The sequence below is a fragment of the Apaloderma vittatum genome, unplaced genomic scaffold (genome assembly GCF_000703405.1).
Source record: "Apaloderma vittatum isolate BGI_N311 unplaced genomic scaffold, ASM70340v1 scaffold6411, whole genome shotgun sequence".
In the NCBI taxonomy this organism is placed as follows: Eukaryota; Metazoa; Chordata; class Aves; order Trogoniformes; family Trogonidae; genus Apaloderma; species Apaloderma vittatum.
Window position 1 is genome coordinate 1 of NW_009698400.1, and position 50,705 is coordinate 50,705.

Consider the following 50,705-nt stretch of genomic DNA (forward strand, 5'->3'; position numbering starts at 1 on the left):
AGGCCCTTGATCATCCTCGTAGCTCTCCATTGGACTCTCTCCAGTAGGTCCCTGTCTCTCTTGAATTGGGGAGCCCAAAACTGGACACAGTATTCCAGGTGTGGTCTCACCAGGGCAGAGTAGAGGGGGAGAAGAACCTCTCTAAACCTGCTGGACACACTTTTCTTCATGCACCCCAGGATCCCATTGGCCCTCTTGGCCACAAGGGCACATTGCTGTCCCATGGACAACTTACTGCCCACTAGGACTCCAAGGTCTTTCTCCATGGGTCTGCTTTCCAGCAGGACATTCCCTAACCTGTACTGGTGCCTGATGTTATTCCTCCCCAGATGCAGGACTCTACACTTGTCATTATTGAACTTCACGAGGTTCCCCTTTGCCCAGCTCTCCAGCCTGTCCAGGTCTCATTGTACTCCTACTCTGTAGCATTCTTTTAAATAATTTCTTTACTCATGTTAATATTTAAAGGTGACTAAGCAGCAAAACTGGCCTCTGGCTGCCTGCATGGGTGGGCACCAGCCCGCAAACCCTCCCTGAGGTTCATTTGCACCGGGATATGCACTGCTCCTCTGGAAGCAGTCAGCTGTGATGGCTCTCTGGCAGGCAGGGTGCTGTGGGGTGAGCCCAGTGCAGACACTCAGGCAGGGTGAGCTGTGCTGGACCCAGTGGGGCTAATCCGCGCAGGTCCTGCGCAAACACAACGCTGCTGTTCCTGTCTGCATGGCCCCAGCTAGTACACGTAGGAAGGAATTGAAGACCAGGCAAAACTGCATGGCTGGACCAAGGCTTGCCTTGCCCATGTCATTCACCAACTGCTTTTTTTCAAGCACTGGAAGTTAAGCAAGAGCCTTGCCTCACAATCAGATCCTGGGGAATCTGTTGACCTGTGGCAACTGGAGTTTAGTACCAGTGAATGGCATAGCGATGACATTACTGAATAACATTCAGAGTAATATCTGTTTTTCTATTTTGTTTTCAAGTGGTTCTCTCACTCAATAATATGGAGCTTACTGAAGAAAACTGCTGGAGCTTATGCTTGTCACCTTCAATCTCCTGGCCCAGCCCATGTTTTTTCTATCTGGCTGTTTTGAAGTACATCTCGTAACATGCTTCCAAGATTTAGAATGACCCCAAAGGCAGGTCCCGGGAAACAGCCTGCAGATCTCAGAGTATAACAAAGCATGGGTGATGCCCCATCTTCTCCTGAGATCTGAGCAGGCAGCAGCAGAACTGGGCTGACCTCAGTCCTCATCTTCTTGATGATTTTCAGCTTGCTCGGGCACTAGTGCAGTGGCACAGACCTCCCCTCCTCTGAACAGCCTGGGCTGAGCCTCAGCTGGTTTATCTTTGCTTGTTGTAGGCATTGATATCTGATCTAGTCAGCCAGAAAGAGCTGATTTGAGGGTGCAGTTCATCTGATCTACTCTAGACAGATGTCTGCTTTTCATAAGTCACCCCTAAACTATTTCTTTCTCCCCTCCCCTGTGACTACATGGGGAGCGTACAGCGACTAGCACAGGCACTGTGGGAGTGAAGTCCTGTGGTCACCGAGGCTGTGTCGAGCCTTTCAGCTGGAGCATTGCAAAGGGTGTGTTGGGCTTGGAAATCTCGGGCAAGTGATCAGCTGGGGCTGTGCAGCATGCATGTGGCTGCTTGCTGTTAAAACGTTGTTTCCATTATGGTGTTGCAACCTGGGTCTCCTAAAGTAACCTAGCATGGAGTTTCTTTACTCAGGAGCATTGTTCCCCTTGTCTGACCTGTTTCTCTGAGGGAGTTCAAGCCTTATCTCCTTCTCCTAGTGAGTGGTCACAAAGTGGCAGCCTCCTGGGCAGGAGGCAGCCGAAACTGTTCTCCTTTGTAGGTCTCTTGGAGGCCATGACAAAATACAGTATCAGCACTTTCGCATTCCTTAATATACTGAAGTTACATGGCGAGAAGCTGAGACTTCTGATGTTTATTGCAAGTGCTATTTATAATACCAACATGAAAGCAGAGCATTTATGCATTAGAAGTACATTCACTTTGGAGAAGAGCACCAAAAAACCAGTAATAAGATCACACATAAGCTACTGAGGAGCTAGACTTAGTCAGAAAAAGTGACCTCTGCTCTTTTGTAATCGCTCTTGAAACTTTCAGAGCAATGTTAATCCAAAGGTCTTCAAACACTTCACAGATGTGTAATAGGTGGAGACAGCTGGGGAAGAACTCACACTGATTTTTGTAGACTTTGGTTAAAATTAATGCACAATGTGTAACAGGCAGCTGAAGGTCAGGAACTGTTGCCCCCAGCCACTCTGCTTGAGCCACCAGGCACCTTTATTCCTTTTCTAGTCTCCACTTGTTGGTGTCATCACTCTAAATTAAGTGGCACCAAACTTCACAGCATATAACTATATGCACAGAGGCTAACAGAGCTGTTACAGACTACAGAGGCTCTTCCCATCATCTAGTCTAACTCAGCAGCCTTTCTTGATTTCTGAAGTCTTCAAATGATGGAACGTCTTCACAGTCTTAGCTAATTGTTCCAATAATTAAATGCTGTTATTGCCTAGAGTCTACTCTTAATCCTTGCTCTCAGTCCATCTAGTGGCAGTTTTCAACACTGAGTGTGTTCTCAGGGACACTTCTGAATGAAAAATAACCACTAAAGCTGGTTTATCAGTCAGGTGAGAGTCTAACGTTTAAAGCTGTACTGCACAGCATACTATAATCTGTATTTTAGGAAACAATATATCTCTTTTACATATATTCAAAGTATTTTTTCATATATTGTTCCATACAATATGCAGTGAGTGTACAGCTGGGCCAGTTAGTTCTGTCTTCTCTGTTTTTGTTCTACCAAAGGCATGCCAAAGAAATGGATGGCTCTGCATTGGCTCAGTGAGGCCTGAATTCATTCTTGCTTCACTGGAAGAAAAGTGAATAGTAGTAGGGGTAGCTAATAGGAAAATCTTGCTGCTTTTGTATAGAGCTGATGCTTCAATAAAGCCTTGTTATTCCTTGATTTTCTAGATCCCAAGCAAGGAAAATAGTTTTGTGCATGGTCAAAATAAGGTCTTACAGTGAAGATCAACATGAAGAATTAGCTGGAGCTAGAGATCAGCATTACACATATTGAAGCAACAGTGAGTAAGGAGGGACATAGTTGCACTTTATGGTCAGCACGCTTGTTTTCCCCATGTGGCAAGTTGCCTGGGAATCACAAGATGCCTTATCTTGCCTAAACCTACCTCCCAAAAGGCTGAGTACACCAGCTAAACTCACCTGAAATGGACAGAGGCATTCTGGGCAGTGTTAGCTCTTAGATCTGTGAGCCTTTAGATCCATGGTGCCTCTTTGTAGAGCTGTCAGTTGTTCAGAGGTTAGAGTATGTGAGCACCACAACAAGGGTAGTTGCTTTTCACCCAGCTGTTGGCCAGCTGTGGGAAACTGTGGCACCAGTAGTGTTGGCTGTGACAGTGTGTTTGCACACATGGATGTTCAGAGCGTGCTATGATAACATGTTACACTGCTGTAGGGTTGTTTTTTCCTCTGAGAAGGAAGGAAGGAAAGAATTTTATGCAGTTCAGCAGTAGGAAGATGAATTTTCATCCATCTCTTTCCAGGTTTCCTGCCTGAAACTACAGCATGTCTCTGCTTCCACTTAAAAAGAAGGTAATTGTTTCATAATCACCAAAGTAGAATGAGAGGAATTGAGGAAGCAGAGTGACTGCCCCAGAGAAATGCCCAGGAAAATAAATAAAATGGCCTGTGTGTCTTCCCATCATGAAAACAATGCAGTTAACTTCTTCAGATAGTGAAGATTAAATGTTGGTAGGTACCAGCTCTGGGTAGCTTGGTGTCAGAGTGATAGAAAGATCAGAGTCATAGGAGTAGTACCAATTACCATAGAATTTCTCCATAGACAGTGGAAAACTGCCTGTACAGAACTCAAATATATTGTATTTACAGCACATGAGTGCAAACAATGGTAGGTTGGAGCTCTGAATGTGCGGCTAGCCCTACTGCTGGTCAAACAGCACTATAACAACCACCATCAACACAGTAAACTGATAACGTGCTCAGAGAGTATAAATATCTCTGTCGTTGTGGTGTTCATGGCACACTGGGTTTCTGACTGCTCAGTGAAATGGCATTTGACTGAAGATGTTTGGTGTTTGTAGAGGAAGCTGTTCCCAAGCCAAACCACTCCTTTGGAACACAGCAAAGAGTTGCAGCACCATGATGGGTGGTTTTGTAAAGCGTAGGATCCTCGGTGAAATTATCCTGGGCCTCTCTATCCAGGTCCGCTGTCGTACGACAAAAAAAGTGGCAGACTGAAAAAAATCTTTATTGACTGTCCTTGCTCAGCTTAAACTACGTGTTTTCTTTTGCCACCTGATATCAGCCCCTTGCCACCAAAACCACTTCTTGTAATCAGGAAAGAAAAGAAGCCAAGACATGGAGTATTAAGTCATTATTTATAATTATTTTTCTGCAGATTAAAATGATTTGCTGAAATCTTGTAGGATTTGCTTGGTTTATATCAAGTTCTTAGCACTTAAATTATACATGCCCACACTCAGTAAAGATTATTTCACCCCATGTGTTTACTGTCAGTATTATTTTGAGTGTGTTCTACTCAGTTCTGTAAAACATTAAATGCGCCAGAGGAAATACCAAAGGTGAAGATATTGAATGCTGCTAGTGTTACAAAAGATAAATAAGCTGAAAGCGTTGACATGACAGCCTGAGATACCATAGTAAGCTGTGGGTTTTCTCCACTCCAAAACTGCTTTCAAGCCATGGTCTTTTGTACAGCACGATGGGAGAGTGAGGAAGGGCTGAAATAAAATACGAATGAAAATATTTTTAGCCTTTACCAGCAAACTTTTCAACAACACTGATGTGCTTTCCACCCATTCTGCTGCTCAGCAGGGACAGGATTCCCCATTCACTGGTCAGAATGCATATCCATGTGTATGTTGTCCTCCCCAAAGGCAGTCAGGATGTGGCTGTGTCAGTCTGGGGGTGCAGAGCTCTTCCAGGAGGAAACTGCCAGCAGCTATAGCCTGGGGACAGCAGGCAATGGATGCATCTGTCCATGCCTTTGCTTTCCTTTCCTCTTCTCCCCCTTTCGCATCCTCCTCTCCCAGTTTTATGTGCACCTGCCAAAAGTAAGTCCAGCTTCTTCCTGCCTTTGGGTCCAGTTTCTGCAGAAATGGCCACCTTATTCTTGCAGTTGATATATATATAGGTAGAAAATCACATCAGATTATTGGGCTGTTCAGAGCAGGGGTCGTTTAAGAAGTGCCTTGGATTTGCACGCACTCTGCCTTAAGGCTGGCTTAATGGCTACACAGTGCTTATTTTGGGAGAGGAGGTCCGTACCTGCCTTGGGGAGCTGGTGAAGATAACCCCCCGTTTGGCAGACTCCTCTTTCTGCCTTTGTAATCTTAGCCCATTCTGGCCTGATGGATCTGATTGCCCTGCCGAGGCCTTGGCAGCTGGTTTTGTCTCTGTGGTCAGCTCTTTCTTTTTCTCCGAAGGCTCTTTTTTGCCTGGTGCCTCTGCTTTGTCTGTCTCTTTGCCGCTATCATCTGTAGCACTGGGTGTTACTTGCACGGCTGGCATGGGCTGAAGGGGCTTGTTGCTCTTCTTCCATCTCCGGGCTCCTGACTGTGTATTGAATTCATATATTTTGCCAGTAACTTGCAAGGGAGAAAAGACAACTGATTAAAACCACTTCCACTCTAGAAGATTTCAGCATGACAGTTCTCCTCAGGATGAGGTTGAAAAAAGAAATGTGAAGCACCTGGAAATCAGCAGAGCTGGGGAGGTAGCCCCAAGTGGGAAAGCCTCATTTCTGCAAGTGTGCATGGGGACCTGGGTGTCATGGTGGTCTCTCAGGGGAGATGCTGTTCTATCAGTAAAAAAACCTGACTCTGCATTTCAGGGAATAAGAATATTCAAAACATTTCTACTAAAAAAAAAAATGACCTTATCATCCTATACTTCTACCCATGTTACAGCTACCATGGGTCAACACATCCATAGTGCTTAGTTGTTAGGACTAGCTCTCCCAAAACTCTCGCATTTGGCCATGCTAAGCAAGGCCATCATATATGTCTGTGCCTATTTTTGCAAGTAGAGTTTCCTACTTGATGTAGCAAAACTGACTAGGAGCACAATATGCTACATACGTCTTCCAGACCACATCAGGTCACCTAGATTGACCCAAGATTTGGAGATCTGGGGTCCTCAATGAGTTCTGGCTGTATCTGTTGCTTCTCCATTTGCACAAAATGCTTTTCTCCGGGCTTGCTGTGCACACTGTCATCGATAGAATGACATACTATGAATTTTCTGTTTGTGCAAGTGTATGCTTCCCTCACGTATATAAAATACTCTTAAATTTGGGTTGTTTAGCACATATGTCTGCCTTTTTTTGTTAGAAAGGTTTTTGGCACTCTTCAGATTTTAGGGGCAATTTCTACTTGTACGTTAAAAGCAGGTATCATAGAATCATCATTTACTACTGAGCGATAGGGGGAAGAATTGCTGTGTGTCCAGTGTGATTGCCTCAGTCTAAATCACTTTCTTGGTAAACAGACAGAAAATCAGAAGCTATAGTGACACTTCTTGTAATTAAGCATTATTAACATTATTAATGTGAGATGAACAAAGACCAGTAAAGCCTGGAAAGAAACAGTGGTTACATGTTACTGTATGTTACAGTTTGGATCAGAATTAATGGTTTCTGACACATTAACACAATTTAAGCAATTAGAGATGAAACTGGATCTCAGAACATTATTTTTCTGACTGCTTACAAGACGGGTATGCTAAAGCAGCCCAGATCAGGAATCAGCTCCTGATCATCCCTCCCAATCAGATTCAGCTGATGATGTCCTGGGAATTATTAAATCCTATTTCTAAGTCACCAACACTTGAACTCCTAGGGTCTAGGATGAGCCATGGAGGGAAGGACTGAGGAGCACACATTTCTCTGCAGACACCACAAAGCTATATTGTAGCTTAATGTTTGTGTCAAGCATGACACAAACCCTATGGCTCTGGAGGGCCTTTGGATGGGCACAGATAACCTTAAGTCTGGTGTGGTCAGGTTTGCTGAGGAAGGAAGCCACCAGCTGTCCTGCAAAAAAAACCACAAAGCAGCTCTTGCAATGGCCTAATGAACATCCATGTTTAATGTACTACAAATGGAGTTACACAGTGAAAAAGTAAGAACTTTGGAGCCCATCCCTCCAGATTTCTTTATAAATAGCAGGTGGGCCTGGACTTGGGCCAAAATGGCCTTGAGCAGCTTTGCGGATGGGCTTAATTGCACAGTAGGGCCTCAGTTGTTTGCCCAAATTCTACTGAAGTCCCCCTGCCTAGTGTTTCGCATTAGCTCACGGCATCCAACAGCTCCGAGCCAGCTAATAAGAAACACGAGGTAGAGCCTTTTGTGGGGAAGTTTGGCCAGATGAATCCAATATTTGAAACAAGCCTGCCTTCTTCTGAATAATTTTTAGGCCTATTGTTTAGGACCTATTTTCGGGTCTGTTTGTTAAAGACCTATTTCAACTGTCACATTTTACCATCACCCCTCTTCCCACACTGGGGCCCTTAAACATTAGATGCAGGGTTGGGCACCCTAATGCATCACAGTGCAGGGCTCAGGCAGGGGCTGCAGTTCAGGAGGATGAGGTAAGACAGATCGACTCTTAGAAAAAGAACATTTTTCTGTAATGAGCCCTGCTGAGAGCACAGTGGCTGTCACCTGGCAAAAGGGGTAAGCACTAGACCTCCTCGGTTTCCTAGCTTTCACCTCAATTTTATTTTTCCCACCTGGTTAATCAGATATGCTCAAAGTTAGCAGCATAGCCTGGTGATGCTCTTGGTAGCTGATGCAACCACAACTGTACCTAAAAGCAAATGTTCTTCCCTTTCCTCCCCAACCAGCGATGCTCAAGCCTTAGATAAACAGCAGCAATACACTGTTGCTGTAAGGGAGGAGGTCTGTGCAGGAGTACCTCACCCACTCACCCTGCATCCAAGGAGAGGTTTAAGAGATGAAGTCAGTACATCTGTGGCTACATTAATCTCCTGGCCATTTCCCAGACATGGGAAGGGTGAAACCACGTAACCATGACAGCACCAGAGCAGACCTGAAGCCAATTCCTCCTCCCCTCCCACCTTCCTATGCCAGATCCATACATTCAGGTTTAGCACAGTAGTGAATAGTCTGACCATTGGATATGTGCTTTCAAGGGCCATAAGTATATTCTACCATTAGAAATGTTACTAGAGCACTGTCTTGATTTTTCACTGTCTGTGAAATATAGCTCCCATTCTCCTTGGAAACAGCAAACCTCAAGTATGAAAAGCAAACATTGAACCATATTTAAATCAACTAATCCAGTTTGTTTCCAGCCAAATATTCATATCCACTGTTAATTGCTTTTTATTACCTGGGTCTCTGGCTTCTCCATCAAAGACAGTGTTTAGCTTTGTCATTGTCTATGAAGAGAGACAAAATGTGAAATGAATCCTGTGCATTAGTAAAGTAAGAAGGAGGAGCAGTGACTTGGAAATGGTGACCTACATGGATGGAGGTGGATCTGTATGACCCACATATTGCATTCTTGGAGGCTGGGTTTAATCAAAACTGGCAACAAAAGCCATTTATGGTGTAGGGTGTTGCCACTAGATGTTCAAAGGAGAATTAGTAAGGTCCAACATGCTGAATGTCTTCGCGTGTGTAACCACAAGAGGGTCACCTCCACCCAGAGAAGGCTTGGGATTCCCCTCTCTGAAGAACTTGGGGAGAGAGAGTTCACTAACGAAAGTGCCTTGCAGCCTTTACGCTATTATGGCTGTGACAAAGAAGGAGGATCTAGGAGCAAAGAAACATCTATTACAGTGGAAATAACTAGGCATTTTTCTGCAAACAGCTTATCAAGACCAAATTTTTAGAGCCTGGGTACACTTGTGTACCTTGCTGGTTGTACTGAGGGTTAGCTGCACAGGTCAGCAGCTTCTCAGCAGCACAACATTGCCATCAGGGAAGATCTCCATGTGTTGCCTGATCTAGTTGAGAGGTGTCCCTGCCCATGATAGGGAGGTTGGATTAAATGATCTCTAAGGTCCCTTCCAGCCTAGGCCAGTCTATGATTCTATGGGGCACTTGTCACGCTGTCCCTGCGGCTACAGTGAGTCTCCTTGCCACTGCTCTGGGCACTCCCACACACAGGGCTCCTAGGGAGGCTGGAGAATTTGGCACTTGGAAGCAAAGGGACCACAGCATGGGTGAGCACCCCTCACACACAGTGTTGTCTCCAGATATATCAATACAATACTGACATTGGGATATGGAAGTGTTCTGGATTTGGGGGCAACCATTTTTTCCTCATCTATAATTTTTACATTCTCTCTGGCAAACAGACACCTTCCATAGAAAGGGTCCTATGATGATACTGCATGATGGGGCAGGGCAAAACTGGATTTAGTTTTGAGGCTGGCAGTACTTACCACAACCACTTCTTTTTTAGGTTTCTTCTTTTCTACAGAAAGGAAAATACACATTGTAAACAATCAGATTTTTCTGACAGTGACTATAGACACTAAAGTCAAAATTTCCTGAGACAAATAGACATTCTTCGTACTCGACTTCTGAGACATCTCAAATTACTCTTTTTTCAAAGGCTGATCCCTCATACTGTTTGAAAAGTGAACTTCTTTATAGTGTTTTGGAGTGAGAATTTGCAGCTACCAATGGCTAATCAGAAGTTCATCCTTGAAAAGTCTTAGTCCTTCAGTAATGAAGAACAATGGTTTCTTTGAAAAATTCCCATTTCTAAACAATATTAACAGATACAGAAGTTCACCTTTGGGGATATTTGAACTGCAAATGTAGATTTTATTTTCTTTTTCCATGAATGTTTGCAGTTGCAAAGCTTATGCACTCAAACATCTCAGTCTAAACTAGAGCAGGGTAGATTTAGATCAGACATTAGGAAGAAGTTCTTTACTGTGAGGGCAGCGAGACACTGGAACAGGTTGCCCAGAGAGGTGGCGGATGCCTCAGCCCTGGAACTGTTCAAGGCCAGGCTGGATGGAGCTTTGACCAACCTGACCTAGTGGGAGATGTCCCTCCCCATGGCAGGAAGTTGGAACTAGATGATCTTTAAGGTCCCTTCCAACCCAAATCATTCTATGATCTATGATTCTGCACGCTTAGAGACAAAACACGGAAGTGCTGCAAATCCAGTCAAGTAAAATTCAGACTGAAGAACAGTTTGGCTATGTGTGAATTTACCACACTATTAACTTATCCCATATGCAAACAAATACATCAGCAGTGACACAGGCATCTCAACAGCATGGATTTGTGGATGATACCCAACTAGTTGCTATGATTTCTTCTTGCTCACTCATTGCCAATTTGTTTAATGGCCTTTCTTTGGAGAACTCTGTGCCTGGCTGCCAGTGGGCTTTACAACCAGGGGTACAATACTCTGAACTGCTGCAAATGGGTCTCAGCCTGAGCAGTGATGGGAAACCTGTTCTATTGGCCTTTACTGCCCAGCATTTGGGAACCAGTTTTTCAGAAAGCACCAGACATCCATTTTTGGGAAACCAGCCAATGCTGAAATGCCCCAAATCGGGCAAACAAGAGAACAGTTAATTTTGTTGGGCTTTATTAGTAGTGTCTTTTTTTCAAGCTGGGAGATACCGATTGAGGAGAGAGAGTTGTAACAGAAGGATCTTACTGAGCCCATATGAACCATATTTGCTAGCATATAGTTAATGGGACTAAAAAGAACAAGACTGCTTTAAAAAAAGCCCTTTTTAAAAAAATGTGCAGTTTATACCCCTGCTAAGTTACAGAAACTCCTTTAAAAGCACCAATACTTTAAAACAAATCTTCAGGTACATGAAGTATTGGTGTCAAGGGAGTAAATGAAAGGATCAGAGAACAGGGAATTAGAGTAAACTCTTGAAGGTGCTGTAGAGTGATGGGATTCTTTTTTAACAAATAGCATATGATTTGCATGTGAAAAACACAGTAAATCTTTGGCATCCATTCCAGAATACCTGGTTACTCTGAATTTGGTTTTTACTTAACAGTTAATAGATTTGAAAAACAAAAGGGCCATAAAATCACTTAGGCAGGCCTCCCATAATCAGCCAGGGTTATTTAATCTCAGTACTCTTGTACTGGGTCAAATTTACATGTCTAGAAATGGATTTACAAATTTTACACTGAATGGTAAAAGAAGATACCATTGTAAAGTATTAAAATATAGAAAAGAGGTACACACCTGGAGCATTTATCCTGTAATGAAAGAAAGATTAAGAGTGTAGTTAACAAATGACATACAATTGCCTACATAAAAATATCCTGTTTTGTTCTCTTTCATGTGACAAAAAGGATATGTTTCCTTGAGTTCTGGGATTTACTTGATTTGTTTGATTTCTGGTTTTGCTTCCGTTCAAGGCCTGCATCATTTAATGCTGCTTTCAAACAGAAAAGCAGCCCTGAACATTGCTCTAACACCTCTCCAAGAAGGGATGATATTAAAAAAATGAAGTCTTACTGATGATAGAATAATGGATTTATATAGTCTGGAAAAATATATTTTCAAATGTTGTCATCTTGTTCCATCCATGGAAGAAGGTCAGGTTTTTGGATCGGAGGTGCTCAGATAGTACCTTTTAAAGTATTTGAAAGTTTGTAGATGTTTTTGAAAAAACAGAAAATGCTTTTTAATGGGTCAGCTTGGCTCCTGATTAATCACTTGCCCTATTAATAAATAATAACAATAGCTAAGCTATATGCTGCTAGATTAATTTGTCATTTTTATCACAAATTGCTAAATTCCTTGCACACACCAACTGAATTATAATCACAGTCATATATTACTTCTTTGCATTTACTGTAATTTCCAGATTTAGTTTCAAATCCTGAAAAGTACCTATAAAAATCCTCTTTTTTTTTCTTTTGTCTTTTTTTTTTTTTTTTAAATCCCAGTTCACTTAAAGAGCTGCTTATCTTTGTTTTGTGAAGCAAGATGTCAATTTAGAGGCAGTCTGGCTCCAGCCCACCGAGAAGGCAGCCAGTGGGGATCTCTGCCGCTTCCCGCAATGAACCAGAGCCGGTCCCAGGTGCTTCTGTGGCTTTTGCCAAGCACGAGCACTTAGAGGCACCACGAAGTTTTACAGATCTGAGCCTGGGTAAAACTCCAGGAAATCTGCAGAAGTTTTGCCAGAACAAAGAATCTGGCACGAGCACCAGGGTTTGGAAAAGACTCTGGGATCCGTAGCTGCAATGGAGGAAAATGCATCCAGTAACTACCTAGATGGGAGCTCCCTTGGAGCGGGAGCCAAATAAAAACCAAAAACACTTGTATTTTTGGTCAGTGCAGTCCGAGTCTATGCCTGACTGTGCTTAGCTGTCTTTAGAGGTCATAACTGTTAATTCCACTATTACCTTCAGCTAATGCTAATGATAGTAAATCCCTGAAAAAAGATGCCATGGACGTTTTTTCCTTAATTTCATATCATTAACACCAAATATCACTGTAAGCAGTTAATAGCATTTATAGCACAATGAAGGGTATAGCACAATAGCACAATGAAGGGTATACCACTGTAAAATATTCGAAGTGTAGATTTCATTATAGCTGAAAGGCCTGAGCTATCTCTGTCATTGCCAGGCGCTGCCGGGTACTTCCCCAGTGTGACATTTGGGAGGACTCACAGAGGTGCGTCGTCTGCTTTGCCTGCTGGAAGGCAGCGAGTGCGGACCCACGTCGTCAGGAGGAACCCCAGATACCCCAGCACTCCGAAGAGCAACAAACTGCCGAAGGTGATGACGAATGGCACGTACCATGCGGACTCAGAGTAGAGGTTTTCCCTTTTCGTCACAAGAGTGAAGCCAGGCTTTTAAAACAAGATAGGAAAAGTTCCTCAAAGCCGCATACTTGCATGGTTCCTGACACCGATGGCAACCTTTCATCTGGTTGAACTTCTGCACTGAGGCACCTGGCCCAAGCTTGCCCCCGGGCTTTGCAGTTGATGGGCAGAGGGAGATAGTGTCTTCTGGAGACAGTGATTCATCTCACATACCTGCCTGATGACTGCCAGGGCAGCTCAGATAACTGAGATGGACCACCAAGCTCCTGAGGCAACCAAAGGCAGGTGTAATGGAGCCCACCCATGATGCAAAAAGGAGGTTCCAGATCGTGTTTCAATGTCTTATATTAAAACAAGCATGCCTTCGTGGGGTTTAAAAGCCTTAGGTTGCCCGAGGAGCTGCGAGTACACTGGTGGAGGGTGAGCAAGTTCAGGGAATACTGAAACCATTACCAAGATAATGGTTTCTTGTTACCTAAGGCGAAACTGGAAGTAGGTCATCTTCACTGCAGTGATCATTCGGCCCACTTCGTAAGGGGAGTTGAACCCTGAGGAACTGGGTTATTGTATAAAAAGAAATGAAACTCCTTTTTTCTTTTTTTTTCCCCCCTGTTACTTGTTCCAGAAGGTAAAAACCATACTTCCTGAGCAGTTGCAATCTCCCACATCTTTCCATGTGCCAGGAGACATGTCTCTGAGCTCACACGTCACTTGGTGCTAGCAACTCATTCATTAAGGGCCCATCATGAAGCTATCCTCGCGGGGATCAGAAATTATTCATTTGCTCTACCTGGGTCATTACCTAGTGTGGTACTATTAGTTTTGATCATCTGCTGAAGTTTTTATTTCACCTTCTGCAAGACATTTGTAACCACATTGTGTATGAGATTTAGTAGGGTATTTATTTATTTCCTGTTTAAGAATAACTTTAAAACAAATCTATTTAGCCTTGCAGAAAAAAGGTATGTCCAATCCTTAGAGAAGCTCTCAGATAACCTCAAGATCACAACCACCACTTCATTCTCATTGGAACTGAAGTAACAAGTGACTTTTTGTGATGGGGCTGCTTTCCTACACTACCAGCCTTCCAGCGTCTGATTCATCAAGTTGCTGCACTAAACACATGTAAGGAGTAGTGATGGGAGAAGTTGCTGTAATGGAAGTACTCTTTTGGAAAACAGACTGAAAGTGGAAGGCTGATATCTCTGGGGAGGCAGCTTTAACGCTGTGTTATGTGGTCTAGGCTGTATTTGTGGCAAAACACGGGAAAGAAATGCAGAGTAAGTTTTGTTATTCATCTTAACTTCTCATTTCCACATCAAGTAGGGGAGGAGAAAGCTGAAAGAAGATCGTTTATTCCTTCCCAACAGGGCACTAATTAATAACAGGATTATTAATAGGTCTGCAAGTTTGGATTTTTACATTTTCGTAGCAAAGCGTCCAGATTTGCATATGCTGTTTGCAGGATACTCTGGCTCTGGTTCAGTTACCAGCAGCCCCTAGCAGATGCAGAACATTTTAGAGTGAATAGCTCTTTTACTCCTTCACCAGCATACTCATATTTTCATACATGCAAGAGAAAAAAGAGGATAATGCCATCTTGAGGTAGGCAGAAAATGGATGGACTCTGGATGATGGGGAGATGGTGAGGCAAGGGATGAAGACAGTGACCAGTGTAAGGATGGGGAGAGAGTGGCTTGTACCCTCAGGCTGTGCCACTTCTGTAGGCAGAATGAAAGCAACCTCTCTTCATGTCCCACACCAGCCTGACAGAAATCAGCTCCAAAATGAAACTGGTGAGCCAGAGGTTGCCTGGGATGGCTGTGCAGAAGAGTAGACTGTATTGCTGGGACACAGGCCCACAGGTTATACAAGGCCACCCTGACTGCTGAAAGCTGTGCAGGCTTCCAGATCATGATATGGGCGGGGAGTTCAGGAAAGACTCCATCCCACCCCTCTGGATTTGCTGTCTGAAATCTGCTGAAACCTCAGCAACACCCTGAGGCTGTGCACAACCGCTTCGGTTCGTGACAGGCAGCTCAGAGTTTTACATGATGGTGACCTCAGGTATGGAAAAAAGCCCCTTCCAAGTAGTGGGGCTTGCTTGTTGTTGCTGTTGGTTTTACCTATTTGAGCTTTGGTAGCCACAGTTTAATGTGCCCCACTGCTAAAGAAGCACATAGAAGTGCAAGGCAGCTGGGCAAGTGAATAGCCATGAATAAAAAAAGGCAGTGCAAAATGCATGAGGTAATTTTGAGGTTCCAGGAAAAGGTTAACCTCTGCTCTTTCCTTGTTAATAAAGCTGCCAAAATCTTTAACTCTCCACTTACATAGCAGTGGCAGCGTGCCCAGTCCTTTGGCTACTTGCCCTTTTTGTTTTAGAAACTAAATTATAAAACATATGTTCTGACTCTGTATCTGGGACCAGTCCTTCATGACACTGAGCACATCAACACCTTCGGCTTCAATGTAAGACCACGGGACTCAGCACTTCCCAGGATTTGACCCACTGTATTTTTTTGCCCTCCTTTTGCATACATCTACCCTCTTTTCTTCACCCCCATGGAGATTAGTCCATAAAAGAAATTAAGAACTGGGCATAAATTTTGGCAAACTTACAGTTGTGTTAATGACAGTAGTTGGGTCTGGAATAATTCTGATGCTTAAAGTCACCGTTCCAGTTTTAATTAGGTGTGCAGTTTTGGCCCTGGCAGATAACAAATTGTCATCTGTTATATAAACGCACAGTCTGTAAATCCAGTTTGTATCAAGTCCACTCTCATAGTCAAATCTTGATGCAAGAATCAGCCGAGATATGTTGGAGCCAGCACTTGGTGAAAAGGTGAAATGATTGTTCACGTTACCTGCAAAAAAACAACACCAAAATTCCAAAAAATTACTTTAATGCCACATTAAAATAAATGCATGAAACAAGAAAAAGATCAGTTTCTCTTGGCAACTTGTTATGGATCACTATACACCTAAGAGTGGTGAAATATTATTGACAAGAATGGCTCCTCAATCTTCCTGATACCATAAAAAAATATTAAAACCAGTTTAAAACAATACACTCATCAAAGTGTTAAAATATAGAATAAGACCCTCTAGGGAGACAGCTGAAAGGAGGCTGTGGAACACTTTGGAGCCATAAAGCACACAAGAGGTCACCTGAGTCCTTACAGCCTGGAGAGCACCCAGAAGCAGCAGCACCCAGCCAGTGTGAAGACCCTACTCCATTGCAGGGCTCATCCCTCTAATGGAGTGTCCTTGGGGTGGCCTCTAGGCCACATGAACACCACCAGCATCTTCAGAGGCCGCTCCAGCCTCTCTCCATGACTTCTGCATCTGCCCAGAGGCAGAGGCCTTTGAACAGGTTCATTGGAAGAGAACTAATGGCTTGGGAACATTAATCACCTCCAGGGCTTTGTCTGCACCGTGGGGGCAGAGAGGGGATCTCAGTGGTACTGGCTTCCCAGCCCTCATTTTCTATCCATAAAGCTGGAGATGTGTTAGCAGTCTGGGCTGTGGGCAGGCCAGCCCCAGCTGTTTGGCTCTAGACAGATCATACATGCAAGAGATCAGAGCCGTGGGAAGGCACCAAGCACCAAATGTGCTTTGGTTTTGCTCTTGTTGCTCCTTGAAGTGACCTTGAAGGCCACGTCTATCGTACAACACAGACTATGGGCTGCTCTGTGGCTTGGAGGCCAACTGCATGGCAGAGCTCACATCTCCACAGCCCAAACTGGACCTGCGGTAAGACCCTGACCCTCTTTTTATGCTCACAGCTTTTTACTGGCAAGTGGACAATCTGGTCCCACCTTCTCAGCAGTCACCACAGCAACAAAGAAAGGAATTGCCCCATGAGGAAGCATTCCCTTTTATAGGAAGCTGAGTGTCATCCCATACCACTGCAGTCCTCCAGGTGGATGCAGCTGATTACTAGGTTCAAACACGTGTTCTTAAAATGGGGCTTTAATGTGTACAGCGTGGACTAAGGAAATGCAGGTTTGCTCAGTTGTTTGGAATGGTGTACCAGCATCTAGAGGTGAGTATGCAGAGAAACAGAATCCATCATTATCATTCCAGTTTATTCTGCTAAAGTCCTTGTCAACTGTGTAATTAGTTGCCAATTAATTAATGTAGCAGGCAACCCAGCCTTGCAAGGGAATGGTTCTAGGGGATAGCACCAGTAGCCAGCTTGTGGAGAGACATCTCTTTTGATAAGCAGCAAAATAATGACGTGCAAAACTTACGGATCACAACTCACTCACCATGAGAAGTAGGACATAAAAATGTGCTAGATTTTTACTTACAAATCTATTTACTAATTTTTACACTGCTTCCAACTCACACACCGTGACAGAGTACCTTCATTAATGAAGTAACGGAAAGATCTGGGATCAGAATCGCGATCTTGACATTCAATCCTGAAGCCATTAATATTGGTCCCAACAGCTAAGCTGACTGGGATTTGAAATGAATAGAATCTGGGTGAACAAACTGGTTCTTCATCATTTACTTCCAAAACATTGACAGTTACCTGAAAGAAAAGAGCAGTAGGCAAGCTGAAGCTCCTCCACTGTACTGAGTCAGAATTTTATGAATTTCAGAAATGGTTTGGCTCTGCCCATTTTGCTGTTTTGATCAACAGCAACTGAAGAGCAATGAATCTCCATTCCAATCATTTTCTACCAGAAAATGCCTGTGATCATTTGATTTTCAGTTCTTCTTGTGATCACCACTCTTCTGGGCTGAGGTTCCTTAGCCTAAACCATCTTCCAAAACTGTAGGATGTTCAAGCTGTTGCGTCTATTTAAATCACCTTAATTGTGTCATAGTTAGAAAAGGAAATAATAATAGTACCACGTATTCATTAAACTTGCTTTCAAACCTCTCAAACTGATTTGCAGTCATTAGTTAGGCTTCTTAGCATATTCAATAATAATTCAGAGCATGATCCGTTGAAGGAAGACTCCTTATAGACTGTTCCCAGTGAGAGAGAAACGCTGGTAACAGCCTTCTGCATGGCTGGGAGAACCCTGGGTAGCACTAGATTTCCTTCTGTCAGCTGGGATTAGCTGGCTGAGAGAAAAAAGTTACCCTCCTCAAAGCTCTTTCCTCTAATGCCTGTTGGCAACAGATAAACTTGTCATCATTAAAAGTTCGTGATGCTAAATTTTCCTTAATCATCACCTTGAAATACTATAGGTGAGAAACGGATTAAGTACCTCCCACTCAGCTTCTCTAAGGGTGGTGCTTGACTGGAATAGAAAGCAAGCCTAAGCATCTGTATCCTCCGCAACAGATGTGTGAAAATATAATGTAAGGCAGCCATGAGGGAGAAGATGTTAAAAGGAGTAAAACCAAGTCTGTGTGTGAAGGACACTGGGATTCTTTGGAAGAAATGACTATAAAATACCTTCACGGATATGACTTTTATATTTTCTATTTCTGAATAGAACAGGTCTGGGCAGCAAACTTGAGCACAGTCCTACTCTTTAATGTTATTGTGGTCCCTGGCATGCTCTTGGCTCCTGCCAGATAACACCATCAAGGACAAAAGTAGATCATGGTCAGGGAAGGCATGTGTAGGATTCATCTCCAGTGGTCCACAAGGGCACAGCTGTACTGGGCTGGTCCCTCTGACATTACCCCAAGGGTCTACCCAAGCCTTCATCCCATCCTCAAGGTTTGCAGCACATCCCCTCTGCCCCACCCTACAAAACCACAACTCTGATGGGCTGCAATACGATTCTCACATTACTTTGGTCACTTTGCAGTTCAAAAAGGTTACTTACAAAATCAGAGTATGTTTGAGGGCCAAGGGGCACTACACGGGGTCCAAAAAGGACATAACACTAAGTATAGCTACAATTAGGTTGGGCTACCTGGCCTCAAGACCCTGTCGTTTTTCTATTTTCTGGTATATATGTAGCCGTAAAGAGTATCTTAAATTGTCTAGAGCACAGGAAACAATTTCACTGCCCAGGTAATATAGGAATGAAAGACTGAGAAACAAAATGCACAGAGCTAAAACTATAAAAGTATTACTTCAATCCTTTTTGCAATAAATAAATCAAGACTGAGTGAACACCATCTCTTTCATGTGGCAGAGTTACATATTAAACTCTGTGCAGGGGTGGACTTGCCTTTTACAGAGCAAAGTGCTTTGCTTAATGTCTTACCGGTCTTGCCAGAAAGAAAAGAGAAAAAAGTAGATAAAGGGTGAGTAGAGTGGATTTACTCACAGATGCTGTTGTAGTCTTCTCTTGGTCTGAGGCTTGTACTGTTAGAATGTGTTTCTGAGTTGTTTCATAGTCTAATCTAGCTAAAATCTTCATATCTCCTTTGGTTGGGCTGATCCAGAAGATGTTTGTATAATCCCTGGTGCCTCCTCCAGCTACAATGGAATAAGTGATGACACTGGGTGGCCAGTCCTTGTCGCTGGCACTCACTCTTCCAATGCTGGATCCAACTGAGACACAGAAAATCCATTATTTCATTAACATTTTGAGGAAAACAAGGTACAGATTACTTGTTCCAAACAAAAATTGATAAAACTGAACTAGAGATTTATTTTAGAGTTTTTCACCCCAGAAAAGTAAAGCAAAAGTGTGAGAAATACCAGTTCTCAATGCTGTGCTATGGCTTCCTGGAGCATGGGTTTGCCTACTAGCAATGAATGCCGAAGTGCAAGGAGTCTGTGGAGAGCCACAACAGAAGTGCTCCAGCACTGAGGGACTCCCTGAGCCCTGCACTGGTGCACACAAACTCCAACCTTGCGGCAGCCTGAGCACTGGCTAGGTTGAAAGAACAAGGCTCTTTGTCTGCCTTGAAAAGCCATTGTTGCTGTTCCTACCGAGGTGTTTGAAAAGCAGTTTGAACCAGCTTCGTGCTGAGCATTTATGAAGTAAGCTGCAAACAGCAATTCTGTCGACTGTGAGAATGAAGACAGGACTGCACACGCCCATATCTGCAGACATTGATTCTCTGCAATATTGATTTAGGGATATGCAGGGTGAATATGCAGAGCAAGGCAAGAAGATGTAAATGAAGGGGTTGGCTTTTTTTTTTTCCCTTTCTTGACCCTGTGAGCCCCAGCCCTACTGCAAACTGTTGGCTCCTGTTTGGTATGGCAATAGCAAGCATCCTGCTAATGTCAACTCAGCCCAAAACAAAATGCAGCCTGAGTAGGAAAAAACATATTATTCCTCTTGATAGGCTCAGTATCCAACAAAGTTCTGTGGCTGACACAGAGAGTTTCACAGACATACTCATGTCACAGATGGGTTTTGAGTGTTGTATTGCTAAGATACACATCAGTGCTATAAGGAGACACAGAGAGAATACGAAATGCTAGGAAATTCACCATAGCATGCCCACTCGGAAACAGCTTAGAAAGCCAAGCTCCGTCCATGCTCCACAGAAATAAAGAGTGGGCAAGAACAACAGGCTGCTGAGCAATGCAAGATGCTGGCCTTAAGGTCAGGGTCCTCTGGCTGCCGAGCAGCCGTCCTGTGCCTCCTCATACTCCCTTCCTTGCTCTCCTGGCAATTTGGCTTCGGGAGGAGACAGGGCTGTCTGGGTTTTTCTGCCAGGTGGACCATGCTGGGAGCCAACCCCTCCCTGTCCAAGCCTCCCCAGTCTCCCCAGCTCCCTTCCAGACTATGCACCCACAAATGAGCTGCAGCTCTGCTGTACTCAGAAGTACATGGCACCTTCTCCATGGGGCACGCAGGAGTGATTTTTGCAGACTTGTGGACCTCGGCAGGATTCTCCTGATCAGAGAAGGGAGAAAATAGAGAGCTGAGGGTAAGGGCTGGAAATCTGGGCTTGCTCCTTTGCCCATGGCAGGGGAAAGCAGGGTGTGAGCAGGATGTTGCGACTGCTTGAAGCATGGCTTTTCCTCCCCGCCAGCCCCTGCCTCCTGGCTTAGCCAGAGGGACACAGAAGCACCAGAGCCCACAGGTCTGCTGATCACAGCCATAGCTGCCTTTGCCGGTGCTTTAAAGCTACCCTGGCCATAACAGTTTGATGAATTCAAGCAGATACTAGGTTATCTGGCTGCTAAATCTCTTGGAGTTTCAGGGGCGGCATCACCATGCCTCAGATGCAGTGAAGCAGTTGGATGTCCTCCTTAGTGACGTGGCCATCGGGGCAGGTTTGTGAGTAACAGCAGCCTGGGGCAGTGTTGGACGTGCTGGAGGACAGGGCTGCTGTTCAGAGGGGCCCGGCAGGCTGGAGCTACAAACCAGCAAGACTTGTGGAGCTCAGCATGGACATGTTGTGTACCTGGGACAGAACAAGCCCAGGCATCAGTGCAGGCTGAGACTGACTGAGCAGGCAGCAGCTCTACAGGAATGGACCCCAGGCCATGGTGGAGAAGTTATATACAAGTCACGAGGCCATGCTTGGGGGAATGAAGACAGCATACCCAGTGTATTAACAAGTGTGTTACCAGCACATGGTCAAAAGGGACTAATCCACTCTGCTCAGCACTCATAAAGCTACCTGTGGCACATTTGCAGTCCCAGGTACAAGAGAGATGCTAAAAAAATGGAGAAAGGCTGGCGAGGGTTAAGCAGAGGATGTGGGAGGAGAGGCTGGTGGGACTGGGTTTGTTCAGGCTGGAAAGGGAAAGAAGAGGGGAGATTTAATTGCTGTGTTTCACTACCTGAAGGGCAATAATACAGAAGACCAAGATACATTCTTCTCAGAAAGCAGCAGTAAAAGGACGAGAGAGAATAGACACAATCTGCAACATAAAAAATTCCAGCTGGGTCCAAGGTAAAATTAACTGGAATAAAGGTCACTCAGATGGAACAAAGAGCCTGTGGAGTCTCCATCCTCAGAGATTTTCAAAACACAACTGGATGAGGCCCCAAGCAACCTGATCTGGCTTTGAAACTTAGCCTCACCTTGAGCATGAGTTAGACTCAAGATTCCCAGTGGTCCCTTACACCTTCTGTTTTTCTCTGACTCTAGGAAGTTCAGAATGAGACTCAAGATTCATCCAGCATATATCTAATGTACCTCTTATTTTTACTCAGCCAAGAGAATAAAGCCAGAAAGTGAGATCCTCGGGGAGAAGGCCTGTGTTTGGTAAATCAGGTCGTATGAGGGAGAGGCTGAAGCTAGGGAAGATGCCATTCCCATGCTGACTGCTCCACACACTGAGTGGCACAGCACAGAGGTGGCTTGTGGTCGCACCTGGCACACCAGCATTACCAAGGAGACAAGGTGTGTGGCACTGCTCTTAAAAACCATGAGATGAAGGACTCACCAGGGGACAGGAAGAGTGCTGAGATGGGAATCAAGCATGTGAACAGTTTCAACAAATTCAGTTTCAAGGCCACATTTGCAGCCACTGGTCCTGGGGTGTTGTATGAATGGGAAGGACCCTGGCTCAGGGTACAAGGAGCTGCTCAGATTGCCGTCTGGCCGAGCCTCCCCATCTGAGCACTCCCCTTCCACCCCATCCTCAAGGCACTCACTGCACCCAAGGTGAGCCGGATCTAAGGGGACAGTGGCCTGGCCATCCTGCATCATGCCCAGGCCAAGGGAGTCCTCACTCGCCTGCGTCAGTTTGTAATGGTTTCTCTGCACCATCGCAGTCCCTCCAAAAGGCTAATTTAGTGAGAGCAGAAAGACAGTCTAAAACAAGAAATCTGAGTTCAGTTCCTGGCTCCGTCACAGATTTCTTGTGCAATTGCTGAATTTGTCTGTGTTTCAGCTTCCATCTGTACAATTGGAGTTGTTGCCAGTTTTGTCTATTTAAGGGTAGTAGGTGTTGTATGGTGAGACCCTGGCTGAACTGAAACTTTGAGCCATTCTCCTCATTCAAACATGTGAAAATGCATTTAGACCAAAAAGGAACTTATCAACACGACATTATTTCTATCATGTAGATGCTATTTACTGTACCTTTAGTAATTTCTGAAACATTAAATTCATACGATAAATTACTAAAGACTGGAAAAAATTCATTCACTGGCTTTATCCTGATGTAAATGTAGATGATATCTGGAAATATAACAGAAGATTAAATCATGGTTAAGTATGGCTGTGAAATTTTCTCATGCATATATTCAAAATACATATGGTATTCCTTTCTCCATGCTGTTACAGAACAGGAAAATATCAAAAGAAGTGTAAAAAGGATACTTGCCTGAGTAGTTAGGATAGGCAATATCTTGCACCCTGACAGTCAAAGAATAAACTTCAACCCCTAGATTAGCTGGGTTTTCTAAATCAATACTTTCAGTCATCTAAATAAAAAGAAATGCAATTGTATTTATACTTCCTTACATAATGTCACAATACACGTGATGGCAATTACTTTTTTTCAGCATTCTATAGGTGTGGTCTCCCCCCTGAATATATAGAATTGCTCTGCAGAGTAATATTGGCTATTAATCAATTAGGGGATTGAAGTCCAGGTTTTTCTGTGCTCTAGTGTCTATTGGAAATTCAGAACACTTTCTTTCTGCCAGCAAAATCTCTTCCCCTTAAGTGCAGGAAGTTTTATGATTTGGATCATAAGGTCTTGGCCTTTTACCTAGTTAATTCGAAGCTCATGTAATGACCTGGCTATTTACCTTGCCCTTTGTTGACTCAACAAGAATCTGCTGTTGCTAAATAGTAGTAGTTACTCCCTAAGCTCATGCCTTCAGACATCTATTAAGGGTATCAGGTTCAGCCATGAGTGTTTATTCAGGAATGCAGTTGTTACTAAATGGTAGCTCATACAGATTTAAATCTTAATCTTCTGAACTCTCCATCTTTCCTTAGGAGCCTCCTGAACTTTGGGGCAGCAGGACTGCATAGGCGTCCTCTGTTAATCCTCTACAGGGAAATTCCTTGAGGAATAGGATGCTTGAGACAGCCTGTTACATTGCACATACATGGTGATCAAAGGGCTGACAACAATCAAATCCTGTGCAGCAATAAATTTTCTTTTTATGTTGGCAGATGAAGCAGCTAAGGGCAGTGCTCATTGACATGTATACCTCAGATCAAAAATTAAAGTAAGCCATACAAAATCATTTTGCTGCTCCTGTAGCACTCATATCTTTTTGGACAGAATGCCTGTTTTTTGCTATGTTTCCCTTTTTCTGTAGTTGTCCATATTTCTTTTTAAAGCAATGAAACGCCCACCATTGCACATGTCCAGCAGCTGGTGCGGGTTCTGGCCAATTCAAAAATGCCAGCAGCTACCAGCATAAGGAACCCATATTTTGACATGGAAAATCACACAAGTGCAAGTCCCACTACACTTTTGTGAAAATGTGGTTTTGCAATTCTGACCAATGAAGCTGGGAAGTAGTTACTGAGTGTGGGATTTCTCAAGTGTTTCAATTCTTCGTGCTGAATAGCAAGGACCTTCCACAGTCTGTCATGAATAAATGGGCTTGAAATGGCATCAAATTTCTCTGTTTATCCTTATCAAAGTTGGTGCTTCACACTTCCTAGAAAATGATATTTTTTTCCCAATCATTATCTAACACATTTATTTAAAACTGGTGAAACCAGTTCTCTGTTCATCAAATTCTGCAGAATCCATAGAAAGGATCCTATCAACGGGTATGCAGTTTGCATCCAGTCGAAACAGACAATCTCTACATCATACCCACTGAGACATGAATTATAGCAATTCTTTGGTTTTTGTATATGTAATTAATTCAAAGAACTCATAGTATTTTATAAGTTGACGCAAACTACTGACCATAAGTCTTCCAGACACAGTAGGCTCCAGAGCGAACTTATTGCTTCCAAAACCAGATAATCCAGTGAAATTAAAACGATTGTTTGATGGATCAACATCAATATCTTTACAGTAATTTCTAAGATCAAGAAGAAATGTCCCAGCAACCATATTTTCATTTGCCTCTTTCCTGTTAAAAACAAACATGTTTCCCATCAGAGCAAGTTATATTTCTCCTCTTGAGCTCTTTGTATATTGCATAGGAAAATAGAGAATTCTGTTTCTTTTCTAAGCAAAATCCTAAATCTAAATAGGCAACAGTTGCTGAACCAACCCAGAATCCAGTCTATATGCTGTGGTGGACAACAGGCCTGCAATGGGCAGGACATAAATACTTAGCCAGATCCAATCCATAAACACAGAAACTCAGCTGAACTTCAGAAGCTGCCAGGAAATCTCAATGTTCAAGATTAGTTCAATTAATAATTACTATTTTAAAACATCTTTACAACACTCATTTCTTCAGTGTGTTATAATGTTCTTCTGATGAGAAGCTCAATCTTTTCTCCTTAACTAATAGCAGGACTATTCTGCTGTTTTGTGAAAGTTGCACTTTTAGCCCCACTGTTGATAGCAAGGGTCCCTATGATGCACATGATGGAATTGGGTGCAGAGGGTTTCAATTAATTTTTTTTGAAATTGAGATTTAAATTTAAAAAAAATGAAGATCCAAAACATCAGTAAATCCTGTTTTTGTTCCCTTTTGCAATCCCTAGAAGACTAGTTCTTTATTTGATTGCATTTTGCCTTCTTCAGATCAAAAGTTAAGCTCATGAGATAAAGAAGAGACTGTTGTATTATTGTAATGGATGTTATAACTAAGCAGTGCTCCAAAGGACTGTATTCTCTCCCTGTCAGTGTGAAAGACTATGTGATTTAAACGCAAGACATTTCTATGAGATAGTGAAAAAGCAATTTAAACAGATACCCAGTAACTGGAAACTCCTCATAGCATGAGTCCTTAGCTCGAGATGCTGGATTTTTATCTGCAGGACAGTCAAACCACCATAAGTGCACCTGAAGAACTGCACTATGCAGTGTGGTGTACCCTGAAAGGTCAGAGCCCAGGTACATAAGACACTTGAGATGGACAATTTTGACTTCAGCCTTTCTATGGCACACTTCATCTGTAAAATGAAGTCAATGTTATGTCCTCATCTGCAAATATAAACCACCTGACCAACACAAAGCTCTCAGGGCATTCATAGCCGTAACAAAGTCCATGACTAAATTGCTATGCACAGAGGACACTGCAAAAGATGATCCGTACTCTGAAGACTTTGCAGATTGCATTAGGCAAAAACCATGCAGGACACCAAGGAGAGATTAAGAAGAGAAAATCAGGAAGTTTAAAATGAAACTCCAGAACTGACTGGCAAGCTTTCCCTGCTGAATGATTCCCAGCAGTATAGCATAAAGTAAGAAAGGAGGATCCTGGATCTGTATAGGTCAGAAAAGCAACTCTATAACATGTGATTGTGATATCCTAAGGGTTTAGGTATCTGAAAGAAATATATAGAAATTACTTGTGTAAAATTTTTAGTCCAAATTTCCAGGTTGAACATGTCAGGAAATTGAGTTTTGTGCCCTTAGGCTCCTAGAGTGAACACTAACCTTTAAAGGCTAATGATAAATGTCCATTTAACGTCTAGCCATGGGTCTGGGAACTGATGTGCTCTAGACTGCACACTGGTCTGGGACAACAAGGCAACACTGAGGCAATGAAGTGCTTCAGTACCTGAAGGTAGAAGGATTGCATTCTGGTGGATTGTCATTGATATCATCAATAACGATTATGATCTCCATTTCGCTGGCGTGACCATTGCTGGGACTGTCCTCCACTCGAACTGTCAATGAGATGTTAGGATGGAGCCGCAGTGGAAGGGCATCTCGGTCAATCCTCCCAGTCACCTGCAGCACTCCAGTCACTGGACAGAGAGCAGACAGAAGTCAGATATTCACCGCGGGGGGAAGTAACGAACACTCATGGGGTACATGCGGGAGGACAAGGTAGCTCAGCAGACAGGCAACAGAATAAAGTCTCCTAAAACCATGGCTGATTTAGTTATTTTTCAGAATGATACAAAATGTCTCTGAAAGTTCTGTGTAAGACTTTAATGGACAGATGCTCATTGCTCAAAAATATGCCATAGGTGGCCTCAGCAGAGGACTTGAAAGCAGTTAGGTTTGCCAAGATCTGGTGCAAGTCAGAGTTGAGTGCACTCGCAGAGCATCAAGGACAAAGAGCTGCTAATGCCTGTGCTGTCCTTGCTCTCTAGCTAGTAAAACTGCTTTGCTTTCTACTATCATTGTTCAAGCATCCTTCAGCACCTCTAATTCCACTCACACTCTTAACTGTGACAGACCACACCAAGTGCACTGGTTAGCCATTTGCTTAATTTATTTATTTTTTTCACTTCTGTTAGCCTCTGGTCAAAACCAGAAGGTTTTTGTGGCGCAGCACAATACTGGCGTGTGCACCCCAGCAAATAGGAGGAGATAGGAACAGTATGAGAAAGAGGACTCTGTTGTATTGCCTTGCCTCAGGAGAGTCATGAACCAAGCAATGAAGCTGAGCTGCAGATCTGCTGTGCACCTGAGTGCTAAAGCAGATTTCAGGCAGGAGAGAGGACACTGTGGTCTAACTACATGCACTGGTTTCAAGAGGCCCAGAAGGGTCACAGCAGTCCTCAGGGATTAAAAAGAAGGCAGCTAATCTTTCTTCCACCCAAGAGATTGTCACCCTCTAGCCATAAGTCAATATTTGTCAAGAAGTCACCTTTGTTCTACTTTATTCAAGATATCTTACTGAATCTTGGTCAGCTGAGCAAAGAATTTGACCCTTGTAATGTACTGAGCACTTCTTATTTCCAAGGGTAGCCACAGAATAAAGTACACTAATTTAAAACTAAGGAAAAAACATTTTCTCCAAAGTCTTTCTCTTTTTTGGGGGGGTGTCAGAAGGCACTGTTTGTTTTTTATTTTGGTCTTACATGGATTTATGAAGAAATATCTGTTAGGAGACTGGATGCTGTAGAAAAGTCTGCTGAGAGAGTCTTCATCATCAGGATCTTTAGCTGTCATATTGGCAACAATGGTGCCCAGGCTTTGCTCTTCTGGAATCCTGTAAATTCTTTGTCTTCTATAAGATAAAACAGAATTCAACAGAGCACATCTGTGTTTGCAAGGGCAGCTGCTTACAGACTTAGCTGAGCAGCCAGTTGTAGCAGCAGAGCCATGGCCATGTGGGGCTCAGAGATGGCTCCTTGCATGTCGGGGCAAATATCCCAGTCCCTGATTCTGCCAGCTGGACAAGTAGCAATAGCTGAACTGGTACGTGGTCACAAAGCATGACAGAGCCACTCCGATAAGTGTCCTTCCCCTGCAACTTTTTTCACGGTAAAAACAATTTGACTTTCACAGAATTATAGAAGCTGAAGATGGAAGAGGCTGATAAGTCATGCGGTCAATCTCCCCAGAGAGTCACCAGCTTGTAAAGCCACTTGCTTTAATTCCTTCATTTTGCAAGTGAAAAACAAAACCATAGAAGCAGTAATGTAATTAGTTGTCTTTTGAAATGAATGCTGGAGGCTTTTGGGGGACAACAGTGTTAGTAAAAATTTGAGTTGCCCTTGCAGTAGGTGGAGGCAGGGAGGAGCACTCCTGTGGGTGCCCAACAGATGAACATGCTGCAAACTCCCAACAACATCTGTCTGTCTGATTCATTTTACACGGAGAAAATGGTTCTTTACTGCTGTTGTTTGGTATGTCGGTGCTCCCAAATTTCCCATGAATTAAGTGAGTTTTATAGCTCAGATATAGTCTGGCAGGCAAATGAGCAGGATTGCTTATAATGGTTGCAGTTGCATGTTCGCATAGGTACGCAGTCAGATGATTACAGTACTTAAACCACATGCAAAAAGCAGGCATGGGCAAGCATACAAAACTAGTGCAAGGAATTTATGAAGGCTGGTTTGTACTACTGAAACACACAAACACACAAATATCTGCTGCTTCTAGAAATCAAATGGAGCTGAAGGTTCTCAGGAGTTCAGAAATGCATTAGGAGTATGTTTCAAGACTGAATAATTTTTGCACATTTTAATTTGTCTAATTGATTAGTCTGTAGTCCACAGCGTAGGAAAGCATGAGCCCTCCATTGTCCCCTGAAAACCAACATCATGGAGCACTTGGGGCACTTAGCAGGAGTTGGTTCTGTCTGCAGAGACAGAACAGAAGATCCCACGCCTCCAGGTCTCCACTTGCAATTTTAAAAATGGCTGAGAAGACATGACATCTTCAACTACTTTATCAGCTCATATGAAAAGAGAAGAACATACAGGAGAGAAATCACATAGGGTTTTCCCAGTACAAAAAACTAAATTATAGCCAGTGGAGTCAGTGTATATATTAAGTTTCTATCTCGCTCTTGGCATTGGATCTTTTCCTTTCTTGTTCTCATGTTGCCTCCAGAGTCACTCAGATACAAAACAAATAGCAACAGATTTCCTCCACTGCTACCAAAAACGTCACCCAAAAATGCCTCTCTGATCACTGGGGAATAAGAGAGCAGCTCTGACTGGTTTGGGATCAAAGTAGGAACCCCCTACAGGCACAGGGACTCTGTTCCGACCTCTCTGCGGACAGCAAACTCACCACAGCTCCACCTTCACAGCACTACCAGCCCTCCTGCACCCTGTGCAGGCTGTTGTCCTGTCCCCACCAGATGTCTCAAGAAGAAGCGGGACATTACTGAGCACATCCCCGCAGCACTGAGTACTAGTACAGCTGGGGAGGAGTTGGGGCCACTTCCTATGAAGCTACGTCTGGGCTGTGTCCTGCTGTCCATCTGTCTGCCACCTGCCAGTGGTTTCTTCCAGAACAGTTCAAGCAGACCTTTTAGGCACTGCAATGTAATTATGAAGGAAGCATATGTTTGTTTTCTTGTCCCCTCCTCTGTTTTCCTGACTCCACAAGTTTTCCATTGATTTTAACAGCCAGAATTTCAAAAGGCAGAATGCCAATGTAGTGTTGTGAACACCAAAAACAGATGTGCTTGCATATACTATGGGAACAATTAAAAGGACCCTTTGAAACTCTGTTTTTGACAGCTTTGATCCGGAGAAAATAAAGAAGGTTTGCTAACTCGTCAAGTTTCTCCAGCTCCCACCCCAGCACTAATTATTATAGTGTCAGAAAGAACGTAGCCCCAGCATGCAGCTCATATTTTAGCAGGGGAGAGGCCGTATGTGCATATTGAGGACAGACTATGAAGTGTAATTTAATCTAAAGTTCTTTACAAAGTGAGCTGTGATTTTCAGTCTGCAGTATCAATCTAAAAGGGAAAAGATTCAAACAAATATCAGACCTTGTTTGTGTCATATGAGAACTGAGCCTTGGACCTTAGGTTGTTCTGGATGCTCAAGTCTCCACAGCTTTCACTAATTCAAACAAGTAGATAAATATTTAAAAGAGCCCCTTTAGCATTCCAGACATAAGGATAAATAAATAGAAATGGCAGCATTTGGAGGAAATAATCAGACTAGAACACAATGTGCAAATGTTGGCACCAGGAAGAGGATTCCTCCTACTTGTAGCAGTACAGTAACATAGAGTGAGCTGTTAACTTACTGATTATTGCAAACATGAGGTTCATGTATTAAATAAGTAGCAACAAAAAAATCCCCCGTGTCTGTTTCTAACTTTTCTAACTTTTCATTCTTATATTTGTTCAGAAGCCAGCAAGGTCCAGATCCTTGGCCTCAACCCAGGAGCTGTGCATTGCTCTGGCTCCACGGAACATCCAGAAGATTGTTCCAGACGAGCGGCTGGAAACCTCTTGGGATGGCCCAGGTGCTACACTCTCTTCTCCTTTGCATAAATTGCAGGAGAGTAGCCATTGTGAATACTCTCAGCAAGGATCTTGTAGAGCCTCAGGATCAGAAGACATAGAGTGTCTTGACTCCAGTCAGTGCCTCATGCAAGTGACAAAGATAAATCAATAACTGGATCAGGTCAACTGTCATAACTGTCAAGCTCCTGCTTCAGAAACAATTGTCCATCGTGCTTTCCACCACAAAACATGCACATGTATACCCTTCCCCATTTTCCCAGAATTTCAACAATATTCCTGATTCCAACTAAAACTTTATTAGATTTCAAAAGCTATTTCTGACTTGTGTGTTATGACCCAATTTCCTGCTTGTGACACAGTAAGAGACAACGTTTCAAAGATCACCAGGATTGTTTACAAGTGTGTCCGGGAAGAAGAGGAAGACAGATAAAAAGTGAGACCTTTTTATGTCTAGACATTTCTGCATGAATAAACATCATTATGGTGAAATGCACATCTGCATGAGGGTTAAATTCGCTATGATTGTATTCACACAGGGTAAAATGCATCTCCTTGCCTGAACTTGTCCAAAGGTCTTTGTGTGGATTTAACCTCTCTAAATGCTAACAAGTACAACAAGCTTGATTGGCTGTTCTTAGCATGAAGGCAGAACCTGGAAAACTGAAACTATTAAGAGTATAAATAAGAATAAAAGAGGGAAATGAGGGCAAAGCTTTCCAGTAAAAGAACAGGAATCATAAAACTAAAATACTGGTTTAAGTAGTACTTTGTTGTTATATATACTTGCCCTTACGTTGTACCCTCTCGGTGGTGCCAGAGCAATAAAGCTGAGAAAACATCCATTTTTTGAGTACAAAGGAAGTTTTTTCACTCACGTGGTAAAGTAAGGTCTTTCATCATCGACGTTAACTATATTTATATTCACCGTTTTAGTTGAGTTGAGTCCGTCTGGATCTGTCACTGTTATGTTTAGAAAGTAACTGTTAAGTAAGAAAACAAAACAAGAATCATTCTGTGGCTATCCAGGAAAACATGTCTCTGCCTTCTGTAAGCTAATAGACCACATGAATAAAATACATTCTCACCAATGTGGATCATACTCATAATCAAATTCTTTTGTGGAAAAAATGGCTCCGCTTTCCAAGACCAGGAATGGCACTGATGCAGGGAGCAGCGAGTACTGAAATGAAGAGATCCAAGAATTAGTCCGTGTGTCTTGAAACATCCCTCCACTTGTTCCTTGCCTTGTAGAATGAACGGACTCAGTTACAGCACAGCATTTGTCTTAAACTCTGTGTAGTGGGAGTGCTGGCATACAGATGCCAGCACAAGCCCTGATCATCTGAGCCGAAGCAGCTCAAACTTTGTTGCATGGGTTTTGCTTGCCGGCCAGTGGAGAGTCACAGACACTGAGCTACATTAAAGCCTTCATCATTTTTTACCTCTGAGAACTACAGGCCTCCAATGAAAATCTAATATAGAGGCTGGTCGGCAGAGTCACAGCACCATAGACAAAAATTGGCTTTGTGGTGGCAGCAGAATACAGGCACAAAGGAGAAGAGAGAGAAGAAGGAGTGAGGGACATAAGAGCTGTGGATGAGGCAAAGAAGTTTGGGGGTCCAGATGATGGGAGACGGCAAATAGGGGATAGTGGACTTTCACAGAGTACATGAGGGTGTGAGGCTGAAGGATGTGCACAACAACCCAGCGTTAATGCATCTGCTCAGCGACGGCATGTAGCAGCAGCCACTTTGTGTGTTGCACAGCACGGATGGGAACCACACCAGGGCACGGCTGTGGGAGGGAGCTGAGCACCCCAATACCACACACAGTAAAGAGAAAGGCCATGAGAGAGCTACTAAATAACCACCATGTCCTCCCTGCTATCTTCCAGGTGCCAAGCCATCACCAATAACCCTCCAGGACATTTCTTTTGCTAGTGTAGGTGTTAATGATACCCATGAAGTCTGGCACGTGCAACATCAGAGGGTCATGCACCATACAAGTTATCTGCAAAATCCACTGAGCAGCACCCTTTTCAAACGGTTACATCTTTAGTGTAACCTTTTGGAAAAAAAACAAAACAAAACAAAAAACCAGAAGGTACAGAGAGCTAACTGAAAAAACTTCCCTCCTGCAATGATAGATTTCACTGAAATTGCTTTTTAAAAGGCAGCTAGGTGATCACAATTCTTTTAGCATTTTTTTTTTTGCCGGTTGGCCTGTCTAAATTCCCTTTCTGGATTATTATTTTACCTGTTGCCCAGCATTTCCATATTTGCAGCTTCTTATTATGCCCGAGATTCCTCAGGGGTTAGAAGCTGTGTGGAACATACTGCTGTTGCTTTCAGAAACAAAGCAGAGCCTAGACCCCCAGGCCTCTGCTTCCCTCCTCATCGGCTCAGGTTTGGTGGTTTGACTGAGCAAAGCCTGAGGACAGAGCTCAAGCTAATGCTCTCTTGAACAATGCACATTGAAGTAGCATCTTCAGGTTCAGTTCTTGAAGTGCTGTTTTTTATGAAGCTAAAGACAATGAAGCAAAGCTACAAAACAATTCTTAGGTAAATGCAGTTACTTTTCTCCTTTCTGAAAGCAGACATCACTTTCTAGAAATTTTTGCTGATATCAAGAGTATTTGCAGATCAGGTAACATATTTTCTTAACTAAAGGTCGCAGTTTGCACTAGGATTGTCAAAAAGCTGAGATTCAATTTCCTTACTGTCTCATTTAAAAGAACTTCTATTGTAATGCAGAAGGTTAAACATTTTATTTAATTTTAGTCACTTTCATCTACAGGAAATGAGTTGCAAGCTGTTTAAAAACAATAAACACAATTTTTACTGTGTCTCTGATTAACTGTACCAAGCTGCTTTCAGTATCCCTTTCATATGGAAGGCTGAGACCTCAAAATATAATTTATGTCCAAACATTGAAGCTCAATTTTCTTAGTTTATTATTGAAAATGCTTCTTTTTTTCCTGACTAACCTTCTCCTGTGTTTCTGATAAGGAAGGAAGTTGTTGAAAGGCGCTGGCAATTAGCATTTCGGATTATATCATTTCTGTTTTGGGTTTGTGCGTTTTTTTCCTTAACACAACTTACTTTGAGATCAGCATTCTCAGGATCAGCTGCATCAATTTGGTAAATGCATTCCGGAGGTGTTCCTTCCAAGACATAGATAGTTACAGCTGCGTGGATATAAGTGTACTCAGCGTTAATTGGGTAAGAATAAAGGACACAGCAGCAAACTTCTGATACACTGAAGCTGTCGAGACATATTAGCGCCTGCTGCATCTTCTCACTTCACAAGCCTAATTCCAAAATCATCACAAAGAGCATAAATGCTCAAAAGATAAAAAGAAACCAATGGCATATCTGTAAACAGGCAACTGTCACTGTGACTTGCAGTATGAATTGTGCCTGCAGGAGAAAGGCCAGTCTTTACATAGGGCCTATCTTGAACTCCTCACAGGGTATGGAGTAAAATTATGCATTTGGGCTACACCTGTGTCATTCCTTGCTACACGGACGGGGAGAACATAGCTCTGTGGTAGGTCCTCATAGCCATACTCCCCCTGCCTACCCTTCGTCTCCTGCCAGGAGAGCTCAGGACCTTTCTGCTTCATTTCTGCTTTTCCTTTACACTTGTGAGGTAAATAATAGTGGATGGTCTGTGGTGACTTAATTTTTGCCCTATTAAAGGTGTTAATTGAGAGCAAGGTGTACTTCTTTCTATACCAGGAATTCTCACAGCTGGGCTATCCATACTGGGCCACTGGCAACTGGCTTATCTCTCCTTGGGTAGAGCGATTAAGAGAACAACAGATCTTTAGATCACATTATTTGCTTTATGCCCTTTTATGTCTGCTGGCCCTGCTTTTTCTGGACTATTAATTTCCACTGTGACCCCTGCTGACTGTTGCTTCTCATCAGAGCAGTGGGAATCCCAGAGCAGCATAATGAGTTGTTCCCAGAGGATAGCAATATGAATATAAAGTTTAATGAGAGGGAGATGCTTTTTCATAACTAACGAATGCACAATTAGTGTCTAATTGTAGCTGGTACTGTTAACTAAAGCCACACAGTTAGACAGATCAGACATCTGTGCTCACCAATTTATGGCAGCTCTAGCTGAGAGTTAAGCTGATGCACTTATTTCTAACAAGCTCCCACATAGAGTGTGTTTCATGCTGTGCCGATCCCCTGAAGTGTCACATTTAATTATTATTAGATTCCAGCAGCACCCATGGTACGAAAGACACCAGCTACGCTGAGAAGATGACACAGCTTCTTCCCTAGGGGAAGCTAATTTGCTTTACAAACTAAGTATTGTATAGAAGCAGGAGCATCGATGTGCTTAGAAGGTGTTAGTGAAACGGGCTGAATTTGAGCAGGCCTGGCCTGAACCTGTCTGGGCAGACAAGCCCTGTTTCTGCAGCAAGCAGTGGTCAAGGCTGGAGCTGCTACTGACCGCTCCAAGGTCTGTGAATCGCAGCCTACATAATCCTGCTGCTAGTCCAGATCAGGGAGGGGTTCAGAAGCCAGTTCTGAATACCTACCACAAACAGATCACATTTTTATATTCTCACATTTTTTTAAAAAAATGAATATTGAATTATTGAATGCTCTTCTGTGCGGTGCTGTTAGAATATTAAGACTTCAGACAGACTCTCAGCACCTCATGAAATAAAAAGAGCATATTTTTACTTACTACCTGAACTGTTCTGTCTGTGAACACATAACAAATACACCACTATACTCTATCACCTCATAGTACAATTTTTCCGGGTCCCTCTCATAAGTAAATGGATAAGATACGATAAGATAAGATAAGATCGCTCAGAGAGTAATACAATTATTTCATATCTTTTTATTGGTGATGTTATCCCTCATATTAGGTACTGCACAGCAAACAAAGCCTGCACTGAGGACAGTTGGAGTCTGGACACAGCAGCCTCATTCCTAAGGCTACCACACACTCCTCTCTGTTGCACCTTTGCCCACAGTCTGAAAATAAACCTGGTTAACACCATCTGTCCCACACAGGAGACAGAATTCTTTTCCTCTTTCCATTTGCACCACCACAGATCACAACCTCTTGAGATCTCACTCTTTAAACCGATTTTCTGCTTAATTTCTCACATGCAGGCGCAAATGAAATATACAAGTGTAAAACTTTGGCAGAGCCATGTTTGTGTTGTTTTCCCTTAGAAATTTTTGCATATACACAATATACACTTATTTAAATATATCTTGCTTCTCTAAATCAGTCAAGTTTTCCACAAAATACTGAAACACGTGCCCTTATTCAATGCTTATATCCCCACCAAACTTCAAGTTTCTAATACATACCTCTAGGTAGGTATTAATCTCATTAAAAAAGGAATATATATTTTAGTATAAAAAAGTGTTGGGTTTTTTTCAATTCTTCAGGTGCTTTGAAATGTTTAAATCTTTAAGAAAACTAAAAGGGCATTTCCAGAGGTGAAGCATAGCAAATACTTTTGTATAAAAAAGTTCTGATAAAAGCACTGTTCTGCTCCTCTCTCGGTTTCCTAACAGAAAATTCTTAGACCATATTAGCTACAGGTACTATACACAGCTAGTTTTTTTAATTTGATATCATCTTTTTCAATTATTGTTCTTCTCAAATACCACCATTATATTACTTTGAATTGCCATATTTCCTCGAAAGACAGGAGGTTCGTTTTGATCTATTACTTGGACAGTCAGTGTGTTAAGGTCAGTTCTCCCAGTTGTATCTTCAACGAAAATCTGTAAATCAAAGCTCTTTGGCATAGTTTCATAATCTAGGACAGGGTTTCCAGTAGTAACAACCTGAAAAGAAGAAGAAAAAAGAATTTACTATTAGTACGTGATGCAAGAGAGGTAAGTTACAGTCTATCTGAGTGAATACAAGTAAAGGGATGCTTTCCGTCAGAAAGCAGCGAGTATTTCAGATCATATTCTACTTGCTGGCACATTTCTTGTCTGGTGCAGAAATGTGGAGAGAACAGAGTGGAAAGACCAAAATGTTGTGGCCTCATGGAGCAACTCAAGGACCTCTTGTGTAAGGGACAGTTTGAGGAGGAGAAATCCTGGAAGGAGTTGCCTTGTCTCAGAGGCAACGCTTTGCCTTCAAGGCCAGGACTACATCTTGCAGATATTTGTCTGTGTCAAGTCTTCAGTTTTCCAGATCAAGCTCCAGGAGCAGTCAAGATGTGATGAGACTGAAATCTGTGAGGAAGCCATGCAGGACACAAGGACAGCTTCACCATTTCTGTGAGTCAGGAGCACCGGGGGAAGATGTTTGACTTGCAATAAGGCGTGTGGGGGCAGGAGACCGTAGTCTAGCAGGTACCAGCCCCTTCCTTGTACAGGCTGTGTCTGAGAGAACACTTGTAAGAAACCACTGAGAGAAGGGAGTTGCGCAAATACACTGTATGAGAGGAGGATGAGAACTGTTTAGCGAAAATGCTGAACTAAAAGAATAACATAGGCCTTCAGGTTTGTAAGATTGATAGGGCAAACATTTGCTTTGTTGTATTGGATTTTTTAAAAGGCTTCCAGCTCTTAATACGGAATATGTATAAGCAGAAGACTGACATTCCATGAAAAAAAACATTAAATACACTCATTTTGGATTTAGGATGAAGTGCAGAGCAATAGCAGCATGCTGAAAGCTGTATGCTTCAATCTCCACTGTTGAAGCTAATAAAGAAAGAAGATGTTTCCTTTCTTGGACAAGAAAAGAAAAGGTGACTCTTAAATTTGCTGTGTAGTTTAAAAAACGTGAAGCTTAAACACAGTATCAGGGTGCTGTGGAACTGGAGAAGGAGAAGATCTGGAGCTCACAAATGTGATAAGGAATGTGTCAGAGTGGGGGAGAGGATGCAGAAGGAAAATGATGAAATAAAACTTTGATTTTAGATGAGATGTCATGGCCAGAGGACAAATACCAAAGTGATGTCAGCGCAATTAGAAGAGAGAAGCCAAAATAGAGCCAATTAGCAGACAGTGAGAGGAGAGTAAACAGAAGCACAACTGTTTTTTGTGCCTTCTGGTATGTAAACCAGCTGCTCTCTGGAACCTTGTGGATCTTTTTATTACAATATTGCAGGAGTAAACAACGGTGTCCTGGGTGATCCTCTTCTCTCCTGTATTGTACAAATAGAAGTTTCCCATGAAAGTGATGCTAACTCAGGTAAAACACTCTACAAAAACTTGTAACACCAGTGGGAATGTCCAAAATGAATGTTTGCCCAAGATCTAAATACAGTAAACAGGTGCAATTAATTCAAAATCAGAAACTGTCCAATTCTAAAGCAGAAATGTGCTCTGGGGATTACCCCTCCAGTTTGCAGCCAAATATTTTCATGGGTGGTGTAACTACAACCAGACTGCCTAAATACACATAGAATCATAGGATCATTAAGGTTGGAAAAGACCTCTAAGATCATCTGGTCCAACTGTCTACCCAACACTACCATGACCACTAAACCACATCCCAAAGTGCCACGTCTATATGTTTTTTGAACATTTCCAGGGATGGTGACTCCACCACTTCCCTGGGCAGCCCATTTCAATGCCTCATCCACGCAATATCGTCCACCCTCCTTTATATAGAGACCTTGCAAGTGAAGATGAGAATGTAGATGGTCTCTTTTTAGCTTGCTTTTGAAAACAGCTTGCTACTAATGTAGGCTGTGAGCCACAATTCACCTCTCCTCCAGGTAGGAGTAACACAACTGCTAAAGACAGCACTGTACACACCTGAAGCAGCTGCAGACTTCATGAAAAGAGGTTTAGAGTCACCTCATAACTGTCTATCCGTCATTCCACCGGAGAATTTCACTGCTCCCTGCTCCCTGCTCCCCTCTCCACTCCTGGGATGCAGAGGGAGAATTAGTAACAGCGTGAAGGTAGTTTCAGGCAGCAGTATGTTTTCATGCATTAAACACATCTCTGCCCATGGGATTCTTCAAACAAGAAGGGAAGGAGGAATGAGCAGGGCTCATATCACAGAAACTGTGACTTTCTCAGAAATCTCAAAATATCAAGAAATTGGAGATTGCCTTGGCTTGCTACAACAGCAGTAAATGCATAAATAATTAGAAGTAGCAAAGCTCATCAAATAAATGAACTAAGAACTATCACGTATTTATCCTTGCCTTATGAGTTGGAATTAGCACTTGACTGCTAACTTGCAGAATTTGTATGTAGCTTTCTTTGTGATATTCTCATGAATGGTATGAATGGGCCCAACCTCTTTGTTCCAGTCCCTTGAGGGAGTTAGGAAACCCTGAAAACAGCTACAGTTCAAGCAAGACATACAGAGGCTCACAGGCCATTCTGGTAACAGGGCTGTGGTACGAAATGAATTCAAACTGGCACTTTGGAATAAGCTGTCTCTAACCTACACCTTTCTTGGTCATTCATTTTCATTTTTGTGTCACTCTCTGCACTGTTCTAGCACAAGAATTTCTCCATCATCCCTGACGTGACAAAAATCAAGGAGACCTTTTCTCTATCTGCTGGGTTATTTTTCCTCCAGATTAATTTCTCAGTCCTACTCAACAAGTAGCTACAGAAAAGGCTTTTGCTGCACACCATAGGGATGGCAAGGGACAGGAGCAAGCAGGAATAAAAAAGGGTTATGTTTTGCAGCAGAAGGGATAGCTTTAATTCAAAATGCCAAAATACAGCCTAGAAGAGAGTCCCATATTACAAATTCTGCCAGCAAAGACAGCTTAAGGGATGTATATGTTTCCTTCTGCCTGTTACATCCCCTCAGCTGACCCAGTTCAGGAGTTTCTGCAGCCACATCCTACGCTTCACACGTGAAAAAAAGGCTTTCTTGGGAGTTTTTTTTGACTGTTGCACTGATCTAGCTGGGAAGCACCTAAAGAAGCAGCAGAGCTGGCATGACAGGGCTTCAAACTCAGCCAGGATTTGGGAGCATGGGAAGAGCTGCTCCCTACGCTCAGGTCAAACTAATGAGTTGCAACTGCCTGGGATTACAGTCCTGCTTTCCCCAAATTTTCTCCCAGAAACACCAGCAAAGAGAATGAGAAAAGAGCCCTTGTATCAGTTCTGTGAAAACCTTAACTTCCTTTGCAACACTCAGAAAAATGTATTCCAGTTAACTTTTTAAGACACTGCTCAGTGCCTGCCAGTATCTTTTAAAGACACTCTTCGGTGTCCCTGTTCAGGCTCAGACATACAGGTGAGTTACAATAGGATGACAAGTTATCATGCATCTGAACACTGATTGCTAGTGACATTTGTTAGCTAATACTTGCTAATTTAACCAGCAATGAAAATTAGCCTGAAGTAATAGAAATTATTTTGCATTTGCCATAGGACAGCAGCACACAATAGACAGAAATATATCGCAGATGTGTGGAAGTGTGATATCTTCTTACCTCAAGAAAACTTCCTCGTGTGTCATAGCCTTTGTTCAGAATTAAATATGACTTTGATCTGACTCAGCTTATTCTATTTTGGAAGTGACTCGAAGTCATTTTAATTCTAAATGAGAGTGGCCAAACAGAAGCTGCATGTGGTTTAAATAAAACACTTGAAATTCACAATGACTTAATATAAATTAAGTTGGAAAACTATGGACAAATCCTAAAAACAGAAACAGGTATTATATGTCCTTTTTCACCTCCTATTTTCCAAAAATTCCTACTTTTTTCAACCACAGAATGAAAGGAATTATTGTGACAGGGTTTTTTTGCCTAGATGCAATTAAAAATTATAGTCACTATTGCTGTTCATTTGTCATATCTATTACAACATGTTCAAACACTACCACAGTCTGCGTTTGCAACTCTTTTCTGACTAAAAGATGAGATGCTAAGCACTGTCAGTGCTCAGTATTCAAAGAGACATCAGCCTACATGACTGAACATTGCTAGAGCTAAATGTAAAACTCACCCTGTATTCAAGATTTCCTTTTGATTCAATATCAAAAGCCTCTGTAAGAGGATTTGAATTTACTATGGTAGGAAGTATTGCAACGCCTTCAGAAGACAATGGAGAAACTGTTACATTAAAGGTATAAACTGAAACACCAGCTGCTGCATTTTCTTCAACGGTGCTTGTTGCAGGTAAGCCCTTAAGCAACTGGGTTCTTCTTCCTGCAAGATGAAAATGAATGTAAAATTACTTATAGGAATCTTAGGCTAGCAGGAGCACACAGCTTTTGCCAAGAGCTGCCATTAACGAGCACAAAATGGCCCAATTCTCTTTTTCCTTATGAGTGGTGGCATTGCACATTAGTAAAACCAATGCTAATGGTAAAAGAATCAATCTTTTATCTGATTCATACTACACTGTTGTCATCTAGAGGCACTATTGTTAAAGTAGTGTTGTTACTGCATCATTTGCCTGCATTCAGTAAAGAAACCGAATATATTTCTATCAGTTCATTTCATTCTCTGTGCTAATTGCTGACCCTGTGCACTAATCACATCAAAAAGAACATTCTATCACACCTAGATGTCAAAGAAGCAATCTCTTTTTTTTTGGTGAATTATGCTGTCTGCAGCACCTCTCCTCCTTTTTCTCTCGTCTTATTCTTTCAAGGACAACCACGTGCACACCTGGCTGGTGAGTAGTGTGAGTTAGCAACAACTTCAGGGGCTGTGCTGTTGTGTCTTCTGCTTTAAGCATGGAAGAGCAAACTTCAGCCCTTAGAGGAGATGTGGGCCCAAACTCTATGGTTCAAAACTGCCTGGAAGCAGCACAGACTGCTGTGGCATCCAGCAGCTTTGCATGACCTCCTAGCTTCTCCGTCAGACCTCTGGACTCCCCAAACCAAAATCTTCACTTGCTCTGTCATTTAGCTTCTGGGTTTTGTTATTTTTAAAAAGGCCTATTGTGCTTTATTTCATGAAGAGTGCCTAGAAAACATAAATCAGGACAGCTTTCAGAGCATATCCTGAAAAAACATCTTAGTAAGCTCATATCCCTAAACAAGCAACGTACCTCAACTTGAGACTACGGCAGGGCTGACTGTTGCTTCGAGGGGCTTTGCTGGTTTTTCCAAAACACCAAGAAAGCTGTCTGTGTTCAGCCAAACCCCTATCCACTGTGTGCCAAGAGGGAGGCAGATACTGCTCCCTCAAGCCCCTGACCAGGCTGTTCATACACCACCAATTACTGTAGCAAAATCACCGTGAAGTTTTTATTTTTGGTGAGCAGCCACAAAGTAAAGAGGTGCTGCAGAAAACTAGTCTGTGGCCATTAGGGCTGCAGTATGTTTCCTTTTGGATGCTTGGGCTCAGGCTGGAGCCTGGGAATGTAACACCAAGGGGAAATCTGCTGCCTTGTAACGCCTCTGGGGTGTGGGACAGAACCGCCTCCCTCAGGCCCTTCTCATGTGACTGGGGAAGGACAGTCCACACCAGCTACTAAAGAGTCACTCTAATGGCCATTCCTCCAGTGGCAGTGGGCTTTTAAATCTAGAGGGGTAGAGTTCAGCTCAAATGCTTTCCAATGACATTAGAAAAAGCCTTAGTGACGTTTTCCCCAACCTGTGAAAAAAATCTTGTTTTCCTACATCTCTAGAAAAATTCTGAAGCATTTTAGGAATAGCCCACGTATCACCTTCATGTGATAGACATTGCTCCTCTTACTGGCCTTTCACATATCTGTTCCCCATAGGATCAGAGAAGGCTTAGCATCCCAGGTTTTTGCTAGGTGAGAAGCAAAACTAATAGCAATAGATGAGTACACAAGACAAAGCATGGGATCCTACAGTCTTTCTTCTTCCTGCATCCCACCCCAGGAGGCTCTTCCCCTTGCAGTGTTTCCTGGAGCACTTCTTAGAGCTGAATGCCTCCGTCAGACACCTTCCGTCAGACACCTTCAGTTCTTCCTCTTGCAGCCTGCAAGACTCACTGCACTGTGGGGAGGAGAAGGAAGGAGTACAGGAGATGTTGTTCATCAAACCAGCCATACTAGGCTGTGGTGAGAGAGTTTGCCTCTGGCAAGAGCTTTTCTGATCACAGGGGCTCACTGGTAAGAGGCAGAGCTGAGGCACTTTCCCAGAGCCTCTCCACAGCTGCATGGAGGTTCCTACACTCCCACACTCCAGCTACAGCAAGTACATGGATCGCTAATCTGGATGTGATTACTTTGACATTTATGGAAAAAAAGGTCTTGGAGATTCTCTGTGGGTGGGTGAGGTACAGGCTGGGATGTGGGAGACTGTGAAGTGGGAACTGCCTGTAAGAGCTAATCTGAACAGGTCACACAGACATTCCAGTAGGACTGAGTTCAGCTGAGCTGTTACTGGTTATACTAACTGCTACTGTTACAGGGGAAGCAGGAAGACTGAATCTTTATCAGTGTTATAGATTCTGGAAAACAGCATTGACAAAAATCACCCATGCAAATGAGACTGAGCTGAGAGGGGCTTCTGGGAATATATTTTGATAAGTGGAGATGAATTTCGAATATAATCTCTTGTGGACAGTACCTGATGAATCCAGTTCCCTCTGCAAGACACAGTTCCTTAACGAAAGCTATACATAAAATCAGTGAAATAATTTGTAACATTTAGAATTATAGAAAGGAGTTGCTATTTTTATATTATTGCTAAAGATTTCATTCGTTGTTTATTCAAGATTTGTCTTTCTAAATTACAAGTTCTGACTTCTTGCTCTTTATTTTTAACGGAAATTTTTGGTACTGCAACTAAACATCTTCTTCCAATTGATTTTACAAAAGCACTCCTTCCATATTAAAAAGTTCTTGCTTATCTCCTTACTTCAGAGAACAAAACATGCCTGAAGCAATTTAATACATTATTTATCAGAATTACCAACCCCAAGCACTGACAAATGCTGAATCCAAGACAAAGCAATCAGGACACTGGCTTTGAGAAGCATATGTATATTTAAGCCTTATTTATCTGTGATTTGTCAGTCTTTACAGTGTGCTCAAGACACACCTTCAAGCTTTTCTCTCTCCACAAACATGCAGGTTAGAAAAATGCTGGTTCTCGGGGAAAGCTGAGATTCACAATGCATTGTCCTGATCACAGTTTCGGGGACATCAGGAAAACCACCAAACACTGTCAGGTTCCTGAGGGCTGGCAGAACTCTTTCAGTTCCTTGAGAGCAAAATGACCCTACATGAGCAGCTATTTCACTACAAGCAACACCAAATGCCCCATGAGCCACACAAAGTGTGGTTTGAATATCTGCTTTACATTGCTAATGTGCACATATTCATAGAATAATAGAATGGTTTGAGTTGGAAGGGACCTCAAAAATCATCTGATTCCAACCCCCCTGTCATGGGCAGGGACACTTTCCACTAGATCAGGTTGCTCAAAGCCCCGTCGAACTTGGCCTTGAACACTTTCAGGCCGAATCTCCCATGTTTTTGCACTGGGTAAAGATAGTGATACTACCTTACTAATATTCTCCACAAGTTTCCTGTTTTGTCTTGTTTGGTTACTTGGTTTACTTCATCAAAAAGTAATGTTACCAGTATTTGGAAGGAGAATACTGGAGTATTAATACTGGATCTTGTTTCTTGGAGAGCTGACCTCCTTTCCCACTCCAACACTGTCACACTGAGCAGTAGCTGTTGCACACAAAGTGCCTCATCCAGTAAAGCATCTTAGCAAGGAGTGATATTCTCTTCTCCATTATTCTGCTGTAACCACAGAGCCCAATCTATTTCAGTAGGAAAATAATTGTTACTTGATTTTTTCCATCCGTGTCTGATCCCTAAGTATGTTTTATAAAGCTCCCAAGAGAAAGTAAAACAGCCAACAGTGTTCTAATTTTAGCAGCATAATGAAATCATATTCTTACCAGATACTACTCCCAGCAAAATGAGTAAAAGGAGCATGCTCTTCATAGTCTTTGCAACCCTGTCGTTCGTGTTCCCAGGATGAAAACTGAAGGAAGATCATGGCATGTTTTCCCTATACATCAGCTCCACCTAAATTCTTCCTCTTTGTCATGTTGTGAAGTGAGAAACAAAACAAAGGACTCGTGTCTCTAAGGGAGTTTCTAAGCACTGTCAGCTTGTTTGCTTGTCAGGAAACTGCTCCTTGCTGACACTCCATGCACAGACCTGGGCCACACTTGAGAAAACAATCGTAAATAGTCTTTTCACTGCAATCATCTTATTTATTGAAGCATTATGAAAAGAATCTAGTATATTTTAAACCTGGAAATACCACGCTTCTTTCCTTGCTCTGGCAAATGAGGTAGTCTCTTCACACACCAAAATCAAATACTCATGCTATTCCACTTAAACCAAGAACCTGAAGTTTTCTCAGTTCTCTGGCTATCAGAGAATTACTCAGACCACACACATCTGCATAAGTGGAGGCGAGATTGCAGCATATGTACATGATGAAGCTAGCTTTGCTGTAGCTGTCTCAGGAACAGCATGGACCACTATGCAAACGGCACTGGCTCCCTTAGATTAGGCATTTATCTAGCTAGCCCACAATACACCCATCCTGGGTTTGGTGTTGTGGTTTTTTTTAAAAAAAAAACAACAGCTAGAGGCAGCCCTATTGGTTTTCATGGAGCATGCTATAGAGATCATACTAATACTGGAACTGGATGCATCATAGGTGCATCAGCATCAATTCGTAGAATAATTTAGGATGAAAGGGACCTCTGGAGGTCATCTAGCCAAATACCCTGCTCAAAGCATGTTTAATTAGATCAGGTTGCTTGGGGATTTGTCTAGCTAATTCTCAAACAGTTCCACACAAACTTAATAGCTTTGCCGAGAGACAGAATTTAGAAATTCAGGTTTAACATAGCTCTGGAGAAACCGCACTGATTTGTGAGCTAAGCTAGCAGCTCTAGATGGTTCTGCGTGACACTCTACAGCTCTCCCAGTGAAAGCTGTTCAGAAAGTTGTTCAGAAAGCTCTGTCTCATGCTCCCATGTTTTGTGTAGTATGAGCACATTAACTGAACATGCTGAACATGAACAGCTAGTTTAACGCTGGTGCAGGCATTGCCTATGCTTGCTGCATGCGCACCTTTAACTATCGCACATATGAGCCCTGGAGGATTCTGCTGATATAATGAAACTGGAAAAGATGCATCAGTAAAACCTCCTGATTGGAACTGAGCCATACTTACATATCAGATACTGGCTCGGAGAAATATTCATTTGATTGTTGATCTGCATCTATATTGTAGTGCTTCTAGGGCCTTGGCAAGCTCAGATGCACACTAGGTTTAAAGCGAAGGTGGCCACACCACATCATCTGGGAGCTCACATCACATCAACCTGTAGTACTGAGGATGATAATCTTCTGTTGCCCCAGGAAATGTGTGCCTAGACTTTATGTTAGCAAAAAAAATATATGGAAAACCTCACCCTCAAATGACCTGCTTATGCTGATAAGGTATTAAAGTAAATGTATTTATATTGGTAAAAAGTCTACCCTATCCCTTTACCTACCAGGTAGTTGCGCACCCCTTCATAAGTAGTTCTTGGGTCCACAAAAACCTTTTGATCTGACTGGACATTTCATTAAGATGAGGACTGTGTGCACATGCAGGAACCAGGCTTGTACATAAGGTTGTGATCTTCTACTAATTATCAGAACACTGTTTTAACCTTGAAAGAACTATAGAAACACCTGAGCTAAGTTAAAAGTAGCCAGTCTTTCAGATACATGTTTAAATTTTTTAGTATCTAGCTTGGGTTATAAGAGTGTTCCCACCCTATGCTCTGAACAGCCAAGGCTTCTCCAGAATTCAGAGGTCACAATTTTTGTCCTTTATTTTCTTTCTCATGTTTCTTAGGCTGTTCTTGCGTTTTGGTGTTTGCGTTTGTGTTTTTCTTTTGAGAGAGTGGTGGATGGTTTTGGTGTGGGTTTTTTTTTTTCCCTATAAATACATTTTCTAACATATTTGTTTTGTCCTTCTTTCATCTAAGAACCTACATAGATCTGCTTTCAGCAAGAGTTCAGTGTCCATACACATAAATCAGACTTTACTCCACATATCTTGTGATAGAGACACCATAGAGGGACATGGGAGACATGGATGGCAAAGGCGTCTGGAATACACACGTGCTTGAAATGCCAGCCTTTCCCCAGCTTCACTTCGAAGTGCAACAGATAATTGTTTCAAGTGCTACGTGAATATCCATGGAGTAGTTAATTCCTGTTTTCTCTCTAAATATGTCTCCAGGGCTTTCAGGTAGTCGCTGTTCAGACTCATGGCTCAAGCGTGTTGCGAGAAAAGACTCTAGAGGTCTGTAGGGAGACACGGTGGGGGGGGGGGGAAAGTCAAGTGTAGCACACAGAGGGGAGAGTGAGAAGGGCACCTCATATGGGTGGAGAGAGTATAAGCAGAAATGGCTCTGGCTCCTTCCTTCAGTCACTGCCAGTATCTCTCAGTAGCTCCCTTAGATCCCCTTTTCTTACATTCCTCTGCTGAGTGGATTTCTGTGGTTCTCTGATTCATAGAATCACAGAACCATAGAATGTTAGTGGTTGGAAGGGACCTCTAGAGATCATCTAGTCCAACCCTCTTGCCAGGTTTTGAGGAATAGAGTGAAAAAGCAGGAAGAGCTAAAAGAGAGCCCCAAACAGGTGAAAATCAGGTAGAAATAAATGTATGCATATAATCAAACATAGAGCTGGTTAGGAGCAAATAATTTAGGCAAAGGCAAGCAAGGCAGAAGTTCCAAGGTGAGGCTGGCAACAGTAGCTCTGCCATTGCAGGAAGGTCAGGAATGAGATTCCTGGGAATATAAAGCAGCTAGATGAAGAGAGGTCAAGATGGTACAAGCAACAATACCACCAGGGAGTGGAAATAGAGGAAAGAAAAATTAATCTGAGCAGATGAAAAGGTCAAGGAACAAACTGGGGCTTTAATCATTTCTTGGTTTTCAAGATGGTTTGAAATCTGGGCATTTTAGAGCAGTGCAGAAAAAGTGCATTTCTGAAAAAATGTCTTCTGGGTTATCAGATAAACTGAGAATGTGAGGAAGATGCTATATCTTTCAGGAAATTACAGAACCTTGTTTCAAGGGGAAAGACCAACAGATTGGAGTGAGAGAGACTGCACTGCTCTTGAGTTGGGTTGCAAAGAAAGAACATGGGAAGTGAAGAGTGGGACAGAGCAGAACTTGATGGACAAGCTTTCAGTTGCCTATCCTCAGGAAAGTGGGATATTTTAAGAGAGGTCAGTTTCAGAGAAGCAGTCTACTTGCATAACAGTAGTCTACTTGCATAACAAAATGTGCAGGTTCAGGGCATTAATCTTATTTTCTGAGTGTTTAAGTCTCAATTGACTTCCAGTCTGTCAACAAGAGAGAAATGTTCTCTCACTTCTCACATGCATCAGAGGTTCAAGACATAATTTTCCCATTAAACGCTATTTCAGACAGAGTAGTGGCTCTCTTCTGCTTAGCCAACCCACAGGCAAGGAGTCATTTTGCTTTGACTGTGATAATAATTCACCAAAAATTCAGCAGCCTAAGGAGAGTTTTCACGCACCTGGTCCAATCTTAGTTCAAGAATCCTTACTATTGTTATTTCGTTAATTAAATTACCTAGACTGTCAGGTTTTATTGGCATCTCCTTTCTCTTTAAGCAGGACAGCTTCTCAATCCACTGCCTAAAACATTAAAACACTTCCTTAGCATCCCACACCAAAGACTTATGCATCATTTCATTTGATTTCTCAGCTAAAATCTTCCTCTACCATTTGCGAAAGACAAGAGCAAACTAATAATCATGAGTACTCCCCTGGCTACCTTAATTTCACCTAAAGCGATCCCAGTTTAGCAAGGTTAGTAACATATGCAATTATGCAAAAGAGTCCCAGACATATACCTGGGCCGTCTATTTTCTAGCATTGACTTGTAGACACATAAATGCACTAGTCACCTCCCTGATAATTAACTTGAGGTGTCTGTTAATAAGAAGTGATTCCATCACACCAAAAGGTTTTTTATTTGTGATCCAGATTTAAGGAAAGAACAGTCTAAAGTCTGGATGAGTATACACAGAAGTCCCAAAGTGTTGCTGTTGTCAGTGTTGAAAACAAGTTCTTCTACTGCTCCAGCACTTATACACTGGAGGGATGAAAGCATTTGCCAGAGAAGGAGCCTTTCTTTTGCCACAAAGAATGTGAGCACTTATTTTAGGAGGATTGGGAGTATGTAAAACATTAAGACAGGGGAAATTGTTCTGATTCTTCCCATTCCCTCTGTTCCATCTTGACAAATGTGGACTGAGGCAGGCAGATGATTGTGAGGACATAAGTTCAAGGAAGCTCCCGATGTATTAGAATCTTCCTAGAAGAGGTCAAGTGACTTCTCTAAGACCACACAGAAAATCCAGAAAAGCCAAAGTTCTTGGTCTCACTCCCAATCTCAATTACAAAGAGTGTAAGACATCATGACTGTAAAAAGCACATTGTTGCCAATTTTTTTTCTCTTTGAGAAGTTCTTGTGTTGCTTAAAAATGCTACATTTTCTTCTGCATTAACACAACATGGAAGTCAATGAAACACAGGCTTCAACATTCAGTAACCTGAGCAAAAATAGATGTTATCAGCAACAACTTTATGACTTGTGGTTCATGATCAAAAATGTGTGGTGGTGTAGAACATTCAGTACCTTTGAGAAATTATGTCACTTGTCCACAATGGTCATGTACGTCACTTGAAGTTTAATCATGTGATTTTTCTTCCAAAAAGAGTTCTAGTGCAAGTAAAGATTCAGTGAAAAATGTGTCAAGGCCAGCAAAGTCTTCTTTCTGAGTTTACTGGATATTGGATTGAGGCCTGAATCCATGTGGCAATACTTTGTGCCTCATGATACAGTCTTTACTGTATATGACAAGTTTGTTACTGTAATTGCTTGGCCACCGGAGTTGATTGGTAAATACACAAACAAGGAGTGAAGTAGCAAGTGATGCAAATGGAACATGAAAGAATGCTCTGGGCAAATATGAGTACAGAAACTCTGAGGTTTCTATGTACACAACGTGATGCACTTCACTTAGTCAAGTATTTTAATATGTCATCAAGAATGACTTAAACAGGCCTTTGTATCATGAAACAACTATATCTTACTTATTTTATTCACAAGAGGGATTTGATCATATTTTGCAAAAACAGCCTTGCATTTTAGCACAAAAAACTATTTTCTGTTGGCTTTGGGAAAAACAAATCAAAACCCAGACAACCTAAAGAGTATGCAATTAACAGAAAAGAGTTTGGCTGGGCAGAGTGAGGGCTCAGGTGGTGGAGTTTCACTTGGAGGTTGACAGTTTGTTACACCTAAGTTGCTCCATCCTTTGAACAGGAAGAGTGAGAATAACTAACCATGTGAAATTTTGTTTGTTTATGGTTTCAAGAACTTTGAGATCTTCAACTGGGGTCTGTAATTCTCCAGGGGAGCAGAGGAGAGGCATGTGATGAGAGAAGGGCATGTAGCCCTGGATACACTCCAGTTTTGCTTGAGCTGCCAAGGCTTTGGTGGGGACTGACCTGTGCCAGGGCTCTGAGGTCCCACGGTGTATTAGAGTCATCTTTGTTCACTTCCAGCCTCTCTCAATGGCTATTTCCTCAGACACTGCTCAGAAATAGGTCTGTATTCTTCTACGGACTTCTTTGGGTTTTTAATCAGATGTAGTACAAAACACCTCAGCCACCTCCTTTATACTCGATTCTGCTTTTTCCTGATCCTCACTCTTTTCTGTCTCATTGCTCCAGGACTCCAATGCGCTTTGCCTCAAGCTCCAAAGGGTATTGATTTGACTCATTTCTCCTCGACAGATTGCAGCCCAATGGCAGCCCATAGTGGGGAGAGGACATTCTCCTTCAGGTATTGGCATGGCAAGGCCAGTGAGGAAAAGTAAGTACTGCATATACCTCCTGGCACAGGTTTCCCCGGGCAAAAATGTGACTTCTGCCCTCCTCTATGTCTGTATCTGGCACCTAGAAGCTATGTAAGGGAGTAAGGAGGGACATTTCACCCTCTTCTCCATTTGTTTCACAGTATAAGCTGCAATCTGGCTGTTGGACTGAAGTGTCTGAAAGAGGACAATGCTCTTTTAAGCAGGACCTTAAATAACTGCCAGATGACTGCTCAGGGCTCTGTGCTTCTGGTGTTCCTGTCAGCTGCTGTCCCCATGTCGTGGTTTGACCCTGGCCGGCAGC

The 50,705-nt window shown here is 42.6% G+C and overlaps 1 protein-coding gene across 1 annotated transcript; it reads right to left on the bottom strand.

Annotated features, from left to right (window-relative positions):
- Positions 1 to 5,370: 5,370 nt before the first annotated feature.
- On the bottom strand, positions 5,371 to 44,404 carry CDHR3 (cadherin-related family member 3; the record flags this gene model as incomplete). The annotated part of the gene is made up of 19 exons (XM_009877990.1): positions 44,359 to 44,404; positions 40,463 to 40,665; positions 36,190 to 36,358; positions 33,623 to 33,708; positions 31,607 to 31,701; positions 31,397 to 31,501; positions 27,661 to 27,809; positions 26,406 to 26,595; positions 24,629 to 24,797; positions 23,072 to 23,171; positions 22,828 to 22,926; positions 19,152 to 19,378; positions 17,272 to 17,443; positions 15,523 to 15,767; positions 12,749 to 12,930; positions 11,310 to 11,323; positions 9,517 to 9,548; positions 8,457 to 8,505; positions 5,371 to 5,690 (listed from the first exon to the last, which is right to left on the bottom strand). Coding segments are annotated over exons 1-19 (2,652 nt in total), but the record flags the coding sequence as incomplete, so codon positions are not given.
- Positions 44,405 to 50,705: the final 6,301 nt, after the last annotated feature.